At 44.8% G+C, this 71664-nt stretch overlaps 2 protein-coding genes and 1 non-coding gene across 5 annotated transcripts; 2 read left to right on the forward strand and 1 right to left on the reverse strand.

Annotated features, from left to right (window-relative positions):
- Positions 1–32674: 32674 nt before the first annotated feature.
- On the forward strand, positions 32675–51106 carry PHF24 (PHD finger protein 24). 3 transcript variants are annotated; one of them, XM_065908005.1, is made up of 8 exons: positions 32675–32796; positions 44421–44802; positions 45445–45630; positions 48789–48867; positions 49162–49367; positions 49715–49875; positions 50191–50286; positions 50595–51106. In XM_065908005.1, exons 2-8 carry the CDS (start codon positions 44425–44427, stop codon positions 50689–50691), a joined length of 1203 nt encoding a protein of 400 aa, XP_065764077.1. In that variant the 5' UTR covers positions 32675–32796; positions 44421–44424; the 3' UTR covers positions 50692–51106. The 3 variants fall into 3 exon arrangements, with proteins under 3 accessions (XP_065764077.1, XP_065764079.1, XP_065764080.1); XM_065908007.1 differs by having other exon boundaries at positions 32766–32796; positions 44421–44536; XM_065908008.1 differs by lacking the exon at positions 32675–32796 and having other exon boundaries at positions 44547–44802; positions 45510–45630.
- Positions 51107–57159: 6053 nt separating this feature from the next.
- LOC136148841 (U6 spliceosomal RNA) lies at positions 57160–57266 on the reverse strand. Its single transcript, XR_010659604.1, has one exon. It is a non-coding gene; the product is annotated as a U6 spliceosomal RNA (small nuclear RNA).
- Positions 57267–63543: 6277 nt separating this feature from the next.
- Positions 63544–70891, forward strand: DNAJB5 (DnaJ heat shock protein family (Hsp40) member B5). Its single transcript, XM_065908240.1, has 4 exons — positions 63544–63855; positions 66187–66431; positions 69451–70052; positions 70192–70891. The coding sequence occupies exons 1-4, from the start codon at positions 63674–63676 to the stop codon at positions 70423–70425; spliced, it is 1263 nt and encodes a 420-aa protein (XP_065764312.1). The 5' UTR covers positions 63544–63673; the 3' UTR covers positions 70426–70891.
- The last annotated feature ends 773 nt before the right edge of the window (positions 70892–71664 follow it).

The following is a 71664-nucleotide window of genomic DNA, read 5'->3' on the forward strand; positions in this document are numbered from 1 at the left end:
ATCAAAGTCAACTCAGACCATCACCCAAGTAAGCTTCCATGGGTGCCTTTGGGAAAGAACTGGGGGAATCGTCATAGGATGTGCTTGCCATGCTGTGCTGCCTGCTTTTCTCCTAGAAACACCACGCTCTGCTGCTACTGCCACAGCTCCATGCGGCTCCAGTCCCTTGGCTGTCCCCTCAGACCTTGAAGGTCATTACAACTACTGTGGCCTCTATGGCCTTCAACAGGCTTCCCAGGTGGCACTAGTGGTAAAGAACCTTCCTGCCAATGCAGGAGATGCAGGAGACGCTGATTCAATCCCTGGGTCAGGAAGATCCCCTAGAGAAGGGCATGGCAACCCACTCCAGTATTCTTGCCTGGAGAACCCATGGTCAGAGGAGCCTGGTGAACTTCAGTCCCATAGGGCCGCAGAGTTGGACACGATTTAGCACACACATACTATTACCTTAAAGTTCCTCATCCCCATGGATATTTATGAGCTCAGCTCTGTGACCACCTCTCCTACAACTAGCCCTGATCTGTAAGAGAAGAGCAACCACTATGATGCTGGTGTTACTCCCACCGGTGCTTTCCTGATGGCTTTCATGAATGGGTTGTCTCCTGAACTCTCTCATGGAATATAATCAATGGGTATGTTTGGTGGCCTCACATAATACAACCATTACTGCTTGGCCACTTTCCTTAGCCTTCTACTATCTGCCAAGATAGCTCAAGCGTTTCTACTTTACTCAACATCTCTATCACTTTGTTAAAGACTCTAAGAACTACCCCAGGCCCTTAATGTTCTTGCCAGGGTGTTAAATCCTATTATCCCAAAACTGTCCAGAAGTCTATAAATTCTCGCTTACCTAGTCTTATATTCCAGGTCCCCTGACAAAGCACCATCAAAATACAATCCCATGTATATCACCTTGCTTCTGCCAGTACACGCTAGCTAATTCTTGCAGTTCCTCCAGTGTATGACATCTTTTCTCCCTTATCAGCAAGTTGGGCTGATATTTGACTCTTAAGTTACTGGCCTGGCAGCCTAGAGAGAAGGTGGGGATTCATATGGGTGTACTTTCTGCCTTATGGGAGGAGGTATTCTACAACTTATAAGGTCTGTCAATGCAGAAGTGCTAGTGCTAGCTCTGTTACAGAGCAGTTCACTTCTGCAGATTCTTATGGTTGAGAGGGGTCTTCAGGGCCATATCCTTGGAAGCATCCATCCAGATGGCCCTACCTCACAAGTCAGGGTCCCAGGTTTTCTCAGCCAGGACCCTGAACTTAGCATAACAGACCTGCCTTTACTGTTTTTAAATGCCTCTGGAGCTCTGCCATCCTAATCAGATTATCTGTTTCATATTCAGTTACATCGTCTCTTCCACTGCAATAATAAGGGTTCTCATACTTAGACTTTATTTGTTAATAGCCTTCTGATTCTCATTGTCTCTCTGCCAAGTGAGCATCAGTTGAATTTAGCAGTAGCCAGTCAATTCCACTGTCTTCATAGACATTGTCCCCCTCATAACTTCTGCAGTTGGATCATCACATGAGCAAAGTCAATCCCCTCAATAAGGAATATTTCCCAAGCCACCTCCAGTGAACTCTTTAGCTACTGGAAAATCACTGTGTGTTAGGGACTATTTATGCTTCACAAACCACCCAGAAGGGAATAATCTTTGCCCACTGGGAAATGGGTGAACCATGCCCAGAACCCGACCTTACCACCTGTTTTCTTGGACCATGCGTACTGGTTGAATTATCTAAGAAGCAAATATCAAGATGAAAACAAATATACTAGAAATTAATGGTGGGGGCAGGGTGAGCTCCTGAGAAAGAAAATGGGAGAGCTATCAGAACATGATGCAGGTCTGACCCTTGTGTATGAAAGAGGGAAAGAAGGACAGTTAGGCAGGAAGAGTCTTAGACTGTGACGCCATTCAGAGAAGACGTTGGCAAGGCCAGTGGGAAATCCTCAAGCCAATGCAGCCTGTCAAAGGAGCCCTAATCTCCCAGGAATGGTCTGCCTTTGCAGCCCTGCTGTGCTCAGCCATAGGCTGAGAACAGTCCATGGGAAGTGTGACTTTTGTGCAAATACAGTGGTGGGTTCAGAGTGGAGCAGCTAGGGCTGCCAGTTAATTAAAGTCTGCAGTAGGAAATATGAGAGGCACAATCTCATGGCCACCACAACACCTTATAGGATTATTTTGAGAACAAAATAAAATATATAAAGGCCTATTAATATAGCTAGTGTATAACAAATGCTTAACACATGCATTTTGTTAGTTTTTGTTATAATCATTATTAGTGGTAGCTGGTTCTTGGCCTGTCTCATTAAGAGGTTTAAGAAATTGCATTTAGCTACAGAATTAGGGGGACTCTTTTACAGAGAGAGGGCAGGGAAGTCAATTTGGAATTCATTAACACAAGCAGGTGTGAAGTCACAAAAATCTGAGCTAGGGAGATGCCATTTGTAATAGATAGGAAGAGAAACATGAGAAATATTTAGAAGGACAAATCATCAGAAATTAGTAATTAATTTGCTCTAATGAATGAGAGGGAAATTAAACAAAGAGAAATCAACAGCTCCAGGGTCCTAAGGAAAGAGATGGTTCTGTTGACAGGGTGGAGTGGACATTTGTTTTTGTTTTTGATCTGCCTGACGTTCCTTTCCCCCCTTCTTCAGAGAACTTCCCTTCCTCCACTCCATGAGTTCTCAAGGAACTGCCAGTTATAGTATTCTACTTCCTGGCCATAGGGTAGGCATGAGACCCAGACCTAGCCAATTGTAGAGTTTTATACTTCTGGCCACAGTGGTTGTCACAGTACACATACATATGACACAGGTATTTCAATCAGTTAACTCCGAAGCAGGGCAAAGGCTAATAGAATTTTGCCAAGAGAACTCACTAGTCATAACAAACACCCTCTTCCAATAACACAAGAAACAACTCTACACATGGAATCACCAGACGGTCAATACCAAAATCAGATCAATTATATTCATTGTAGCCAAAGATGGAGAAGCTCTATACAGTCAGCAAAAACAAGACTGGGAGCTGACTGTGACTCAGATCATGAACTCCTTATTGCAAAATTCAGACTTAAACTGAAGAAAGTAGGGAAAACCACTAGACATTCAGGTATGACCTATATCAAACCCCTTAAGACAGCAATGGTCTTCAGTCATTCTCCAGGAATGTGATATTGTTTCTAATTTACCATCTTGGCTCAGAGAGGAAGGAAGATGAAACAACAATTTCAAAGGTTTCTACTTGACCATCTTTACTATATCTTTAATATAGTAATATACTTCCACTTTATAAAGTTGAAGTAACAAATAGATTCAAGGGATTAGATCTGATAGATAGAGTTCCTAAAGAACTATGGACAGAGTTCATAACAGTCATAACACTGTACAGGAGGCGATAATCAAAACCATCTCAAAGAAGGAGACATGCAAAAAGGCTAAATGGTCGACTGAGGAGGCCTTACAAATAGCTGAGAAATGGAGAGAAGTGAACGGCAAAGGAGAAAACGAAAGATATATCCATCTGAATGTTGAGTTCCAAAGTATAGCAAGGAGAGATAAGAAAGCCTTCCTAAGTGATCAATGCAAAGAGATAGAGGAAAACAATAGAATGGGAAAGACCAGAGATCTCTTCAAGAAAATCAGAGATACCAAGGGAACATTTCATGCAAAGATAGGCACAATAAAGGACAGAAACGGTATGGACGTAACAGAGGCAGAAGATATTAAGAAGAGGTGGCAAGAATACACAGAAGAACTATACAAAAAAGATCTTCATGACCCAGATAACCATGACAGGGTGATCACTCACCTAGAGCCAGACATCCTGGAGTGCAAGTTAAGTGGGCCTTAGGAAGCATCACTAAGAACAAAGATAGTAGAGGTGATGGAATTCCAGCTAAACTATTACAAATCCTAAAAGATGATGCTGTGAAAGTGCTGCACTCAATATGCCAGCAAATTTGGAAAACTCAACAATGGCCACAGGACCGGAAAAGCTGTTTTATTTAATCCCAAAGAAGGGCAATGCCAAAGAATGCTCAAACTACCATACAATTGCACTCACCTCACACGCTAGCAAAGTAATACTCAAAATTCCCCAAACTAGGCTTCAACAGTACATGAACCAAGAACTTCCAGATGTTCAAGTTGGATTTAGAAAAGCCAGAGGAACCAGAGATCAAATTGCCAACATCCATTGGATCATAGAAAAAGCAAGAGAGTTCCAGAAAAAAATCTACTTCTGCTTCATTGACTATGCTAAAGCCTTTGACTATGTGGATCAAACTGAGGAAAATTCTTCAAGAGATGGGAATACCAGACCACCTGACCTGCCTCCTGAGAAAACTGTATGCAGTTCAAGAAGCAACAGTTAGAATCAGACATGGAACAACGAACTGGTTCCAAATCAGGAAAGAAGTATGTCAAGGCTGTATATTTTCACCTTACTTATTTAACTTATATACAGAGTAAATCATGCAAAATGCCAGGCTGGAATCAAGATTGCTGGGAGAAATATCAATAACCTTAGATATGCAGATGACACCACCCTTATGACAGAAAGCAAAGAGGAACTAAAGAGCCTCTTGATGAAGGTGAAAGAGGACAGTGAAAAAGCTGGCTTGAAACTCAACATTCAAAAAACTAAGATCATGGCATCTGGTCCCATCACTTCATGGCAAATAGATGGGGAAACAATGAAAACAGTGAGAGACTTTATTTTCTTGGGCTCAAAAATCACTGCAGATGGTGACGGCAGCCATGAAATTAAAAGACGCTTGCTTGTTCCTTGGAAGAAAAGCTATAACCAACCTAGACAGCGTATTAAAAAGCAGAGACATTGCTTCGCCGACAAATGTCGATCTAGTCAAAGCCATGGTTTTCCCAGTAGTCATGTATGGATGTGAGAGTTGGACTATAAAGAAAGCTGAGCACCAAATAATTGGTGCTTTTGAACTGTGGTGTTGGAGAAGACTCTTGAGAGTCCCTTGAACTGCAAGGAGATCAAACCTGTCAATCCTAAAGGAAATCAGTCCTGAATATTCACTGGAAGGACTGATGCTGAAGTTGAAGCTCCAATACTTTGACCACCTAATGCAAAGAACTGACTCTTTCTTTAGAAAAAACCCTGATGCTGGGAAAGATTGAAGGCAGGAGGAGAAGGGAGCAACAGAGGATGAGTTGGCTGAATGCCATCACCAACTCGATGGACATGAGTTTGAGCAAGCTCTGGAGTTGGTGATGGACAAGGAAGCCTGGTGTGCTGCAGTCCATAGGGTCAGCAAAGAATTGGACACAACTGAGCAACTGATCTAATCTGAACTTACTCTAAATTTTATATACAGATGCTGGGAAAGAGATGTTTTCTTTCTTCTTTCCTCTCAGGGTGCTAAACTGGGATGACATAATCCCCAAAACATAATCCTGAAACCCTTCCCCAAGTTCCCACCATCTTCTTACTGTATTCAGGAAGCCAAGCTACAGCAGGATTGAAAGTAGGAGTGAAATGGGTCACACAGAGAAAAAAAACAGATCTAAGAGATGACATTTTTACAAACCTATACTCAGCTCCACTTCTGACATCCCAATTACATAAACGTTGTTTTCCTTTGCTCAGATTTGTTAGAATTATATTCCTGTCATTTGTGAGAGTTTAGGTGTATGAGAGAACTCATTTGACAAATTTGAGGTAATGGGAGGAAGATCAAAGGAGTGAGTACAGACTTAGAGATCAAACTTATGTCTGATGGGGGAAAGGATGAGGGGAAGGGATAGTTAGGTAGCTTGGGATGGACATGTACACACTGCTATATTTGAGGTGGATAACCAACAAGGACTTACTGTATTGCACATGGAACTCTGTTCAGTGTTATGTGGCAGCCTGGATAGGAGGGGAGTTTGAGGAAGAATGGATACATGTATATTTATGGCTAAGTCCCTTCACTGTTCACCTATAACTATCACAACACTGTTCATTGGCTAAACCCCAAAACAAAAAAAAAGTATTAAAAAAATACTAAAATAAAAGGAATGAGTCAATGGCAGAACAAAAAAGACTATTTCCAAGGAATTCCCTTCAGGTCTAGTGGTTAGGATTCTGTTTTCATTGCAAGGATCACAAGTTCGATCCCTGATCACAGAACTAAGATCCTGTAAGCTGTGTGATGCAGCAAAAAATAAATAAATAAATAAAGACTATATTCCAAATTAAAGATAACCACATATAGTGCATAAAAGTATATGCCATCTCTACTATGACCATGTGGTTATAGTTTTAAGATAATATTTTATAAAGGGCAAAGCAATATTTGTGAAATTTGAATTACAGAACCAAACAATTATACAATCTTGGGCAATATAATAACTGACATTTATTAAGTCCATACTTTATGCCAAGACCTTTATATGCATTATTTTATTTAACTATCATTTCACATGTGAGAAGAAGACTAAGACTCAGAGACCACCCCAAAGGCATAATCTACCAAATGCAGGTTTGGGATCCAAGTACAGATCTCTCTGACTCCAGAACACATGCTCTTTTCCAACATATGGCCTCTCTAGTGATCAGTGTGTGTCTACTCCATGAGGCTAAACTGCTTTAAAATTCACAAATATCATTTTACTAACATTCATAATTCCTCTACTCACTGGAATTCTTAAAAACTGATGAATAAATATGAATGACTGTTTTTCAGATAATAAAATTTATGACTTTATTTAGTACCTTTGAGGACTAGAATATGGAGTTTAAGTCTAATATTGACTTTACACAGGCAGTGCAAACTGTTTTGATGTAAATGGTAAATCTTACGGAGAGACACCAGGAACACAAAAGTCTGTAGTTATCTTTTGGAGAATTTATCCCCTGTTTTTCACCAGAATTTCCACCCATAAGCCTAGAAAATAGCTAGTCCCTCTTTCTCTGCCCTTTCCAATCATTTTGTCCAAGGTATCTAAAGGAAATTTATGTAAAACAAATGAAGGTACTCAATAGGTAAAGTATGATAAATAAAAGGTTCTTCATTTTCTTCTGTCTTCAAGACACTTAGTATAAATCTTCATTGTCATTTATAGTATCAACAAGACACATTTTCCATATGAGAATTCACTGGGCATATGGAAAACCTTGGCTGAGCATGATATGTTCACCAATTTCCTCTAATGTGGATATTTATCAAGCTTCTAGGTATTGGCAGTAAATAGCTCAGAATTCCCCATTACCTCCTAGAACCAGTCCAGTCTGGTTCCTTCCACCAATGTCTCCACTGAAACCACTCTTGCTAAAACCCCAGCAACTCCCACGTTGCCTAATCCAATGAGTACTTTTTAGTGATTATCATTCTGGAACTCAGTAACAATTCCTGAGTTGGTCACAGCTTGCTCTCTTCTCCTGCCTTCCTCTGTCTTTTTCTGGTTTCATTCTCTGCCAATTCTTTCTTCTGTCTAGTCACTCCTTCAGCTTCTTTCTAAGACTTTCTTCTTTTTCTTAATTTGTCCCTGTTCTCCTTCTGTGTTCTCTCTATTCACTCTCCCTGGATGGTCTCAACTATAGTCATGGCTTCAGCAACTACCCTGATGACTCCCAAATCTACATCTCCAGTCCTTACCTCTCTTGTGAACTCCCAACCCATATATCTTTCACCTCTCTCTGGATGTCCCACAAGTATCTCAAACCTAACAAAGTATAACTGAACTCCTCTTCTCAGTAGAACCTGGATCTTCACCTTTTGTCTCTATCCCCGTCAGTGTCTCCATGGTCCACAGTCAGCTCACCCTGGCCTGAAGAGCCATTCCAGAGTCTTTCCTCTCCTTCTGCCATCTCACCCATATTCCTTCACTTGTCTAGCTTCTACTCATTCTTCTTGTTTCAGCTTAGACATCAATTCTATCAGGAAGCTTTCACCAACCCCACAAGTTTGTGTAAGATATTCCTTCTATGTGCTCCTATAATACCTTAACTTCCTCTCATAACACTTAATACAGGTTTGTAACTGCCAGGTTACTTGTCTGTGTCTTTCAGACTTTAAGCAAGAAACGTATGTAAACAGCTCACTGTTTTTAATATGTCCTCAGTGTCTAACACAATCCCTGGCACATAGTAGGTGTTCATGATATATTTGTCAAACGAGTGAACATATGAATCACTGAATCTTAAGCTGGATCCAAGAGTTCAAGAATGTTCACAGTTCAATATGTACTGTGCTTATCATGTGCCATTTTATTTCCTAAATTATATATCGAATATGTTCCCTTAAATTACTTATAATCCCATTGTCTTGGCTCAGATTCCAATCATTTCTTGGCTGGGCTACTGCAGCAGTTTCCTAACTCAAACCTCAGCCTCCTCTGCTACATTCTCCACACAGCTTCCAGAATGATGTTTCTAAAATCAAATTAGATCATAATACTTTCAAGCTTAAGGACTTCAGTGGGCTCACTATAGCCTGCAGGACAGTCCCAATATTAGGCACAATATAACAGAAGCCTCAAGCTTTGGCTCGTGCCTGCCTCCAGCCACATCACTCACCACTCCCCAACAGGCACCTACACCTCACACACATGATCCCCAACTGTCTACCCCAACTCACTCTTATTCTTTCAACAAAATGTCTACTGACCACTTAATATGTGCCAAGCAATGATCCAGGTAGTAGACATTATGTGACGGATAAAAAGACAAAAATCCCTGTTCTCCTGGCACACAAATTCTCTTTCTACTCAAATGCCACCTTAAGCGAGATGCCTTTCTTTAGTGCTTCCACAGAACTATATCAATATCCTTATGGTGCTGGAAAAGACTCTCGACAGTCCCTTGGACTTCAAGGAGATCAAACCAATCAATCCTAAAGAAAATCAATCCTGAATATTAATTCAGGAAAGACTGTTGCTGAAGCTGAAGCTCCAATACTTTGGCCATCTGATGTGAAGATTTGACTCCTTGGAAAAGATCCTGATGCTGGGTAAGACTGAAGGCAGCAGGAAAAGGGGGCAGCAGAAGATAAGATGGTGAGATAACATCATCAACTCAATGGATGTAAATTTGAGCAAATGCTGAGAGATAGTGGAGGACAGAGGAGCCTGGGGTGCTATAGTCCGTGGGGTCACAAAGAGTCAGACACAACTTAGCAACTGAAAAACAACAACAAATGATACATTAGCACAACATGCTGTAATTATTGATGCACCTGAATGCACCGGTAGATTAAGATTTTATGAGCCCTGAAGCTTATGCAATTTGGTTCTGTGTGTGAGAGCACATCTTTAGGGAAAACAATTACTAATCTAATATTGCTGTATCCTTTCCAGGGCCTTTCATTTGTATACCTCCCACTCTATAGTCACACTCCATGCCAGCTCAGAGAGTCCTTTCTCCCAAGTCTATTATCTTTGTTTACTGCTTGCTCATGAAAGCCAGTACAGAACAAGAATCTTGCCTAGGAGCTCTATCTACCTGTCTTCTCTTAGGAATGACAATGCCCAGGAGCTCGCTCTTGAGCTAGTGGATCACTAATTATAACACTTCATTCCAATTCTTACATGCTTTACGGGAAATAGGAATCATCTCCGAGCACCACTCACTGGCTCTCCAGAGGCTTCCAGACACTTCAATTAGTTTTCAGTCTATTCCCATCAGGCACAGGACCTCTTAAAGCAGATTAAGAACCTGTACAAGAGTGTTCCCAACAATCACCAAAGAACTTCAAAACTGTTTACAACAGGGGCTGTCACATGTACAAGGAGCAGACTCAGAGTCCAGACTTAGAAAAATTCTTTCTGGCTTCCTCACTCAGTTTATGTAAGACTTCAAGTCTACCTAAATCTGCAAGCTTCTTGGTCAAAAATCATTTTGTCTGCTTCCTCTGGAAGTATATATATATTTATATTTGTATTTATTTCCTGAGCTGCCCCAAATCAGAGAATCAAAAACCTTTAGAGTAATAAGGGACTCAGAGTAAAATATATATATATTAATGCTTACTTATTTTTGGTTGTGCTGGGTCTGCCTTGCTCTGCGCAGACTTTCTCCAGTTGGGGTGAACACGGGCTGGTGTCTAGTTGCAGCACAGGGGCGTCTCATTCTGGGGGCATCGCTTGTTGAGGAACATGGGCTCTACAGCACTTGCTCAGTAGTTGTGGCACACAGACTTAGTTACTCCATGGCACGTGGAAACTTTCCGGACCAGGGATCAAATCTGTGTGCCCTGCATTGGCAGGCAGATTCTCAACCACTGCACCACCAGCAAAGCCCTCAAAATATGTATTTATATATATATTATGTGCAAGCTCTTGTAAGGAATACAAAGAATAACATATGATACCAGTTCTCAAAGAACATATAAAAAAGTATTTCCGTGGCCAGATTTTTCTTATGTGTATTGTTATTTTTTTCCCCTCCTTTCTCCAGCTCTGAACTGGATTTTAAACCAGTTCCACTAATAAGTTACATGCTTCTGGCACAAATTAGAAGTAAATGCAGGAGAAAAAAAAAAAAGCATACTTATCAACTAATCTCCTAAATATTCAGACATACTCAAAGAGAAAAAACTGCCTTTTTAATATCTTAGAAACAGGCCACTTATCCTAGAAATTAGCTAAATTTCATTTGCTGGAAACTAAGCAACTGAGCTCTAAGGAATGACCAAGGGTTTCTGTGGGCTTCCATGCCCTTAGCAGATCTGCATAACTGATGAGTCCAACACTGCAAATAATTCAGTTTTGAGGCAAATAAAGAATTTCAGGGCATAAAAAATATCTACCAAATATTTATGTTTGTGCCTTTGAGTACCCAATAATCTCAGACATTGAGAATAAAACATGGTCTGTGTCCTTAAGAAACTCATGGTCTAGTAAGAGAGGCAGAAATCCAGCAAACAGTGAGATTACAAAATAGCAGAAATGATGATAGGAATAAGCACAGGGTATGTACTGATGTGAAGGAAATAATATCTGGCTTAACTTTTAAAAGAAGATTAAGTTTTAGACAGCAAACTGTGAGACAAGACGAGGCAGCATGCATACAGCAGTCAGGCCAACAACCAATCAACAGAAAACAACTTCGGCTGATTTAATTAGAAGAGGAACCTGTTGAAAAAATACTGTGTAGCTCAGTAAATCTCTGGAAAGACTGATGATCCTAGATTTAAAAACAGATAGAGGTGGAGAAGGAAATGGCAGCCAACTCCAGTATTCTTGCTGGGAAATCCCATGGAGAGAGGAGCCTGGCAGGGGGGTACGTAAAAGAGTCAGATATGACTTAGTGACTAAACAACAACAAAAACAATAGTGTTGGAATACATGTAACTCCATGGCTGATTCATGTCAATGTATGACAAAACCCACTGCAATGTTGCGAAGTAATTAGCCTCCAGCTAATAAAAATAATTGGGGAAAAAAAAAACAATAGTGTTTAGCAGAATAAAGCTTTAATAACAACAACAAAAAAAAGAAAAAAACAGAGGGCTTCCCTGGTGAGTCAGTGGTGACGAACCCACCTGCCAAACGCAGGAGACACAGGTTCCCTGCCTGATCCAGGAAGAGCCCACATGCCGTGGAGCAACTAAGCCCGTATGCCACAACGACTGAGCCTGTGCTCTAGAGCCCAGGATCCACAACTACCAAGCCCATGTGCTGCAACCACTGAAACCTGCAAGACCCCGAGTCTGCTCCGCAACAAGAGAAGCCTGTGCACTGCAACTGGAGAGTAGCCCCCGCTCGCCACAACTAGAGAAAAGCCTGAGCAACAAGCAAGACCCAGCACAGCCAAAAATAAATAGACTTCTTTTAATTAAAAAAAATTCCAGCATTAACCCATTAAATAAGAAAACGGATGAAAACAAAGGGATACTTCACAGAGTAGACACAGCCAAAATCACACCATAACCAGTCCAGTGGAGAGGCTGGTGCTGCTGTCATTGAACCCTGGATGCTTCAGCTAAAATTGCCAATGCTGCTGTACTGAACACTGTATCCTGGAAATGGACAGTGGGTGCTAGTACTGGATACCAGATGTCCAGTTAACCATTGGGTGCCCTAGCGACAAAGTTCAAGACTCATAAAACTGCTGATTCCTAAACCATAGGAAGGAGGTTTCAATGCTGATTATTAAAAAAGAGTCAGCTCTCGGCCTTAGCGCCATCTTTTGAGAAACCTCTGCGCCATGAGAGCAAAGTGGAGGAAGAAGCGAATGCGCAGGCTAAAGTGCAAAAGAAGAAAGATGAGGCAGAGGTCCAAGTAAACTTGTACACCCATGAAAGCCACAGAAGCAGAAACAAGGGAAGCCAGAGGCCAGGGACGCTGGTACAAATTGTGGACTGCATGCCTACTATCTAGATCTTCTCAATGGATCTGGAACATCTATGGCCATTCTGATCGCCTTGACCACCTTTGAGAGACCTACCTTGCTCGTATCAAAGCCGTCCCTTTTGGTCCTTTCCCCTGGACCTGTGATAACTATGGACTAGTTCTCTTCTCAGTTGTGGCTGAATGTAACGTGTACAATAAATCATCTCTTTTGCTGTCTTAGCTGAAGAAAAATAAATAAATAAATAAAATAAATAAATAAAAAAGAGTCACTATAGGGCTTCCCTATAGTGGATAAGAATCCTACTGCCAATGAAGGGGACATGGGTTTGATCTCTGGTCCAGGAAGATTCCACAGGCCTTGGAGCAACTAAACCCCCACGCCACAACTACTGATCCCTTGCTCTAGCGCCTGTGCTCCACAACAAGAGAAGCCACCAAAATGAGAAGCCCATTCACTGCAACCGAGAATTGCCCTAGCTCATCACAATTCGAGAAAGCCCATGCAAAGCAACACAGACCCAGTGCAGCCACAAATAAAATAAATAAATAAAAATTTTTAAAAAGAGTCACTACAGCAGCATTCTTGGAGATGAGAAGGCAAGAGAAAATGCACAGGTAAATGCTTGTACTGGAAAAGAATGATCCTAAATCAACACCCTAAGTTTTAAACTCAAGAAAATAGGAAACAATGAGCAAACTGAATCCAAACCTAGCACAAGAAAGGAAATAAGGAACATAAGAGAAATCAATAAAATAGAAAACAATGAAGCAAATCAATAAAATCAAAAGAATAAAACTGACAAACTGTCAACTAGACTCAACAAAAAGAGGTAAGAACAAACTTCTAAAGTAGAAATAAAAGAGACATCACCAGCAACCTTAAAGAAATTAAAAGAATTAAGAAGGAATGTTACAAACAACTTTATGACAATAACTTGGACAATTTATACAAAACAGACAAATTCCTAGTAAGAAACACATTGTAAAAAATAACTCAAGAAGAAATGGAAACTCCAAATAGATCCATAACAAGTAAAGAAATTGAATAAATAATTTAAAATCGCTCAATAAATAAAAACCAAGGCCGAGATGAACTTTCAAATGTGAATTCTATCAAAATTTAAAGAATAAATAATATCAGTCTTTCCCAAACTCTTCAGAAAATAGGGGATCACGTCCCAACTCATTCTGTTAACTCAGCATTACCATGACAGAAATATTGGACAAAGACATCAAAAGAAAAACAAATCATAAACCAACTTTCCTAAAAAAAAATAAATAAATAAACCAACTTTCCTCATGAATATAAATATAAAAATTCTCAACAAAATAACAGGCAACTGAATTCACAAAATATAAAAAGGATTAAAAAATATGATCAAGTGGGACTTATCTCAGCAATAAGAGATTTATTTAATACATAAAGTTAATTAATGTAATACCCATCATTGGGGCTTCCCTGCTGGCTCATATGGTAAAGAATCTGCCTGCAATGCAGGAGACCTGGATTTGATCCCTGAGACTGGAAGAACCCCTGGAGAAGGGAATAACTACACACTCCCATGTTTTTGACTGGAAAATTCCATGGACAGGTAGGCTACAGTCCATGGGATCACAAAGAGTTGAAGAGTTGGACACGGCTGAGTGACTAACACACACACACACACACACACACACACACACACACACACACACACACACCATTAATTGAATAAAGGACAAAAAACTGCATGGTCTCCTTAACAGACACAGAAAGAACATTTAACAAACTTCAACTTTATGAGTTGGGACTCATGAAAAAAAATTTCAACAAACTAGGAAGAAATGAGAATTTCCAGCCATGAAATTAAAAGATGCTCGCTCCTTGGAAGAGAAGGCAATGGCAACCCACTCTAGTACTCGTGCTTGGGAAATCCCATGGACGGAGGAGCCTGGTAGGCTGCAGCCCTTGGGGTTGCTAAGAGTTGGACACGACTGAGCGACTTCACTTTCACCTTTCACTTTCATGCACTGGAGAAGGAAATGGCAACCCACTCCAGTGTTCTTGCCTGGAGAATCCCAAGGATGGGAGCCCGGTGGGCTGCCACTACGGGGTCACACAGAGTCGGACATGACTGACGTGACTTAGCAGCAGCAGCAGCAGCTCCTTGGAAGGAATGCTATGACAAACCTAGACAGTGTATTAAAAAGCAGAGACATCACTTTGCCAACAAAGGTCCATACAGTCAAACTATGGTTTTTTCAGTAGCCATGTACAGATGTGAGAGTTGGACCATAAATAAGGCTGAGCACTGAAGAATTGATGCTTTCGAATTATGGTGTTGGAGAAGACTCTTCAGAGTCCCTTGGACTTCAAGATCAAACCAGTCAATTCTAAAGGAAATCAATCCTGAATATTCATTGGAATGACTGAGGCTGAAGCTGAAGCTGAAGTTCCAATATTTTGGCCACCCGATGCAAAAATCTGACTTACTGGAAATGATCCTGATGCTGGGAAAGATTGAAGGCAGGAGGAGAAGGAGGCAATAGAGGATGAGATGGTTGGACAGCATCATCAACTCAATGGACATGAGTTTGAGCAAAATCAAGGGACAGTGAGGGACAGGGAAGCCTGGCACGCTGCAGCCCATGGGATCACAAAGAGTCGGAACTCTAAACACCAACAATAAATGGCAGTTCTCCCAAGAGGCGAAGTGGTAAAGAATCTGCCTGCCAATGCAGGAGATACAAGAGACACAGATTCAATCCCTGGGTCTGGAAATGGCAACCCACTCTAGTATTCTTGCTGGAAAACTCCATGGACAGAGAACTGACAGAAGAACCTGGAGGGTCTACAGTCCATGGGGTTGCAAAGAGTCAGACACGAATGAGCACACACAGCATACAGGATAAATGGCATCTATGAAAAACCCATGGATAACATTATCTTTATGGAGACTATGAAATACTGAATAATTTTCTCTTAAATCAACAGCAAGGCAAAGTCTGCTCCCACCACTTCTATTCAACATTGCACTGATGATTCTAAAGGAACAAAAAGAAATAAAAAGCATCTATATTAGGAAGGAAGATGTAAAACTGTCTTCATTCCCTAATAACATGATGTTGTATGTTAGAAAACCATGGAATAACACACACACACACACACACAAACTCATAGAACTAATTAGTTCAGAAGGTCACCAGGTTCAAGATTATATAAAAATCAATTGTGTTTTTAAATACCAGCAATGAGTAATCCAAAAATTAAATTAAAAACACAATTCTTAGGATTAAACAAAATAAATACAAGAGCTATACACAGGAAACTACAAAATACTTCTGAGATAAAAATCTAAATAAATGGAGAGACATTTAATATTCACAGATTAGAAGACTAAATATTATTATATATCAATTCTCTCTAAATACATGGATTCAATGCAATTTCTATTAAAATACAAGCTGTCTTGTTTCAGAAACTGACAAGTTGATACTAAATTTTATATGGAACTTCAAAGGACAGAATAAACAAAACATGTTGAAAAAGAACAAACTTACATTTTCTAATTTCAAAACTTAACATAAAGCAACAGTAATTGATACTGGCATGACAGCGACATAGATCAATAAAACAGAACTGAGAGTCTAGAAATATATCCTTACACATATAGCCAACTTATTTTTGACAAAGGTACCAAAGCAATGTAATGAAGAATAAACTGTCTTTTCAACAAATGGTGCTGGGACAATTGGATACCTGGAAAATTAGAAAAGATGAATTAATACCCTTGCCTCACATAATACACAAAAATTCAACATGGACCACAGACCTAAATGCACAAGGTAAAGCTATAAAATTTATAGGAGAAAACCTTCATAACCATGGGTCAGGGTCTCCCTAAAAAGTGCCTGAAACATAAGCATACCATAACAACATCAAAAATATAATTCAGAAGAGAAAATATTGCTAAAGTGGACTTAATTAAAATTTAAAAGTTATACAATAAAAGTTAAGCAATAAAGCAAGGAAGAGACAAGCCACAGTCTGACAGAAAAATCGGTAAATTAGATGCCTGATAAGGACTTGTATCCAGAATACATAAAGAACTCAATAAGAAGACAACACAGTTTTAAAATGGGCAAAAGGTTTTGTTTTACATTTTAGAAGATGTATATATATGGCCAATAACTACATGAAAGAAGTCTCAACATCTTTAGTAATTAGGAAAATTAAAACCACAATGAGACACCACTTACCATCTATTAAAATGTCTATAGTCAAAAAGACAACAAAAAGCGTTGGAGATATGTTCGTGGATTTATCTCTGGGCTTTCTATTCTATTCCATTGATCTATATTTCTGTCTTTGTGCCAGTACCATACTGTCTTGATGACTGTGGCTTTGTAGTAGAGTCTGAAGTCAGGCAGGTTGATTCCTCCAGTTCCATTCTTCTTTCTCAAGATTACTTTGGCTATTCGAGGTTTTTTGTATTTCCATACAAATTGTGAAATTATTTGTTCTAGTTCTGTGAAAAATACCGTTGGTAACTTGATAGGGATTGCATTGAATCTATAGATTGCTTTGGGTAGAATAGCCATTTTGATAATATTGATTCTTCCAATCCATGAGCACGGTATGTTTCTCCATCTGTTTGTGTCCTCTTTGATTTCTTTCATCAGTGTTTTATAGTTTTCTATGTATAGGTCTTTTGTTTCTTTAGGTAGATATACTCCTAAGTATTTTATTCTTTTTGTTGCAATGGTGAATGGTATTGTTTCCTTAATTCCTCTTTCTGTTTTTTCATTGTTAGTGTATAGGAATGCAAGGGATTTCTGTGTGTTAATTTTATATCCTGCAACTTTACTATATTCATTGATTAGCTCTAATAATTTTCTGGAAGAGTCTTTAGGGTTTTCTATGTAGAGGATCATGTCATCTGCAAGCAGCGAGAGTTTCACTTCTTCTTTTCCTATATGGATTCCTTTTATGTCTTTTTCTGCTCTGATTGCTGTGGCCAAAACTTCCAACACTATGTTGAATAGTAGTGGTGAGAGTGGGCATCCTTGTCTTGTTCCTGATTTCAGAGGAAATGCTTTCAATTTTTCACCATTGAGGGTGATGCTTGCTGTGGGTTTGTCATATATAGCTTTTATTATGTTGAGGTATGTTCCTTCTATTCCTGCTTTCTGGAGAGTTTTAATCATAAATGAGTGTTGAATTTTGTCAAAGGCTTTCTCTGCATCTATTGAGATAATCATATGGTTTTTATCTTTCAATTTGTTAATGTGGCTTATTATCTGAAAGAGACACGTGCACCCCAATGTTCATTGCAGCACTGTTTATAATAGCCAGGACATGGAAGCAACCCAGATGCCCATCAGCAGATGAATGGATAAGGAAGCTGTGGTACATATACACCATGGAATATTACTCAGCCGTTAAAAAGAATTCATTTGAATCAGTTCTAATGAGATGGATGAAACTGGAGCCCATTATACAGAGTGAAGTAAGCCAGAAAGATAAAGAACATTACAGTATACTAACACATATATACGGAATTTAGATAGATGGTGGCGATAACCCTATATGCAAAACAGAAAAAGAGACACAGAAGTACAGAACAGACTTTTGAACTCTGGGGGAGAACGTGAGGGTGGGATGTTTTGAAAGAACAGCATGTATATTATCTATGGTGAAACGGACCACCAGCCCAGGTGGGATACATGAGTCAGGTGCTCGGGCCTGGTGCGCTGGGAGGACCCTGAGGAGTCGGGTGGGGAGGGAGGTGGGAGGGGGGATTGGGATGGGGAATACGTGTAACTATATGGCTGATTCATGTCAATGTATGACAAAACCCACTGAAATGTTGTAAAGTGATTGGCCTCCAACTAATAAAATAATATTTAAAAAAAAAAAAAGCGTTGGAGAAAATGCAGAGAAACTGGAATCCTCAAACACTGCTGGGGAGAATGGTATAGCGACCCAAGCAAAGAGTTGGCAGTTTCTTTAAAACTTAAATATAAATGTATCTTATGTCCCAGTAATTCCACTCCTAGGTATCTATCTAGGAGAAATGAAAATATATGTCCACACAAAGACTGTATGTAAATGTTCATACCAGCATTATATTCATAACAGCCAAAAGCCTGAAATAAGCCAACTTCCATTTGCTGTTGAATAGTTAAACAAAAAACAGGGTATATGCAACTGATTACTAGGAAATAAAAAGGAAAGAAGTGATATGTCACAATATGCATGAACCTCAAAAACATGCTAAATTTAAAAAGCCAAGTATAAAGCATCATATATTATATAATTACATTACATCAATTCCATTATATCAAATGTTCAGAAAAGGTAAACAGACAGAAGGCAGATTTGTAGTTGACTGGGGGTAGTAAATCAGATTGACTATATTCTTTGCAGCCAAACATGGAGAAGCTCTACACAGTCAGCAAAAACAAGACTGGGAGCTGACTGTGGCTCAGATCATGAACTCCTTATTGCCAAATTCAGACTTAAATTGAAGAAAGTAGGGAAAACCACTAGACCATTCAGGTATGACCTAAATCAAATCCCTTATGATTATACAGTGGAAGTGAGAAACAGACTTAAGGGACTAGATCTGATAGACAGAGTGTCTGATGAACTATGGACAGAGGTCCGTGACATTGTAGAGGAGAAGGCATCAAGACCATCCCTATGAAAAAGAAAACAAAAAAAAGAAAAATGTCTGTCTGAGGAGGACTTACAAATAGCTGTGAAAAGAAGAGAAGCTAAAAGCAAAGGAGAAAAGGAAAGATATACCCATTTGAATGCAGAGTTCGAAAGAATAGCAAGGAGAGATAAGAAAGCCTACCTTCATGATCAATGCAAACAAATAGAGGAAAACAATAGAATGGGAAAGACTAAGATCTCCTCAAGAAAATTAGAGATAGCAAGGGAACATTTCATACAAAGATAGGCTCAGTAAAAAACAAAAATGGCATGGATCTAACAGAAGCAGGAGATATTAACAAGAGGTGTCAAGAATACACAGAAGAACTATACAAAAAAGATCTCCACAACCCAGATAATCACGAAGGTGTGATCACTCACCAAGAGCCAGACATCCTGGAATGTGAAGTCATAGGTTTTAGGAAGCATCACTATGAACAAAGCTAGTGGAGGTGATGGAATTCCAGTTGAGCTATTTCAAATCCTGAAAGATGATGCTGTGAAAGTGCTGCACTCAATATGTCAGCAAAGTTGGAAAACTCAGCAGTGGCCATAGGACTGGAAAAGGTCGATTTTCATTGCAATCCCAAAGAAAGGCAATGCCAAAGAATGCTCAAACTACCGCACAATTGCACTCATCTCACACACTAGTAAAATAATGCTCAAATTTCTCCAAGCCAAGCTTCAGCAATATGTAAACCGTGAACTTCCAGATGTTCAAGCTGGTTTTAGAAAAGGCAGAGGAACCAGAGATCGAATTGCCAACATCTGCTGGATCATTGAAAGCAAGAGAGTTCCAGAAAAACATCTATTTCTGCTTTATTGACTATGCCAAAGCCTCTGACTGTGTGGACCACAATAAACTGTGGAAAATTCTTCAAGAGATGGGAATACCAGACCACCTGACCTGCCTCTTGAGAAACCTGTATGGAGGTCAAGAAGCAACAGTTAGAACTGGACATGGAACAACAGACTGGTTCCAAATAGGAAAAGGAGTACGTCAAGGCTGTATATTGTCATTATGCTTATTTAACTTATATACAGAGTACAACATGAGAAACACTGGACTGGAAGAAGCACAAGCTGGAATCAAGATTGCTGGGAGAAATATCAATAACCTCAGATATGCAGATGACACCACCCTTATGGCAGAAAGTGAAGAACTAAAGAGCCTCTTGATGAAAGTGAAAGAGGCAAATGAAAAGTTTGCTTAAAGCTCAACATCCAGAAAACTAAGATCATGGCATCTGGTCCCATCACTTCACGGCAAATAGATGAGGAAACAGTGGCTGACTTTATTTTGGGGGGCTCCAAAATCACTGCAGATGGTGACAGAAGTCATGAAATTAAAAGATGCTTACTCCATTGGAAGGAAAGTTACGACCAACCTGGATAGCACATTTAAAAGCAGAGACATTACGTTGTCCACAAAGATCCATCTAGTCAAGGCTATGGTTTTTCCAGTAGTCATGTATGGATGTGAGAGCTGGACTATAAAGAAATCTGAGCACCAAAGAATTGATGCTTTTGAACTGTGGTGTTGGAGAACACTCTTGAGAGTCCCTTGGACTGCAAGGAGATACAACCAGTCCATCCTAAAGGAGGTCAGTCCTGGGTGTTCAACGGAAGGACTGATGTTGAAGCTGAAACTCCAGTACTCTGGCTACCTGATGTGAAGAGCCGACTCATTGGAAAAGACCCTGATGCTGCGAAAGATTGAAGGCAGGAGGAGAAGGGGACAACAGAGGATGAGATGGCTGGATGGCATCACCAACTCAATGGACATGAGTTTGGGTAAACTCTGGGAGTTGGTGTTAGACAGGGAGGCCAGGCATGCCGCAGTTCATGGGGTTGCAAAGAGTCAGACACGACTGAACAACAGAACTGAACTGGGGGTAGTAACTTCAAATTGGTAGGAGGGATCTTTCTGTGGTGGTAAAACTATTCTAAAATTGAACTGTGGTGGTGGTTATACAAAACTACAATGCAAAATCATTGAATCGTACACTTAAGTAAATTCTATGGTATGCAAGTTCTCAATAAAGATTTTAAAAACAATTGCAGAATGATTGAATATGGAACATAAGAAAAGGAAGAGACCTAAATCCACATATCAACAATTATGTTCAATATAAGTAGTATAAACACATCAACTGAACAAAAGACATTGTCAGATTGGATAAAAATAATAACCAACTTCCCTGGTGGCTCAGACAGTAAAGAATCTGCCTGCAATGCGGGAGATCTGGGCTCAATCCCTGGGTTGGGAAGATCCCCTGGAGAAAGAAACAGCAACCCACTCCAGTATTCTTGCTTGGAGAATCCCCACGGACAGAGGAACCTGGCAGGGTTGCAGTACATGGGGTCACAGAGACTCAGACACAGACTGAGCAGCTAAGCTCACACATATGCTATCTATAAGAAATCCACTTTAAATAATAAGATATACATAAATAAAAAGTTAAAAGATGAAAATATAAATACCATGTAAACGCTAATCAAAACAAATCCAAAGGAGTGACTTCCCTGGTGGTCCAGTGGTTCAGTGCCAATGCAGGGAACACAAGTTCTACAGGGTCACTCGTTTGATTCCTGATCCAGGAACCAAGATCCCATATGCCATAGGGCAACTAAGCATGTGCACCACAACTACTTAAGTCCATACAACCCAGAGCCTGTGCTTCACACACAGAAGACCCTGCAGTAAGAAGCCCACACACTGCAACTAGAGAGTAGCCCCCACTTGCCACAGCTAAAGAAAGCCCATGAACAGCAACGAAGACCCAGAGCAACCAAAAATAAATAAGTAAATAAAACTTTTAAATTAAAAAAAAATTTACCTATAAAAAGAAAACTAAAGTGGCTATACTAATGTCACATAAAGTAAACTTCAGAACAAGGACCACTACCAGGAATAAAGAGCTACATTTTGTAATGATAAAAGAGTTAATTCACAAAGGCAGCATCACAATGCTAAATGTATATGCACCTAACAACAGGTACTCAAAATACACAAAGCAAAAACGAGTATTACTGAAAGTCAAATTTGCCAAGTAAACACTGCTCTCTCAGTAATCAATAGAACAAGAAACAGAAAAGCACAGAGCTATAAAAGACCTGAACAACACTGTCAACCAATTTGACCTAACTGACATTCACAGAGTACTTCAGCTAACAAAATTGTTTTAAAGTATGCATGAAAGATTCACCAAGGTAGACCATATTTCTAGGCCATAAAATAAAAGTTAATGAATTTAAGAGCTATGAAGTCATACAGAATATATTCTTGGATCATAAGGAAATAAAATAGAAATCAATGACAGAAAGACACATGGGGAAATCCTAAGATAACTGGAAACTAAAGATACTGCAAATAACCCATATACCAAGTCTAAGTCTTAAGGGAAATGACAAAATTTTTTTTAATTGAATGAAAATGAAAATATGACATATTAAAGTTTGGGGAGATTTATATTAGTAGGAAAGAATTTTCTGAAATTAGATATCAGTAAGCATTGTATGACACTGTGAATATACTGAAAACCACTGAATTATATAAACAGGTTGAATTCTATGGTATGTGAATTATATCTCAAGTTAAAAACATGGAAGAGAGATGAAAGATCTCAGACCAGACTTTTAAGATTCCACTTTAAACTAAAAAAAAGAAAAACAAACCAAATCCAAAGAAAACAAAAGGAAGAAAATAGTAAAAATAAGATCCGAGTTTGATAAAATTACAAATAGAAAAACAACAGAGAAAATCAATGAAAACAAAAGTTGATTTTTTGAAATGATTAATAAAATTGACAAATCTCTAGACAAACTAACCAAAGGGATTTTAAAAAACAACACAACAAACTCCCATTACCTGGAATAAAACAAGGGACAGCACTCCAGGAACTACAGATGTTAAAAGGATAAGGGAATATTACGAACAATCTGCCCACTGTATTAGGTTTCTATGTTCTTTAACAAATTACCACAAGCATAGTGGTTTAAAACAACACATTTATTACCTCACATTTTTAAGAGTTCCCACATGGCTTAGCAACAAGCTACATTTAGGGTCTCAAAAGGCTGCAAACAAGGTGTTGGTTGGGCTGTGTTTTCAGATGGAGGTTTGACTGGTTAACAGACAGAATAATGATCTCTGAAATACGCCAACCTAATTCCAGGATCCTAATCCCTAGAATCTGTAAATATGTTATGTTACATGCAAAGCTTAAGCTTCTTATCCTTATTCATCAGAGGCCCAACAGAATGAAAACCACAATCACAGAAAACTAATCAAATTGATCACATGGACCACAGCCTTGTCTAACTCAATGAAACTATGAGCCATGCCATGTAGGGCCCCCCAAGACAGACAAGTCATGGTGAAGAGTTTTAACAAATGTGGTCCACTGGAGAAGGGAATGGCAAACCACTTCAGTATTCTGGCCTTGAGAACCCGGTGAAGAGTATGAAAAGGCAAAAAGATAGGGCACTGAAAGATGAACTACCCAGGTTGGTAGGTGCCCAATATGTTACTGGAGATCACTGGAAAATAACTCCAGAAAGAATGAAGAGATGGAACCAAAGCAAAAACACCACCCAGTTGTGAATGTGACTGGTGATGGAAGTAAAGTCGAATGCTGTAAAGAGCAATATTGCATAGGAACCTGGAATGTTAGGTCCATGAGTCAAGGTAAATTCGAAGTGGTCAAACAGAAGATGCCAAGAGTGAACATCGACATTTTAGGAATCAGTAAATTAAAATGGACTGGAATGGGCAAATTTAATTCAGATGACCATTATATCTACTACTGTGGGCAAGAATCCCTTAGAAGAAACGAGGTAGCCACCATAGTCAACAAAAGAGTCTGAAATGCACTACTTGGATGCAATTTCAAAAACGACAGAATAATCTCTGGTCATTTTCAAGGCTAACCATTAAATATTGCAGTAATCCAAGTCTCTGCCCTGAACAGTAATGCTGAAGAGCTGAAGTTGAATGGTTCTTTGAAGACCTACGAGACCTTCTAAACCTAACACCCAAAAAAGATATCCTTTTCATTATAGCGGACTGGAATGCAAAAGTAGGAACTCAAGAGATACCTAGAGTAACAGGCAAATTTGGCCTTGGAGTACACAACGAAGCAGGTCAAAGGCTAACAGAGTATTGCCAAGAGAACCGACTGGTCACAGCAAACACCCTCTACCAACAACATGAGAAGACTTTACACATGGACATCACCATATGGTCAATACTGAAATCAGACTGATTACATTCTTTGCAGCCAAAGATGGAGAAGCACTACACAGTCAGCAAAAACAAGACCGGGAGCTGACTGTGGCTCAGATCATGAATTCCTTGTTGCCAAATCCAGTCTTAAATTGAAGAAAGTAGGGAAAACCACTAGACCATTCAGGTATGACCTAAATCAAATCCCTTGCGACTATACAGTAGAAGTGACAAATAGATTCAAGATATTAGATCTGATAGAGTTCCTGAAGAACTATGGATGGAGGTTCGTGGCATTGTACAGGAGGCAGTGATCAAGACCATAACCAAGAAAAATAAATGCAAAAAAGCAAAATGGTTGTCTGAGGAGGCCTTACAAATAGCTGAGAAAAGAAGAGAAGCTAAAGGCAAAGGAGAAAAGGAAAGAAATACCCATTTGAATGCAGAGTTCCAGAGACTAGCAAGGAGACATAAGAAAGCCTCCCTCAGTGATCAATGCAAAGAAATAGAGGAAAACAATAGAATGGGAAAGACTAGAGATCTCTTCAAGAATATTAGAGACACCAAGGAACATTTCATGCAAGTTCAGTTCAGTTGCTCAGTCGTGTCTGACTCTTTGCAACCCCATGAACCACAGGATGCCAGGCCTCCCTGTCCATCACCAACTCCCGCAGTTTACCCAAACTCATGTCCACTGAGTCAGTGATGCCATCCAACCATCTCATCCTCTGTCGTCCCCTTCTCCTCCCGCCCTCAATGTCTCCCAGCATCAGGGTCTTTTCCAATGAGTCAGCTCTTCACATCAGGTGGCCAAAGTATTGAAGTTTCAGCTTCAACATCAGTCCTTTCAATGAACACCCAGGACTGACCTCCTTTAGGATGGACTGGTTGGATCTCCTTGCAGCCCAAGGGACTCTCAAGAGTCTTCTCCAACACCACAGTTGAAAAGCATCAATTCTTCTGTGCTCAGCTTTCTATACAGTCCAACTCTCACATTCATACATGACTACTGGAAAAATCATAGCCTCGACTAGACAGACCTTTGTTGACAAAGTAAGGTCTCTGCTTTTTAATATGCTGTCTGCTGCTGCTGCTGCTGCTAAATCACTTCAGTCGTGTCTGACTCTGTGTGACCCCATAGACAGCAGCCCACCAGGCTCCCCTGCCCCTGGGATTCTGCAGGTAAGAACACTGGAGTGGGTTGCCATTTCCTTCTCCAAAGCATGAAAGTGAAAAGTGAAAGTGAAGTCACTCAGTCGTGTCTGACTCTTAGGGACCCCTTGGACTGCAGCCTACCAGGCTCCTCCATCCATGGGATTTTCCAGGCAAGAGTACTAGAGTGGGGTGCCATTTCCTTCTCTGAATATGCTGTCTAGGTTGGTCATAACTTCCCTTCCAAGGAGCAAGCATCTTTTAATTTCATGGCTGCAATCACCATCTGCAGTGATTTTGGAGCCCCCCAAAATAAAGTCAGCCACTGTTTCCACTGTTTCCCCATCTATTTGCCATGAAGTGATGGAACCGGATGCCATGATCTTAGTTTTCTGAATATTGAGCTTTAAGCCAACTTTTTCACTCTCCTCCTTCACTTTCATCAAGAGGCTCTTTAGTTCTTCTTCACTTTCTGCCATAAGGGTGGTGTCACCTGCATATCTGAGGTTATTGATATTTCTCCCAGCAATCTTGATTCCAGCTTGTGCTTCTTCCAGTCCAGCGTTTCTCATGATGTACTCTGCATATAAGTTAAATAAGCAGGGTGACAATATACAGCCTTGACATACTCCTTTTCCTATTTGGAACCAGTCTGTTGTTCCATGTCCAGGTCTAACTGTTGCTTCCTGACCTGCATAGTTAAGAACAGATATGGTATGGCCCTAACAGAAGCAGAAGATATTAAGAAGAGGTGGTAAGAATATACACAAGAACTATACAAAAAGATCTTCATGACCCAGATAACCATGATGGTGTGATCACTCACCTAGAGCCAGACATCCTGGATTGCGAAGTCAAGTGGGCCTTAGAAATCATCACTACAAACAAAGCTAGTTGAAGTGATGGAATTCCAGTTGAGCAATTACAAATCCTAAAAGATGATGCTGTGAAAGTGCTGTACTCAATATGCCAGCAAATTTGGAAAACTCAGCAGTGGCCACAGGACTGGAAAAGGTCAGTTTTCATTTCAATCCCAAAGAAAGGCAATGCCAAAGAATGTTCAAACTACCACATAATTGTACTCATCTCATACACTAGCAAAGTAATGCTCAAAATTCTCCAAGCCAGGCTTCAACAGTACATAAACCGAGAATTTCCAGATGTTCAAACTGGATTTAAAAAAGGCAGAGGAACCAGAGATCAAATTCCCAACATTCATTGAATCACTGAAAAAGCATGAGAGTTACAGAAAAATATCTACTTCTGTTTTATTGATCACGCCAAAGCCTTTGACTGTGTGGATCACAACAGCTATGGAAAATTCTTAAAGAGATGGGAATACCAGACCACCTGACCTGCCTCCTGAGAAATCTGTATGCAGGTCAAGAAGCAACAGTTAGAACTGGACATGGAACAACAGACTGGTTCCAAATCAGAAAAGGAGTATGTCAAGGCTGTATATTGTCACGTTACTTATTTAACTTATATGCAAAGGACATCATGAGAAATGCTGGGCTGGATGAAGCAAAAGCTGGAATCAAGATTGCTGGGAGAAATATCAATAACCTCAGATATGTAGATGATACCACCCTTATGGCAGAAAGTGAAGAACTACAGAGCCCCTTGATGACAGTGAAAGAGAAGAGTGAAAAAGTTGGTTTAAAATTCAACATTTAGAAAACTAAGATCATGGCATCTGGTCCTACCACTTCACGGCAAGTAATGGAAACAGTGAGAGACTTTATTTTCTTGGGCTCAAAAATCACTGCAGATGGTGACTGCAGCCATGAATTAAAAGACACTTGCTCCTTGGAAGAAAAGCTATGACCAACCTAGACAGCATATTAAAAAGCAGAGACATTACTTTGCCAACAAACATCTATCTAGTCAAACATATGGTTTTTCCAGTAGTCATGTATGAATGTGAGGGTTGGACTATAAAGAAAGCTGAGCGCCGAAGAATTAATGCTTTTGAACTGTGGTGTTGGAGAAGACTCTTGAGAATCCCTTGGACTGCAAGGAGATCCAACCAGTCCATCCTAAAGGAGGTCAGTCCTGGGTGTTCATTGGAAGGACTGATGTTGAAGCTGACACTCCAATACTTTGGCCACCTGACGTGAAGAACTGACTCATTGGAAAAGACCCTGATGCTGGGAAAGATTGAAGGTGGGAGGAGAAGGGGATGACAAAGGATGAGATGGTTGGATGGCATCACTCACTCGATGGACATGAGTTTGAGTAAGCTCCAGGAGTTGGTGATGGACAGGGAAGCCTGGCGTGCTGCAGTCCTCAGGGTCGCAAAGAGTTGGACATGACTGAGTGACTGAACTGAACTGAACGTGCAAAGCAGCTTTGCAGGTGTGATTAAATTAAGGGTCTTACACTGGAGATTATATTGGATTATCTGGGTTGGCCCAATGTAATCACAAAGGTCTATATAAGAGAAACAGGGATGCAGGTTACATGCCTGTCACCTGTGAAGGAGCTGTGACAATGAAATAAGAAGTCAGAATAATGCAGTATGAGAGAGAATTGTCTATCCATTGCTGGTTTTGAAGACAAAGGAAGAAGCCAAAAGCCAAAGGATATACACAGCCTCCAGAAGCTGGAAAAGACAAGGAATGGATTCTTCCCCATATCCTTCAGAAGGAATATAGCCCTGCTGACCTCGATGTTTAGCCCCATAAGATTCATTTTGGATTCATCCTCAGAATTATGAGATAATAAATTTGTATTGTTTCAAGCCACTAAGTTTGTAAAAATCTGATACAGCCATAGACTACTAATAGCATTGAGGAAAAGCATACTTCCTAAGTCAGACAAAGACAGATATCATATGATATCGCTTATATGTAGAATCTGAAAAAAAAAAATGGCATAAATTTACAAAACAGAAATATAGTCACAGATGTATAAAACAAACTTATGGTTACCGAGAGGGAAATGAGGGGAGGATAAAATGAGAGATTGGGATTGATACATACATACTACTATACATAAAACAGATAACTAATAAGAACCAACCTTAGAGCACAGGGAACTCTACTCAGTACTCTGTAGTGACCTATATGGGAGCAGAATCTAAACAAGAGTGGATATATGTATACCTGTAACTGATTCACTCCACTGTACAGCAGAAACTAACACGACATTGTAAATCAACTATATTCCAATAAAAATTAGTTAAAAAAAAAAAAATACACTTCCAAGCTCACTCAGACTATTGGCAAAATTTATTTCCTGTGGGTATAAGGCTGAAGGCCCTGAATTCTTGCTGGCTATTGGCTGGAGGCTATCCTCAGCTCCTTGCAGGCTTCCTTAAAATGATAAAGAACTTCTACACAATACCTACAATTAACATACTTAATGTTGAATGACAAATCACTGCAGATGGTGACTGCAGCCATGAATTAAAAGACGCTTGCTCCTTGGAAGAAAAGCTATGACCAACCTAGACAGCATTATAAAAAGCAGAGACATTACTTTGCCAACAAAGGTCCATCTAGTCAAGGCTATGGTTTTTCCAGTGGTCATGTATGGAGGTGAGAGTTGGACCATAAAGAAGGCTGAGTGCTGAAGAATTGATGTTTTTGAACTGTGGTGTTGGAGGAGATTCTTGAAGAGATCTTGGAGGGGATTCTTGCAGTCCCCTTGGACTGCAAGGAGATCAAACCAATCAATCCTAAAGGAAATCAACCTTGAATATTCACTGGAAGGACCGATGCTGATACTGAAGCTCCAAGACTTTGGCCCTCTGATGCAAAGAGCCGACTCACTGGAAAAGACCCTGATGCCAAGAGAGACAGAAGGCAGGAGGAAAAGGGGGCGACAGAGGATGAGATGGTTGGATGGCATCACCAAGTCGATAATATGAGTTTGAGCAAGCTCCAGGAGATGGTGAAGGACCAGGAAACCTGGTGTGCTGCAGTCCGTGGGCTGCAAAGAGTCAGACACTACTAGCAACTGAACAACAACCCTTTTCCACCGGAAGTCACCAACAGGATATAGAAAGGACAAAAATTGTTCAGTGGCATTCTCATCACTTCCTCCTCCCCCACCAGTCTCTTTAATATTCCAACAGGTTTTTAACTACAGCTAAGGAGAAATTACCCTTATTCTCATGTTTATGTTTCAAAATTTCATTTAAACTAGTGACAAAGATCATATGCACTCTCACTCATTCCTTTATCTAAAAGACAATACCTCTAAATGCTTGGTGTGGTCTTTAACATGCTACTTCCTGCTCAAAAACTTGTAGGCGTTTCCTATTACCTAACACATTAAAGCATCTGAGTATTTTGAGTTCCTCCCTTATCAAACAGCCCCTTTCTGACTTTTGCAACTCCTTATTTATTAAACATCTGCTGAACATACAATGATCTCTACTTTCTAGATAATAACGTGAATATGATGACCGTATTTGTCAAGTTCATTGACAAGAACTTGTGGCCATAATGAAATCAAATATTTGAACACATATCATCCCAGAATACTTGTGGCATATGTTTGCCATAATTAAAGGATATCTCAAATATACACACACAAAGTTAAAACACCATCTCTATCTTGCAAGGGTAGGTCTGTGTGGTACAGGCTACTCCACAGCAACCTCTGACCCTGTTCAGAGTCCTGGCTGCCTCTAGACCTACCTTGTTCAATCCCACCTTGCTTTCCTTTCTCTATTCCTTTGACCTTGAAAATCTTGCCTTGTGCATCATCATTCTATTCAGTGCCCCACACTTCGGAGATAAGGTAAACATCTTCAAAATGTTTGTGGTCACCAATGTACTCTCCACTTTCTAAACAACTCTTGCAACATAACAAAAATTTGTCTCTTCAGTGTATGAGAACTTTGCATGTAATTGTTCTCCTTTTTTTTTCTTTCTACATGTAATTTTCATTTAAAAATAAAGGAATTCTATAAATTTTTATACTGTCTGTAATACTTTAATATCAACAGTAAGTTAAATGAAAATTATGAGTTTTCCAGGGTGCACTAGTGGTAAAGACCCCACCTACCAATGCAGGAGACATAAGAAATGCGGGCTCCATCCCAGGGTTGGGAAGATCCCCCTGGAGAAGGAAATGGCAACCCACTTCAGTATTCTTGCCTAGAGAATCCCATGGACAGAAGAGCCTGGCAGGCTACAATCCATAAAATCACAAAGAGTCGGACAGAACTGAAGCAACTAAAGGAAATACTCATGTGTTTTCCTTAACCCAAGCACCTCCATTCACAAGGTAATCTGTCCCTCTAATCCTTGGAACTTTCACTGCATTTCATTCCTCTATGGAGCACATTTCATTTTTTGCTTTGCATTATGGTTCTCTGTCAGTTATCTCTTTCCTCTCTTTGATCACGTCTCCTTGAAAGAAAGAACTGAGTCTTACTCTAATTTGCACCCCTTCTAGTTCTCAGCAAGAGACACTTTTTTCCTTAAATAAAGGAAGGAATTAACCAACAAAGATTTATATAGTGATACTAGTACAGCCTCATCTTCCATTTAAGCCTGTCGAACTGCCTAGAAATAAAACTTACTGAAAACTGTTCAGAGAACCCTATCTGTGAAATCACTATTACAATGTAATTATAAAGAAGGTTTGGGACCCCCAGACTATATGTAAAGCTCTCTTCTCTTTCACGTTATCAAGCAAAAAAAACAGTGGCTCTTGAGAAACAAGTAGTAATTTTAGAATTCTGTACGTTAATGATTAGCAGCCAGTTCTTAGTGGCAGTACAGGTAAATGGTTAGGAATTTGGGGTCTGATGTCAGAAAACCTGTATTTCAATCTCTCCTCTACCACATATTAGCTACAGGACCTTAAGAAAGTTGTTTAACATCTTTGTGCCTCATTTTCTTCACCAGCAAAAGGTAGAAACAAACAATACAGAATCTCAAAAGGATAGTGTGAAAATTAATGATTTAATATATTTAAAGAGTTTAGAATAGTATCTGGCACTTTGCTGAAAAGTCATAGCAATATGTAGTACTTTTTTCTTTTTTTAACTTTTTGTTTTATACTGGAGTGTGGTTGATTAACAATGTGTTAGTTTCAGGTACTGCGAATTGATCCATTTATACGTATACATGTATCCTTTTTCAAGTTCTTTTCCCATTTAGGTTGTTACATAATATTGAGCAGAGTTGCCTGTGCTCACGGTCCTTGTTGGTTACCCACTTTAAATATTTATCTTATATTCCCTATTGGTAAGTTTCACGACATTAAGAACAAACTGAATTCTTTTTTGGAGGGTCTCCTACAGTACATAACAGAACGAAACAAACACTAGATGTTCAAAAAATGTGAATTGAATTTGAGATGTAGGGAGTGAATGCACAAGAAAATGAACGCAGGTAAAAATGTAAACACAATTTAAATAAAAGGTTTTGGCGTTTCATTTGCATATTTTCGGTTATTTCTTCACAATGAGTGCTGGGGGCTTTATGACTCGGTCTCTGCCTTGCTCTCTTCAGAGCGTGGTGTTCGGCGAAGTACATGTCAGAACTGCTGGCCTCCTGACAAGCTGGCTATTCAAACAGTCTGAGGTATGAGGCTGCTGCAGCAAAAACTGGGTTACATTAAACTACATTACTTTGCTGCTGGAGATGAAAGGCCAATAATCTCAGGAAAGAGCTCACAGACAGTTGGGCCAGTCGAGCACTTCGTGAAGGCTCATCCGGACCCTTCGCCGTAGGGTACTGCGACGGCGAGTGCGCTGATGCCAGGGGTCGTGGGCTCGGAGCCCTGAATGGGCAGCTGGCCTCGGCAGGAAGGACTGCCCGGCCAGGCCGCTGTTTGAGTCATCCTCACCTCCCCAGGCAGGTGAGGCGGCAGGACGCTTGGCTTAGCCACTGCGCGGGCCGGACTGGGAGCGGCCGCATTCCCCGCGGAGCCCAGCCCCGGGCCGCCTTCTCCCACGGGCACTGACCTTGCCGCGGGCGTCCGGGCTGCCGCAGTCCGGGCGCCGCAGAGCCTGGCGCTGGTGGAGGGCGACCACCGGCACCCGGACCCACGGCTCGTCGGGTCGGGCTGCGGAGCCCAGGGGGAGCCGCGGCCCTCGCGCCATCCCTCGGCGCCTCATTCCCGCGCGCGGCCGCCGGCTGAGGCGCGAGGGCCGCGCGTCCCAGCGCCGGAGGGCGGGGCGGGGCGCGCGCCCCTCAGCCCGCGGAGGTCGTCTCGCGCGGGCGCACGCGCCGCAGCCGCGCGAGGAGGGGAGGGTGGGTGCGCTCGGGGCGCGCGCGCCGCCGCCGCCTCAGCCTGCTGCTCCGCCCGCGCCGCCTGCTCCCGGCGCTCGGTCCCGGCACGCCGGCTTCCGAGCGGCCATGGGCGACGCGGGGCCCGCGGTGTAGAGTCCGCCAGCCCCGGACCCGTGTCCCGCACCCGGAAGGTCTCGGTAAGCGGGGGCGGGGGCGGCGGGGACCCGGCAGGCACCGTGAGGGGCGGGTCTGCGGGCAGCGAGCAACCCTCCGCGGACCCAGAGGTGTCGTGTGGGAGCCGTCCCCGAGGGGTCCCTGTGTAAGTGGATGAACCCGAGCGTTCCTGCCTCTGCCCTTTGGGCGAGCCCCGGGGGCGGTGTGCGGAACCGCCCCCATGGAAGACCCCTGCGCTGGTGGAGGCTCCCAGGGCTCTCTCTGCGGTCTGCTACACCGGGAGGCCCAATGTGGAGGACACCATCCCCAGAGAGACCGTGCTCTGAGTACCTACGGGAGGGCGAAGGTGGTCTCTAGTATTGTCTCGGTGGAAGACCGTTTGGGAACGTAGGGGAGCCCTAGGAGCCTGCACCTGGCACGGACCCCACACAGGAGCCCAGTATACAAGAGGAGCGGAGACGGTGCCCCAGAACTGCCTGGAAGGAGCCTCTGACTGGGAGGAGAGGATCCTGCCGTGGAATCCAGGCCAGGAGTAACTTCCCTTATGCTCAGAGGTCTTTGGCCTTGACCTCCATCAGGGCTCAAAGTGCCCTGACTTGTGTCTCTCCCTCACGGTCGAGAGTCAGGGGTCCTGTAGGGCTGCGTCCCCCACCCCATTAGAATTCGTGTTCTCTGTGGTAGTCCAGTTGGCTCCAAGTTGGAGGCAAGAACTTCTATAAAAGCACAGGATGAAAGAGAGGGGAGAGGACCAATGATGCCTCCGAAGCAGAGAAAGGAGATTTGAGGCCCTGGGCTTGACCCTCAAGATTAAAAAGCAGTAAACTCAGGTAGAACAACTGACTCAGCCAGGTCCTGTAAAGAAGATCCTTTGACAGAAGGAAAAAAGGATATGTAAGATTATTGAGCACCCATGTGCCAAGTACTATACCAGGGAAGTTTAACATCTCATATAATTCTTACAACAGCATTATGAAATTATCCCCTATTAAACATTTGGCACTTTAGACTCAAAAGAGGTTTTAGCAGTTTGCCCAAGGTCACAAAGCATGGGATCTTGAAATCTGTTTTTTCTAAGTTTATTTGGGGAAAAGTATCAAGGAGAGGCAAAAGCAAGAATATTTATTTGTTAATAAGTTGCATGAAGATACCAAGCATAGGGCTTTGCAGTGGTATACACACTCAGTAAATGTGATGATTAAGTGCGTGAAGACAGTTTAATTGGGGATGAGCCTACTGCAGGAATTGATTTCCACTGAATCCCCAGATTTCAGGGTGTGGCTCCTTCACTGGCAGCCCCACTATAATGATGCCTCTGAGTGGCTCTGTACTTAATTGGGTCTGGGAGAAGCCTCTGGGTGTGGTCTTTGATGGGATTTGCTCAGGGGGACTAGAGGAACCTTTCAGAGGATGGAGTATTCTGAGACTACCCTCACAGCTTGCAAAATCCTTGAGGGAGAGGACCGAGAGAGTGATCACTGTTAGGAAGCATGACCCACAGTGTCTCTGTGGTCATCTGACTACATGCACTAGCAGACATTGGTCCACAAATACCACTCGGGACACCTGACCAACAGTGCCTCTGTGTGATGAGGGAGAGGCAGGAAAGGCTCAAAGCCAAGGAAGGCATACTGGGAGTCCATCGTCTGAGGAATGCAAAGGGTCTGTGCCAGACATAGTGATGCACCCTCATCTCACCACCTGGGCTGTGGTAGCTTTCATGCCACCTGAATCCCAAGGGTGTGAATTTGAGACCAAGGATAGACTCTGGTTTCTTGTCCAAAAATGGAGTGGTGAGGGCGCTAAGCAATAGAATTCACCACAGACCCATTCTGGAAGACTTTTCCTATCCCCCTCCTTTCTACTTCCACATAGTCAAACCTAGTGACATTCTCCTTTAATAGAAGAGAGTTCCTGGGCTCCTGGGGTTACATAGTGAGAAGAGAGATCAGGCTTGTGAGAAAACAGAACAACCTGGGTGTGGCATTTCATACACTGCTCAGTGAAGTAAACTGACAAAGGCTGATATTGGTTAAGCACCTCCCCATAAGAGAGTTGTTTATAATCCCCTTTCAGTTCAAACCCCTCTCATCAGTTTAACACACCAAAATAAACAGTGATATATTTTTTTAAAGAAAATCAGAACAAGCCTGCAAATATGATCTTTGCTCTGATTCAGAGTTTTATTCCTAAACCCACTCATGACCCTGGAAAAATTGTTAGATGGCTCCAGGTGCTAGATATCACTTTTTTAATGTCCAGCAATGGGTAAACATTAAGATTATAAAATTCTAAGAATATCTCTTCTGTAATTGCGTGTGAGTCTGCAAATCAAATCATTCCACAATGGGGATGAAGGATGTCACCAGGTGGCCTTAATCTTCTTTATTTAAGAAAAAAAAAAAGCTCTCTAAAGAGAAATAAAAGGGGAGAGCATGGCTCACACAATTTCACTTAAGTGCACACAAATGAGTCTGGATTTTTCAATCTTTAATCTTCCTCATCTTCTCTGACCACATTCCTATGGTTTTCTTCCTCTCCATTTGCCATCTCAAGACAATGCTTCATTTTTCTCAAACATCTGAATAGTAGGGCCTTCCCCAGCCCATTTCTCATACTCCTTGTATTTTTTCCAGTACACCTGTTCTGAAGTGGATCATATTTATGCAAGTATTTCTTTTTAACTACAGAATCTATTATCTTCTAGTCCTACATGCTTTTTTCCAGCAGTGCTCTTGGTTTCTGCTGTCTTCATTTCCCAAATTGCTTTATTCATTTCTAATGGGAATATCATTATCCACTCCAGCCCCTCAATCTTAATGACCACATTCTGACAGAAATGCTTACCAGCTTTGGGCCAAGAAACCAAGACCATCAGTGTCCAGCTGGAGACATGATTATTTTTTCCATTATAACATCTCCTTTCATTCTTCCTCCCCTTCCAGCAATCCACTCAGAGACCCATATACATTTACTAAGTGCTACCAACTGCCAGGCACTATGCTAGATAAATATGAGAGTTTCTAGCCCTTGAGGAGTTCAAATAGGATCAGTCTGCATTTCTCTAATCATTTAATATAACAAGAAAAAAGAGAGAGAAGTACAGCTTTGCAGAGTAGCTATAGGAATCATCATACAGTATGTCTTTTCCCAGGCATCACTGAAATGCAACTGCTGTTCTGTGGCTCCTCTGGCAACCACATTCTCAGCCCCCAAGGCATTGCCCTGCCAGAATGTTTTTTTGCCCATATTCTTTGAGTGAACTGGCCACGCTCTTGGCTTTCTCTGTGATAATGACGACAGTACCTTAGAGTTGGATAACTTATAAAGCCCTGTTATATACATGATCTCTATTCGGTTTTGAGAAATATTTCGTCTTACTGGGGTCTTCTTACTAAAACAACAGTGTGGTGGCTAGCTGGCTGGCTTTCTCTCCATTTTTTTTTGTTTTGTTTCATTTCATTTTGTTTTTTGAGCCTCCTAGTCAGACTTACAGGCCTCCCAGAGGAAAAGCCCCAAAGATTCACTACAGTCACTACGTATCAGCTCTTAGGCCATGAAGAGGAGTTTCCTGTTGGGCCAAAGGCCAAGCAGTGTACTTACTGGTCAACCCTGGGACTTACCAGGGCTGTCCTACTACCTGGCCTCAGAAGACCCAATTCTCTGATTTGAGTTTCCCTGAAATCCAAACACATATTCCCTTCAAACAGTTTCAGCATACTACCTCAAACCAGTTCTTTGGGCTAATTCTTATGTGAAGGCAGGTTTCTTTGTCTATTTCCCTCCAGTACCTGGCTGGCTTCATACCATCTATCCCATGATGGAGTCCCCACATAGCTCCATGCCTTGGCATGTGCTTTTTTTTTGTTTTGTTTTGTTTTTTGATTTGTCTTTTTGGCATGTGCTTTTATCTCTTCCTGGAATGCTGGTTTTTTTTTTTTTTTTTTTTCTTTTCCACTGGGGTAACTCCCACTCATATTTCAAAATTTAGCTCAAGCAACACTTTTTTTTTTTTTAAATCCTAAACTTATGCCCCCTACACGCACACATACTCACACTGCTTTCTCACAGCCTGAGTAAGGTTCCATTTATTCATTTTTACCAACAGTTACTAAGTGCCTAATTTCTTCCTGACACATAGTAGGCTGCACTCAGCAAATATATGTAGAATCAACCAATAAGTAAGTCGTGATAATTAAGGTGTAATGAGTGCTTTAAATGGGGCTGAATCTGTGCTTCAGGGCTCTAGAGCAGAGAACAGGGAATGTCTCCATCTTGCTGAAAAGTTCTGCTTGCTAAATGCAATCACACCAGCTAATCACTGATGGTGTGCTATTCCTTAACTGTAGCTCTGCTTCTGTGGGAAGCCAGCACTGTAGTTTTTCATGAAGACTCATCCCAGGCTCCCAGAGGCAAGAGAGCCTGCCATAATTTTGTCCTCATGTGTATTAAAGCTTTTGGACCTTCAGAAAATGTTAAACAACAGCACCTCCCTCATGTCTCATTCTCTTGAGCTGAAGCCTAGAAGACATTTTTACTCGGTCTTCAGCCCTTCTGCTCCTTGGAAACCCCAGAAGAGCCCTGTGCAGTTGCGGGTGACTGTATCTTCCTGGGCTGACAGAAGCCAGCTGCTGCACTGGATGAACATTTAGAAAAAGAGAAGGGAAAAAGGGAGATACCAGTTAGACCTCTTCAGGATCTGTAGACATGAAAACTAAAAGTAGTCTGTAGACTGCTACTGCCCCGCAACAGAATGGCCGACTAGAAATAGACTCCATGAGCACTGTGGTGAGGTGCTGGATTCCTAAAGCAGCACCCAGCCACTGGAGATCATCCAGGCTCTTTCAGGCTTGAATTTCCTCAAAGACCTGCAGAGGGTAAGGGGACTCTTTGATTGCTTGTGTTTAAAGTCTCAGGGTTGATGATGTGCACAGTGAACTTAAAGAGTCTATGCTGTGCATCTGCATCTTGGAGACCCTGGTTCTACTGGTTTTCCGTATCCTTATGGCTGGTCACCTTCTATATTAGGTATGTGGCTTTCCCTGAGCTCTCAGACAACTTTTTAGGCACACGCTACCTGGAGCCAATTGTCAACAACCTTGAAATTTTTCACCCTTATGTGCAGATGTTATTCATGCTAAATTTCTCCATCCCAAACCGAGGAGGGAGGAGATATGTTATTAAGTTTCCTGAACGTGCTCTCGGAGCAACTGCCATCCTCTGGGCCGGTCACAGTGCCCGGGGATATAGCATAATCGCAGGGGACTGTTGACTTTGGTAATCTTAGTCTCTCTCTCTCTCTTTTTTTTAAATCACTGTGGTTATGGAAACTGGCCAAATTCTGAAATTCTGTAGCTCTCTCCTGTGGTCAGAGAAATCACCCACAACTACTGTATGATCACCTGTTCTCACCCTGGCTAGCCCTGAGTCAGCAGTCAAGGTCCCCTCTGGGAGAGAAGAGTAGATGTGATGAGATGAGCAAGTGATCATATAGCTTCTGGAACCGAACTTTGAAGATTTGGCCTGATCAGTCTCTGTGGCCAACATTGAGGATGTGAAAAGGTAGTGACACCATGATCTCAAATAAACTTTTTCTGTTGCCTAGTTAACATGCTCTGTGGAAGGCAGTGAGAACCACTTAGATTTTTCTCCCTCTCAATCTCAGTGAAAAACTGGGATTCCTTTTAATATCTGCTAAAGCCACTCTGGTTGTTTTCCCTTGTCCTCTGACTTAGAGGGGAATTTACCTTGTTCCTGCCTAGGGAAGTCCTCATAACCTCCAAACAATCACTTTTAGTTACTTTCGAGCCTTTTTCAAATAGCTGCCATTCCCATACAAGGACCATATGAAGTCAAGTAAATGTACTTGACATTTAGCATGCCTAGCGAAGAGACTCCTACCTATGGAGAGGGCTGCTTCCCAGGCTCCTCAGAGCTACAAATCTTTATAGAGAACTTTGGAAGAGTTTCACTCACTGTCTTCCCTTTTCTTATTTCTCCACCAGCTCCTGCTATGGAGCAACCCCTCCTCCTCTTACTCCCACCACTTTGCCCTTATAAATAATCCCACTGTGTTGTAAGCATGTGCTCTGCAGAGAATGGGTGTGCCTTGCACGCACACATTTAAGGCTGCCCACGTATGTATTACTGCCTGACAAATGCATCTAAAGACTTTTCTTCCCTGAAGAAAGGTTCTGGTTGTCATCTGTTCTGGTCTTCTCCAGATCATAGACTCAGACAGCCCTGTTCTACCTTCTTGTCCCTCTTACTCAGCACCACCTGCTCCTGCATCCATGAGGTTTTTTCCCAAGCCTTCTCTAAGTGCACATCGTCTGACAGTCACATCATTCTTGGGACAATGTCTTTTTATCCCTCCTTCATCGTTGTTAAGAGGCAGAAAACCCCAGTTCCATCCATCAGCAAAAGGAGTAATCATTAGATATAATTTATGGCATCTTTGCAACTTGATTTCCTTTTAACTCTTCTTCCTAGGACTCCTTCCAGCACAGGAGAGGCCAGGTTTTTCTCACCAGGCATTTGTTTTTACCCATCACTAATCACTGCCACTTGTTTCTCTAGAAATTAGGACTGATTTTGTTAATTTCTCAAACACCCCAGGTGCACATCATGGGTATTTCAGAATACTTGCTTTTAATCAAGGTGTCTTTTGTATATAGTTTCAGTCCTTCTCCATTAAGCATTAAGGGTTTCAGCCTCACTCTTGAAGTCTAATTCTGTTGCATCCTCACAACTGACTCTCAAAATTAAAGCCTTATCAAGGCAAAATGACTTGGGCTTTTGTTTGGATTTTTGATGCTTCTTTTTAATGCCTCTGCTATACATTTTCTGCCCTTGTGGGCATAAGGTGACCTAGAAAACTGAAAGGAATAGCAGTCCTTGAAGATCCTATGGTCAGGACTAGAAAGTGTTTTTTTATTTTTATGTCTGTCTGTCTGTTTTGATGGTGGATCTTCAGTTTCCATTGAAATTCCTTTAAGGACAGGCTTAAAAATCCACTGCAGTGACATCACTAACAGTTGAATAGCTTAATAGTGATTCTTAGCATCCTTACAGAGAATAAGGGTTCTGCAGGACTGACATGTGTTGGGATATGCTTATGATTAGTTTGCCAATACACTATTAATGAGTTGGGTCACTTACAGACTATAACCCTCCTAATTGACTGGACTTTGTTCAGAGTTCTTATTATCTAAAAAAGACACTAAGAATCAAATGCACACCATTGATTTTTCCTCCAATGAATCATTCTTGAAAAAAATGAATTTGGTATGGCTATTCCAGGTCTCCAAATAGGTTTTTATCAACCTTTTTTTTAACTTGTGCCTTCTTGCTGATAAGCACTAATGTCTTATGACTGCTTACTGAATCTTCCACTACAACTTCTGGGAGGGGTTTGCCCCCAACTGTTTAGAGAGATAGCACTTTCTATATCTCCCCAGGAACCAGGAGAATACTGTCAAGCTCTGCTGTTTTGTAGTCTGTGTTACATACCCCCCCAAAAAGGTGATGGCTTTTAATATTTGTTTTCTAAATATAAATATATTACAATTGATATGCTTTTTCAATCCACTATTTCTTCCCTTTTCCTAGAGTTCTGATATATATACCTCTATATGCCCAGCCAGTGAGAGTCATTGCGCTGAAACTAGTGTTTATATTGAATTAAACCAGTTTTTTTCCCCTTTATTTCTATAGCATGAATATATCACAGGTTCTCTAATAATTCTCCCACTAAGGTAATTTTCACCTTTTTATAGCTGTAAAAATAAACGCTCTGATAAATATTCTTTTACATATGCCAGGTCAGAGGATCAAACTCTTGTTATACAGTATGGTTTTCTTCAGTCAAAAGTATATTAGTATCCGGAGAAGGGAATGGCAACCCACTCCAGTATTCTTGCCTGAAAAGTCCCATGAACAGAGGAGCCTGGCAGGCTCCATGGGATGGCAAAGAGACACAACAGCACGCATGCAGGAATCTAGAATTATTTCAAATTAAAGTTTTTTTTTTAAAAAAAGTATGATAGTACCGTCCAGATTTTCTAGACCTTCCAACCACACAGACTCTTAAGACAAGCTTGAGAATTCAATTCTTACATCATTCCAGTCAAGGGAAAAGCATACCTTATACCCCACAATGTTGTCCCTGTCTTTCAGAGGTGAAAAGTGAAAGTCGCTCAGTCATGTCAGACCCTTTGCAACTCCATGGACTATACAGTCCATGGAATTCTCCAGGCCAGAATACTGGAGTGGAACCTTTCCTTTCTCCAGGTGATCTTCCCAACCCAAGTAACCATCTTTAAATCAAAAAACAAAAGCATAGTTCTCTAATTAAAAATGTATAATTATTCTATGGCTGTTTTTCAAATTGCAGGTCCAGACCCATTATGAAATTATCAAATCATTTTAAAGAGTCACTATTAAGATTGCCCTTTGAACTAGAATAGAGAGGACAGAAAATACCTGGGAGCTTGACATGTAGTAAAATTAGGGTTCTTTCACAAAACCTAGGGTTCAGTTATAGGTCTATGAACATGTGTTTATAACTTTGTGTGTACCAGGGTTACATCATAAACTATACATCTTACTGAGGGAAAAAATGAGTTTTTAATCACCTTAAACAGTTTCCTGAATTTGATCAATAAATCTTGCCTCTATAAATCTCTGTTGCTACTATCCTATAAATGACACTTATTCACAGCAAATATTCTTTAATCATATTTTAATTTTAAAAACAAATTTTACAAAAGGGGAATGGAATCTTTCTTATCAGTAAACTTATAAGTTTTAAAAAATGAGCTGGGTTCCTTTAATAACAAGTGATAGCAGGGCAAGCAGCTAGGCAGAGTAGGAATTTGCACCATTGTGGCACATAAAATAGTTGTTTCTAGAAAGAAGACATTGCTGTCATCAGATTTTATGTGTATTAAGACGTCTCTGAAAAATTAAAAAAGCCTTATCCACAATTAATTAACTGGGAAATGTTATTAAATGCCTTTTCTCTTTCAGACACTTTGCTAGTCAGTAGAGGTAGACACTACACAGGGTAAAAACAATCTAATAGAGGAAACTGACATTGATTAAATAATCATCCTATTGAATATGTAATGACAAAGATAAGTGTTCTCAAGCAGAAGAGCACAGTGCTGTCAGCACTTCTATGTGGATTGGGGAGTCGACAATGACTTCCATGAGGAAACAATAGTTGAACTGAACTCTAATAGATGAAGATGCACTAGCCAGGAGGAAGGAATCTTCAAAGGTCCAAAATGGAGAGAGCATGGCAAAAAAAGACTAAAAGAAGACCAGTGTGGTTAGAACAGAATAAAAAAGGAAAACCAGACCGAGGAGGGCCTTACAGGCCATGGTAAAGAAACTGATTTGGGGGTCTTTCGTGATGGTCCAGTGGCTAAGACTCCAGTTCAGTCCCCGGTCAAGGAACTAGATCTCACATGCCACAACTAAGAGTTCGCATGCCGCAACTAAAGATCCCATGTGCTGCAACTAAAGATAGAAGATCCTGAGGGCTATAACTAAGACCTGGTGCCGCCAAATAAATATTTTGGAAAAGAAAGAAACCGATTTGGGGCACTTTATCCTGAAAGCTTTGGAAGGCCATTGAAGTTTTAAACTGCGGATAGCGTAACACCTGAATATCCCAGAGATATTTTTCATTCCACATGTATAAAATCCATCTTCATCATCCCTCTTTCTTATTTCCCAATTTCCATAAATGGCACTACCCTTCTTCTTAGTTTTAAACTTAAATTTAAAACTCCCATCAGAATAAGTCAGGTGGGAAAATCCTGAATAAAATACTGTATGACTTCACTTGTGTGTGGAATTTTAAAACACTGAACTCGTAGAAACAGAGAGAAGAATGATGGTTTCCAGAGGCTGAGGGGTGAGGGAAATGGGGGGATATTGGTCAAAGGGTACAACATTCACTTATAAGAGGAAAAGATCTGGGAATCTAAGGTACAGTGTGTGACCATAGTTAACAGTTCTATATTGTGTACTTGAAAGATGCTGAGTATAGAATTTAACAATCTCATCATAAGAACAACAGAATGGTAATTGTGTGAGATAAAGAATGTGCTATAACCTTATTGTGGTACACACTTCACAATATGATTATCAAGCCATCACAGTGTACAGTTTAAACTTAAGCAGCGTTGTATGTCAATAGCATCTCAATAAAGCTGGGAAATAAATATAACTTGCCCTCTCACCCTTTCCCTTGATCCAATGAAGTTATCAATTATTCCTAAATTTCTCTGTTTCCATAGTATCAAATCAACTCAGTGTCATTCCTGCTGCTACCATTTCAGTTTAAATTCTCTGCCTCTTGCCTAGACTATTATTGTAGCCTTCTAATCGGCCTGAATCTCTCCTTCTTCCCTCTGTCACCTTTTTCCCCAAACTGAGGATAACTTCCTACCCATCTTTCAAGGTCCACTCTGACTCCCAGTTGTATGGTCTCGCCTTCCTTTAGGCATTTCCAGCACACTCTTGTTTTTCTTTGAGTTCTGGTGTTAAGTAGCATGAGTGGTAAGACTCTGTTCTCCCGCCTTCTATTTCCAATGATAAGCTGTCAGTGTCTTGCACAAATTACTGTTCAATAGGCCTTGATTATGATGAATTGAGAGCAAGTGGACTCTCTGTTCCACTTAGAACAGACGTTCCCCAACTGCACTCCGCTAAGACCCTTCAGGCTAGGAAATAGCAGACCAGCTCTGCTGTGTGCCACGTTGTGTCTTCACTTTCCAATGCCCGGTACTACAGAGGAAGAGCAAGAATAATGTACCTTTTTAACCTTTAGAGAATATAGACCTTTGTTCAGCAGTTCAGAGAATCAAAGCAGAAAAGGTGGCCATGACATTAGTGAAGGCCTACAAGTGTGAGAAGCACTGTAAAGCTTGTAATGGGCAGGTTGTCTGTGATCGACAGACAGACTCATAAACAGGCATAGCTACTAATTAGAGAGGGCAAAGGAAGTGTTTGAGACCTTGACCACATGTATGAGGTGGGAGAGTTTCCTGAATGAGGCATTCAGCCCTCCAAAAATAGGAGTTCATGTATTCTGACTCAAAAAGTAGGCATTTCATATGGACTCTTGTGTATAGCACTTGTCAGAGGAGCATTCCTTCAGTCCCAAGTCTGAAAGCCATAGCTGCAGTCTTGCTTTCAGCCTTAGATCATCTCTGGCAGACTTGGGTTCTTTGGTCTCCCAACTATCTCAAAGTAGCAGAGGCCTGGGGCCCCTAGACCTAATTGGCTTCGGGACAGGAAGGGAGACAGAGATACCATCTCACATTTGTAGAGTGCTTTCGAGTCTTCACAAGCCCCTTTTCTAGTGTTAATTCTCATAATATCTCTGTGACGTGTGCTGAGAAGATCACCCTCATTTTACCAACAGGAAAACCAAAGTCACAGGGCCAGTCAGAAATAGAACCAAGGTCTTCTGACTCCTTAACAAGTGCTCATGTCCACCCCACTTTTCTGGAACTCTCCAGAAAAGGGAGAAGCTGTTTAATAGCATTTGCCACTTAGATGAATGGTTGAAACGCATTGGCTTAACATGACAAGCCGTCAGCTGAGTCTGGGCCCCTCTGCTTTCTGTCCACAGAGCCATGGGGGTGTTGATGTCTAAGCGGCAGACAGTGGAACAGGTGCAGAAGGTGAGCCTGGCTGTGTCTGCCTTCAAGGATGGGCTGCGGGACAGGCCTTCCATCCGACGCACAGGTGAGCTTCCAGGGTCTCGCCGTGGCACAGTAGAGGGCTCTGTCCAGGAGGTGCAGGAAGAGAAAGAAGCAGAGGCAAGTGCCCCAGCGCTCCAAGAAGAGAGCAGTGTCAGCCGTGCCTCCTGGGAGAGGCTCCGGGATGGGCGCGGAGTGGAGCCTGAGGAGTTTGACAGGACCAGTCGTTTTACACCCCCTGCCTTCATCCGCCCCACCCGGAAGCTGGATGACGACAAGCCTCCAGATATCCGCTTGGAGCCCAGAGAGCCTGTGAGTGTCCACAAAGGGCAGAATCCTCCAGTTTTAGACCTTCTGAGGATCAGGGAGCAGGACAGGGAGGCCTGGGTATGGTTAAAGTAAGACCCAAAACCAGAAAGATGGAGCTGAGTCAGAGTAATCTTTGAATTTCTTCCCCAAGAATAAAAATATTATATTCTGGATAGACTTAGTGATAAAACTTGAGGAAATAGGTGATAAGGAATGATACCATGGGGGGAGGTGGTCTTTGCCAGCCCTCGCACCTAAGAGATAATATTGCTTTCTGTAGGAGACATTTGGAAATTTGGGTGAGGTAGGGAGAGGGTCACAAAACTAGAAATTGCTCTTGTATTTGGTGCCAAGAAACACAGGGATGCTGAGGGTCCTGCAATGCCTGGGACAGTCTTTCACAAGAGATTATGCTTTCCAAAAATGCTGATCGCATCCCTGCTCAGAAACATGGTCACAGAGGCCTGAGCAGCTGGAAAACCCTGCTGGCTCTTACCTTCCAGGGAGAGCGCTCTATTGCCTTAACCGCGGCTTCAGTTGGAGTTGCTCCTCTAGGCTACTCCAGGGACATCAGCCCTGTTCAGGTAGCGCTGTGCTTGGTGGCCTGGGATCCTGCTGCTGTTCACCGCTGCCATCTTTCCCCAGGTTGTTAACGATGAGATGTGTGACGTCTGTGAAGTCTGGACGGCCGAGAGTCTCCTCCCGTGCAGGGTCTGCACCAGGGTTTTCCATGACGGCTGCCTACGCCGCATGGGCTACATCCAGGGAGACAGTGCCGCAGAGGCGATGGAGACGGCCCACACGGAGACAGGCTGGAGCTGCCACTACTGTGTGAGCCTGGGCTGCGGGGGCGCCGGGCTCCCGCGCCGCTGCGGGCTGGGCACCGTCCCTGGGGGAGAGCGTTCCAGCAGTGCATACGAGGGCCGGGACGGGCTTGCTTTCCCCAGCTCAGTACTGCTGACACTTGAGGCACAATACTTCTTTGTTGTGGGGGCTGTGTGCATTGCAGGATGTTTAGCAGCATCCCTAGCCACTACCCACTAGATTCCCGTAACACCCACCCACAGTGGCAACAACCAAAAATGTCTCCAGATATTACCAAATGTGTCCTGGGGGAACACGACAGTTGAGAACCCCTGAGCTGGAGGACAGAATGGATAGGATGAGACCCAGTTATTCAAAACTGATTCTGCTTGAAGCAGTGGTGGTTTAGTCGCTAAGTCGTGTCCAACTTTTCCGGACACATAGACTGTAGCCTGCTAGGCTCCTTTGTCCATGGGATTCTCCAGACAAGCATACTGGAGTGGATTGCCATTTCCTTCTCCAGGAGATCTTCCCGACCCAGGAATCAAACCCCCAGGTCTCCTGCATTGCAGGCAGATTCTTTACTGACCAAGCTATGAGGGGAGTCTTGCTTGGAACAGTACTTAATCTAATAGTTGATAGTTGTCATTCATTGTATTCATCTGGAAAACCAACCTGAAATCCTAACTGGCTTGCTTCCCGTAAGGATAGATTCTATCTCAGGAAAAGTTCTTAGTCCTGAGATTCCCATTTGGCTTTCTACATAACTCTTTGGAGCCTTTTTCTTCATCTCTGAAGTAATCATTTTGTGAATTAAGTGACAAAGACCTGTTGATTCAGAACTTTGCAAATCATACATAAATGTCTGCTAACTTTTGAGAAGATAAAAAGACAGATTCATGTCTGTTTCTCAGTAAACCTGAGTAGAGTTCAAGTCTTGCTTTATTGATCTGTTGCCCTGCAGATCTTCATTATTCACTGATTTCAGAGTAACGATTATAAGCTGATCCCCTCTTCTTCCTACCACCAAGGATAAAGTAAAGATGTTCTGCTTCCCAACAAATAATACATTCTGCATGGCTTGTCCATAAAGTGAAGTATAGAACAGTTACTTCTAGTCATGTAAATAGCTTCTCCCCAGCTGGAATATGACACAGCAGAGCCTCCTCTACAGGCAATCTCTTCTAGTCACCACTCCTGCAAATGTTAACTTGTTCACTCACAGCAACTCTTTGGCAGTGTATCTCCTGTGATTCCCCAGCCACCTGTAATTTGGCTTGTGTGTTCATCATTCTGCTGAACTGGCTCTTCTAAGGTCACCAGTGACCTAACTGTCAAGTTCAGTGACCTTTTCTCAGGAATCTTTTACTTGACCTCTCTGATGTATTTAGCACTTCTTATCGCTCCATCTTTTTTTAGGGTATGAATATTTTTGTGAGAGTCTTTACACAAAATGTGGAAATCAGAGAAAATAGAAAATCAGTAAAATGCCATCTGACTTGTATAACCACTGTTAACATTACCTCTACATTGTACAACTCTCTTTTCTTGGCTTCCAGTACCCTCTACTGATTCTCTTCCCAACTTCCTTCTCTGACCATTCTTCCTAAGTGCCCTTAGTTTCTTGTCCCAGACCTAAATGCTGGTGTCTCTCAGGGTTCTTTTCCCACTATATTCTCTCTCTCTGGATCTTCATTTACTTCAGTGGCTACTCCACCACCTAAATACTAATAATTCCCAAATCTGTGGGTCCAGACCTAAATTTCCTGTCTCTTAGACTTACATCCATCTTAATGTCTCACAAGTACTTCACACTCAACATGCCCCAAAATGAATTCATCTTTTCCCCCACACCCATTATTCCTTCCATTCCTTGCCTCTGTAAATGGTAACACCACCACCACCCCCTAATTACCAGCCCCTACTCATTTCTCTCCCTCACCCCTCACATCCAGGGAGTCAGCAAGTCCTATGAACTCTACCTCCCAATCTCTCTCAGAGCTTTCCCCTTCTCTTCATTCTCAGGTCTTAGTTTAGCCACTCATCTTTTCTTTATTGCATCAACCACCTAACTGCCCTCCATGCTACCAGCCTTTGCCCATGTAACCCATTCTCTACACAGCAGACAAAGAACTGACCATAGCACTCCACACTTAAAAACCTTTCTGTGACTCCCCTTTGCTCTCAGGAAAAAAAGGCCCAGTTTGAAGGACTCAATAAAGGGTATTTGAGGCACGTCACAATCAGGCTTCTGCTGACCTCACCTCCCTTATCATTTATCACTCCTCCCTACCCTCTCCCAAGACACACACACACAGTCACACTCACTACACTCTGGCTGTACTGAACATCTCACAATGTTATACACCATTGTGCCAAGTATATACTAGGTGCTCAAAAAGTATTTACTGAAAGAATGGTTTGGGTTTTTCATGAAATCCACAAACGAATAGTCATGAAATGTCTGCTCCTATTCTTTACTGGTATTTTAGAGAGGAAATGATCTACTGTAAAGAATCTTTGGTAAAGACTGTAAGACTATAAATCAATGCTAACAAAATAACATATCAGTGCTCTTTTGAAATTAAAACTTCCACGGCACCACTAAAAAGAAAAAATCATTTGTTTTTAGGAAATTTTTAATGATGGCATCTCTTTCAAAACCATTCTGGAGTGAAAGTGATACAACTTTAGGATTAAACAGTTTTACCAAATATGGAAACTGGAGTTAGAATTAAACTTTTTAAACTAAAATACTCTTTGAACACAGTCTAACACAGAGGCCAGATACATAAAATAAAGATGGAGCTACTCTGGTAGATGGAGCTGAGGATTCACAGCTCTACCCACTTTCCCCCTTTTCATTTGCAGCAGCTTCCTAAGGCACCACCAAGGAGCCCCTAAACTATCTCAGAGAATAATCCAAAAGCCACTACTTTAGTAAAAGGGACTTCAGGGTGGAGCCAGGATAACTGGATTCTGGGGATGATCCCGGCCAGAGCTGGACAGCTCTGAGCAAGTGCTTTCCCCTTTCTGGGGCCTCAGTCTCCTTGACTGTGAATGAGATGCTGGGATCAGATGATCCCATAATTGCCGTCCATCTGAAATACTGTTTCACCCTTCTTGATCCTTGGCCTTTCTTTCTGGCCTATATGGCCATTGATTTAGCTCTTCTTCCTTTTCAGGACAATCTCAACTTGCTGCTAACTGAGGAGGAAATGTACAGCCTCACAGAGACCTTTCAGCAGTGTAAAGTTATCCCTGGTAAGGCTGGGTGGTACTGCCAATGGAGAGGGCCAGGCAGGCTTCTCCTTCATACTTGCTAGGATGAACCGTGAGAGGAGTAATCTGGAATTTGGAGGGCAAGGGTGTAAATGGAACCCTGTTTGCAAGCTGTGGGCCTGCCCCTGGTCACAGCCTGTGTTATTCTGGCTATGGAGACAGACTGGACAAAAGCTGTGGGTGTCGGGGCTCTGGAGGGCACACTCGAGGTGAGTGGAGGTACTCCGGATGCTGAGAGAAGGGTGGGCATGCCTAGCACGTGGTGCCTCCCCACAGACTGCTCCCTGACGCTGGAGGACTTCCTACGCTACCGCCACCAGACAGCAAAGAGAGGGAACAGTGGCAGGGCTCTAAGTGAGGAGCAAGAGGAGCAGGCAGCCCGCCAGTTTGCAGCCCTGGACCCTGAACGCCGAGGACACGTTGAGTGGCCTGATTTTTTGTCCCACGAGTCCCTCCTGCTTCTACAGCAGTTGCGTCCCCAGGTAAGGGCCAGCTGGGGTGAATGTCTGTGGGATATTGGGTGACAGAGCCCTGGGAAGCATGCCAGGCAGGTTGGGGGAACACTGGGTACTCTCTGAGCAGGAACCAGTACCAGGAAAGGGCTCAGGTTCCAGCCAGTGACAGGTGATCCAGTGCCTGGGCTGGGGAAACTGCCCAAGGAAGACTGATTTGCGCTGGACCTCACTGCAAATGTTGGTGCTACCAGAAAGGCTCCAGGCAGCTTCAAAGGGAGGTTGCAGAGATAATAATGGAGGTAGGATTCTCTATGGCTTGACAGTTTACAAAATATTTTCATCTCCAAGGTCTTAATTTCTCTCTTCTTTCACAGAACTCTCTGTTAAGGCTTCTAACGGTCAAGGAGCGGGAGCGAGCCCGAGCCACCTTCCTGGCCCGGGGCAGCGGGAGCACTATCAGCGAGGCTGAGTGCCGCCGTGCCCAGCACTCTTGGTTCTGCAAACGCCCCACCGAGGCTCCTTCCTGCAGTGTCAGGTCCACTCCCTACCAGTCCCTGCCCCCACTCACCTACCCTCCTCCTTTGTCCTTTGGTATGAAAGGTACCTGCCTCCCTGTTTCTTCAGCCCTTTCGTCCAATAGCCAGGAGAAGATCCTTCTGTGAATTAGATAGTGGCCAGTGACTCCTACTGGTCAAGGCACAGATCAGCCTTGACTCCAAACTCTCACCCATGTCAGAAAAGTCTGGACGTGCATATCCAGGGGTTCACCAGAGCTTTGGATTCACCAGAATATGGGAGGGGCAGACCTTTCACGGTCCCGCTTCTAACCACATGTCTTTGTACCCAACAGTGTCAGCCACGTGGGTCCCATAGCAGACAGCAGCCCAGCCAGCAGCAGCAGCAAGAGTCAGGACAAGGCCCCACTGCCCACAGAGCCTGAGTCCAGGTGAGTGACACCTCCTTACCTGGCTGTCTACACCCTGATCCCCCCACACACAAATAAGATTGGGCATTACCCACCATCACCCCAAAACAGCAAATGCCCACCCCAGAAACCAGATTTGACCCCAGATCCATAGGGCTGGATCAAATCTAGCTGTCAGCCTGGAGCCACAGTCTGCCAGCGCCACTTCAGGCACAAGCCAGGACTTCCCTGATTTTTGCCTGGCTCAAGCCATGCTGCTGGGACCAGGTCTTCTGAGCCTCCAGACTCAGCAACCAGCCTCACAAATCTGTTCTTTGCTTCCACTCCAGATTTGTGGATTGGCCTACCTTCCTGCAGGAGAGTGTCATCTACATCTTGGCTGCTCGCCCCAACAGTTCGGCCATTCACCTGAAACCCCCAGGATAGCATGGAGCAGAAAAGCTCAGTTTGGGGACAGTGGCATTCTCTCCCTCCTTTCATTTCTTCCTTTCCCACTAACCTCTGGTCCTGAGACTTCTGGGGATGGAGCACTGTCCACATCTCAGTTTATCACTAAGCTTGGCGGCACTGCAGTCGCCATTCCCCTCCCAACAGAGGTGGAAAATGCATTGCCACATGGAGCAGCCCTGGGAGCTGTGGCAGCATCTGCTCCAGGACCACCCCCTGCCCTCACACTGCAGACTGGACCTGCCACTGCACACGGATATGTGTGCACACACACACACACGCACACGCCTAGCTGTCCATGCCGTCAGAGACCTGATACTTCCTTTTTGTTGAAGAAAGACCAAAGTTCTTTTGTGAAGCCCCTGGTATAGATGGGGGGGGGGGGGGGTCTCTACTGGCCAGTTTTCATTTACAGTAGGTCAGTCTCTGGCCAAGTGAGTCTTAACAAGGGGGCACATCAGACTCTCATACTCTGCTAGAGATGCTGCCAGACACCCTCTTCCCACACTGAAAACCCCTTCTGTGCTGAACCTCTGTTCTACTAGGTGTGTGCTGTGTCCCTCAGGTGTGTTGGGGTGGGGGAAATGGTCGAAGACCACCACTGCACTTATTATTTATTTATTGTTTATTTAAACCCAAATTCCTGGTGACAGAGAAGGAGCTAGTCTGTGGAGTGCCAATTAGAAAAGGGGGAGGCAGCCCCTCCCAGGGACCCAGAAATCTAGGAACCTCTCATCCAGGTCATTTAAGTCCAAAAGTCTTTATTTAGCAGACCAGTCCAAACCCAAGGTGAGCCATCCTGACCCCTGTTTTTTAGGTGGGTGCTCATGGCCCAGAGCCCAAGGGCCAAATGGAGCAGGTATGATGGCAGTAGGCACAGCCTTCTGGGTTAGGTGCTTCACCCAGTCAGCTACCACAGAGACCCGAGGCCTGAGCTCCAGGGAGGGCAGGCCTGAATGAAAGAGGAGAGGAGGCTCATTTATTCCCATTCTTTAGCTTAACTGCAGACATAGAAAAGTATGCCATGGTATGGCGTACAGAGCCCTAAACAGGGACTCCTTTCAAACCACATGACAATGAGGATAAGAGGCTGGAGCTAAGAAGACGATTTGCATCTCAGCTGTCTTGAACAGAGAAAGTCTCAGCAAAGCCTCACAGAAGGAGGCGGTGTTCCCTTCTCCCTGTTACTAAGATATGGCCTGAGTTGCTGTTTTTCCCTGTTGCCCACCACATGTTCTTCCCCACAAGCTTAGGGCCTGGACCTGGCAAGGGAGGACTTTGGGGGCAAAAAGATGCTGCCACAAGGCCACCAGCCTGGCCTCTCAGCCCCGGCTGTTCTTCCTAAGTTCTCAACAAGTTCTCCAGTCAGCGTATGCTATGGGTGAGCACAGGCCCTAAAGTTCAAGCTTCTGTTTCCAACCTCATGACTTAGGTTTAGCAAGGTCTGACTTGGTACCAGAGTTATTTGAGAGGGGCTGGGCTCAGTCACAAAGAAACTAACACATCCACATTCCTTTAGGCACTTCTACAGAAGACAGCATACAGCTCAGGATTGCTCAGAGGATGGGGGGAGCTGTAACTCGGGGCATGGCAAGAGCAATGTATGGTCTCCTCCTGCAGAGACAGCGTGACCTGAGAGTCAAGTAAGAAGCTTCTGGGGTTGGGTTATTTAGGACTGAAAAGAAGCAGACAGAAGATGAACTGGGTTCATGTGTATGGCTCCGAACATTTCAAAACCCTCAGTTCTTTGTAAATACTCCATAGACACACTCCCAAGACTAATCAGTAGGAGGGGCCATTATTCAGTCCAGCCAAAAAAAGAGAAAGCACATGACTCTTGGGCCCAATGACTGTATCTGAAGCAGCCCAGCCTGGGGTTCTGCACTGAGAAGATTAAACCACATTAAGCACAAGGGCTCTTGCTTACTCTCCTAGCAAATCACCTTTTATGTCAATGGCCTTGGGCTGCTTGATCTCAGGACAAAGCATTTTGAGTAAAAACAAGCTCTAGGCTTTGAGAGCTGAACAGCTTTTTTCTCCTGCCTCATCATCAGTCACAAGGATTGGAAGTCCATCTTCTTGTTCCCTGATCCTTCACAGACCAAGGTGATGCCTACCTTTCTGGAGCAGCAGCTTCTAGCTTTCTGTGGGTGAGTGGTAACGACTGGAGGCCACTAGAGCAGCCCAACTGTCTCTCAGGGCCTGGCAAAACAGGCCCCAGGGTTCTTCCACAGTAGGATCTGACCCATTTGAGACCACCCCTCCCTATTTTGGGACAGCAAGCTTCCTTGGTGGGGACATGCTGCACAGGGCCCAGAGGAGACAATGCCCTCATCAAAAGATGGGGTGCCAAGTCACGGGAGTCCTAGGAAGCAGAAAAGGACAGAAAAGCAAGCAGTCTCTTCTCCATAGGCATCTAACTTCTTACCAAAGGGGAGAGGAGAGATTCCATTGCTCCCTCAGTTAAGAGTTGTAGAAGCTCTGTCCCAACCCGCCTTTCTGAGGTCTCCCCTTGCAGTGTCCTAATCCACAGGGCCTCTCTCCAGCATGTATGGAGACATTCAAACTTTTATAAACTTCAGTTCAGTTCAGTTCAGTTGCTCATTCGTGTCTGACTCTTTGCAACCCCATGAACCACAGCACGCCAGGCCGCCCTGTCCATCACCGACTCCCGGAGTTCCACCCAAACCCAAACCTAGTGAAGCTCATTTCCTTTCCTTTTCAAGCCCTTTCATCATTGTGACTGTCTGAAATTCTGCCAAGTACAGAAATTAGTGTGTGACTGTAATAGGAGTACAAGAAAATGTTTCAATCTTAGCTACCCAAAATTGCAGAGATCAGTTCTTTTCCCAGTCACCCCCAACTGCACCACCACCCCCAAGTCAAGGGAGGCTGAGGTTACACAGATGCTCCTCTGGAGACTACTTGCCCTCAGTCTGTTTTTAACCCACAGTCCTCTTCTCCATGCTCAGGTATAAAGGCACGGACGTCTGGATGATACAGTGGAGCTTTGGGGACTGAGAGTCAGCTGAGGCAATAGCTGTGGCCACATAGCCTCCTCAGATTTGTTCCATGGCTTCCTCTCATGATATCAGCCTTTCCTAGCAGATGGAGGCTCTATGCTTTTGAGCAACAGGCCCCTTTGATCCTAGGGATGGAGCAGTTTCCTCACTCATAGATACTGATCCATTTCAAGAGCTCTTCCTTAGAGGATAGCCACGGCTGAAGCCATGAGCACGTTGCCTCTTTTTGTCCTCAGCCTAAGTAACTGTGACTGCAGGCCAGACACTGGCCTTTCTGGCCCTGGTGCTCCCTATGGAATGTCGCCCTGGCCTTGTTAGAGTGACTAAATATGGGGGTCCCCCACTCCTACCAACAATATGGGAAGCACAGAATCAAACCGCCTGGGAAGAGAGCACCTCCCTGGATGCTGGGTTCAGGATGGTGCCTAGGCTGCTGAGCCTCAAACCTCAACCATTGCAGGTCTCATGGCTTCAGTAGAAGTCATGCCAAGAAGCCTAAAGGCAAGAGAGAAGCTCAAAAGAAGCTGGCAGGGCCCCAGGCCAGCCGTGAATACCACAAAGCCAAGAGGAACCCCAGGGCAGGACTGGTAGCAGCTCTGGTGATCCTGCAGGTCCCATCAAACCAACAGAGTAAAGACAGACACAGACTTGGCATTTAAAAGGCGAAGCACCACTGATGCCAGGATTTTAGGGCATCCTGGCAGCGCCTGTGACCACACCCCTTTTTACCCCTCTGTTCACAGTGAAATGAAATAGTTGCTTTCTCCACACCACCGGGTTCCAACTTTCCCAGAATCTTTCTCTGGGCCCTTAGCTTACAGCCCAGACAACAGAGGCCTCCCTGAGTGGGGAGTATTAATGCATCACGCCCATTCTCGATGGTTCACCCTGGAGTGGGGTAGGACTAGGCATTTTCCCTGCTGCTGCTTTCTTGCTGCCACTGCTTTAGGCAACCTTGAAAGGAAAGAAAATGAACAGATTACAGAATCTCCAATAGACCCCGCTAGCACTAAGGAAAAACTTTCTTCCCTCTGGGCCACACGCCCCAGTGACTCAGATCAGAGAGGATGTCAGATCTGCTCAGGCCAGTGACTAAGAAGCCCAGTAACATCCTAGTTTGTGTAGCATGGGTTGGGACGACCACGGATAAGAACATCAAGGTATAAGTAGCAAGGCCTTTCCATATCCATGGTGAAACAAAGGCCATCAAGCCTAGCCTCCTGTGAGAGATGGTCTCTGATTTGTCTTCTGGCCGAACACAAACTTGTGAGAGTGGCTCTGAGAGCACTCAAGTAATAATGGAGGATCCAATGCTGTTCTCCAGAAGGTAACTTGACAGTAAGCTGAGGGGAACATCCCCAAGCCCTGTCTTCCCATCACTATAGCTGCATGCTCCTCCGCATGGCTCAGCCTTCACTCCAGAAGGAGCTAATGTTCCCAGAAGCTGGGCACAATGGAAATCCTAATAAAAAGATTGTGATGTTATTTTGGCTTCTGTTTCCTGTTGTTCAGGGCACCTGCCGAGTTTTGGTTTGGTTTCCTATGATTGGCCAATTCCTGAATCTAAAACAGGAGCAGCTGTAGCCTCCAGGAAGCCCACAGCTAGGTTGCCAGATGCAGGGGCGCGTGGGGAGGAGACAAGGGCTCCACCATGGACACAGAGGAGATGGGGGAACAGAAGAGAAAAGCCAAAGTTTTTGAAGAAATTGAGGAAGAGGTAAGCCCTCTGAGCCTCCCCGCTGTGTGTTACCCCAAACACACACCCCTGGCCAGTATTAGACATTCCCGTCCCAGTTTCTGCTGAACTACAAAGTGGGGACTACTAGTTGGCTGTTTTCTCCTGGTCTGGGCTCTCCTTGGTCTGGAGTTTCCTCACCATCTCTGCTAATTGTGTTAATGTGATATGATAGGTTGGATAAACTAAGATCTGGAAAAGCTTTCAAAAGACTATGAAATCTTCAATTCATCCCTTTTGCCTGGTAAGAACAGAGTCAGTACCTGTAGATGTGAAAGCATCTCTAGACTTTGGATCAGAGGCAGATATTCTACTCTGAAACCATAGGAGCCCCAAACACAAATACAGCTAACCCTCAAGGGACCAGAGGCCATTAAGTTGCATGATCCAACTATATGCAAATTTTTTTTTCAGTAAATAGGTACAACAGTACCCCACAGCCCTTAGTTGAATCTGCAGATGTGGAACCAGGGATATGGAGGCCCAATTATAAAGTTACAAGAGGATTTTTGTGGCAGGGGCATCAGCTCCCCTAATTCCCACATTGTTCAAGAATCAACTGTAAATGCTAACATTTTAGCACTTCCTATGCACTGGGCAGTTCTAAGTGCTTTGCATAAAGCTAATCTTCAAAACAACCCTATGTGATTTGTATTACAGATGAGAAAGTGAAAGTGAGGTTCCACAGTCACAAACTTAGGAAGTAGGGGAGTCAGGCAGTCTGATTTCAGTGCCCATGCTCTTAATTTATTGTGCTGCCTGTCAAAGTACACCTCAAAGAAAGTTGCTGTATGGTCCGGCACCTCCTGTTTCCATCCCCAGGGAACAGGCATACACAGGTACAGGCATGTAGCCCACATCAGAGGATTTCTTACCACCTGCACAACTCACCCCCTTCACTCACAGACTCCCACACCACTCCATCCTGGAATTTTCCCACAGAAGTCCATCAGGTTCAGACACAATAACTACCTACACACCCTTTCTCGTTTCTAGGCTCAGTGAAGCCAAGCATTGGGACAGAGAAATAGGCATGAAAGCTGGACCTCTATGAGCCCTCATGACAAGAAAGGTTTCCCCACTCTCATTCAGACAGTCTTGACTGGAACTTCGGACCCTCCCAGCTCTGTTCCTCATACCAACCGGCACTTGTTCCCAGGGTTGGATGGAGCTTCAGTTCCACAAAAACTTCCACACACTCTGACTTTCCCTAGAGATAAAGAGGAGTGCACTTGAGCCAGAGTAGAGCAGTGATCACTAAATTTGCTAAATATGGAGTAATTAGTGTTCTCTCTCCCACCCCACTCATAGGGTTGTTTAGAGTTTGGCCTTTCTAAACTTCAATTTCCTCATCTGTAAAAACCTGGAAAACAGTTCATTTTGTCTGCCTCCTAGGCTGATAGTTGAGTGAAGACAGGATAAAATTGGTAATTGAACAGAGCTTGGTACACTGTAAGGCACTGAGTGAACAGAAAGAATTTCTGGCCCCTGAAGGCTGTGTGTGTATCAGTCCATACACCACCCCCCTCGCCCGCATAGCTGGGGATACTTCCATTGGCCTCTGTCCACAGTGCTGAAGTCACAGCCAAGCCCGTTAGGAATTTTCAGTCCGTCTTTTCTTTTTTTTAATATACTCATTTATTCATATACACACTCACTTTACATTATTACATTTTAATACTCTTAGAAAACAATATAGAATGCTCCATGAATTTGCATGTCATCCTTGTGCAGAAGCCATGCTAATCACCTCTGTAATGTTCCAATTTTAGCATATGTGCTGCTAAAGTGAGCACTTAAGTCCCTCCTTGTCCCATCTAAGGAAGCATCAAAGACAGAGAATACCAAGCCCAAGGACTGCCCTAAAACTCAGAAGGTATTGCCAAAATGTTTTTTTATTTCATTAGTTTCAAGTATCCTTTCTTTTTTAATAAACAATAACATTCCTTTAAAATTATAATAGGTACAAAACAGGCAGGATGTGATTTAGCAGGTAAGGGAGAGCAAAGGATGCAGTCTTCACTTGGTGAAGATGTAACCTGAGGCTACATGGAAAGAAAGGGTCAGAGGAGGGATGTGGGCTGGCTAGTATGCTGACTGGCACCCCTGGAAAAAGCTAATCAGAGCCAGGCATCATGAACTGAACCACAGCCAGGGGAACATAGTCTTAGTAGCTGGAACTGAACAAGGCAGAGGAGGAACCCATGAAGGCCTGAGAGGTGTTCACCCTATCAAGGAGCAGATTTGAGGGATGCAGATGGCTGATGTCTGGTAGATAGGACCAATGAGGTTGATGTGACCTCAAGAACAGAGCTAAGATCAAAGGTGGAGAAGGGGCAGATTTCTGCTCAATAGGACCAAAAGACAACTGAATACCTGGGAAGGTAGTGAAGCTATACATGCATATGACAGAAATATGATGTTGAGGGTGAAATGCCTTCCCAGGTCTCCAGTTATCTTGAGGCCTGCGATGCCAGTAAGTGGTTAGGCACCTTCTACTGTAACCCCAGCCCTGAGGCCTGCTGAACGGGAGATCCATGCTTGTACAGACCCATACAAACCCAAAGCATCAGCACTGCTGAGCCGAAAGCCTTAATTTCTTTAGTTCAACCTCTTAGACCAACTGCTGTGCCTCCAGCTCTGAGCCCTGACCTGAGAGAAGAGATCCAATATCACAATTCGCCTATTATCCCCTTTCCAGGTGGGCTCTGAGAAGCATGCCTTCAGAAGCTGATGTTGCATGCCCTCTGATGGTCATTCCCAGTACTGTTCTCTCACCCCAAAGCAAAAAATAAAAAACTCTTTGAACTTTTATGGTACTAGTCATTGCAGGGCTTCCCAGGTGGCTCAGTGGTAAAGAATTCACCTGCTAAGCAGGAAATGTGGGTTTAATCCTGGGTCGGGAAGATACCCTTAAGAAGGAAATAGCAACCCAGTCCCATATTCTTGCTGGAGAATCCCAGGGACAGCAGAGCCCGGCAGGCTACACTCCATGGGGTCAGAAAGAGCCGGACACAACTTAGTGACTAAGAAAAGATAACAACAACTAGTCAGTGTAGGTTCGGAACAGGCAGGGAGACACTAGACAGGTATCTGGGAGTCAGATGACCGGTCAGTGTGCAAGTATCAGTGTCAAGATTAGGGCTCATCTGAAAAGATCTAGGAGGAGGCTTAGACTCAGGCTGGATGGGAGAGCTACCTGACCCAAGACTAAGACCAACATCAGTGTCTCAGGCTGAGGCCAAAGTTGGGGCTCATTGTGGGACTGAATTCTGGGCTAATGTGTCAGCATGAAGTGTGTATCCAGGTGATATGCAAAGTGTCTGACTACAGGAAGGAGTCAGTGGATAATGGGCTCAACATGGTATTCCTATACAAGGTGAAACATCAGATAAGTACCAGCCATTGGAGAACTTAAAAAGAGATATTGCCAGGGGAGAAGTACAAGCAATGGTAGACAGAATAAGGAAGTCACTAATTTCTAAGAGCCTCCCAACCTTAAAGATGGGAAGAGCCAGGCTAGAAGAGCCCCTTTTCTCCTCAGAATGTGAATTTCAGTATTCTAGTTCCAACTTCCTGTTGAAGCCCCCCACCAACCCTAGTACTGCCACATACAAATGATAGGAACAATTTTGGGACACAGGAGAGGTCCAAGAAACAGTCCTGTCACTGCATAAAGCCGGCAGCGTGGGGGTAGTCTTCCTTTCCCCCAGGATTCTCTGTTTCTACTGGCAACAGTGCTGGCAGCCTCCCACACCCAGATCTTAGCAACCCTGGGAGCCCCTGGCAACCGCTGCCATGGTGACGAGACAGGGAACTGAGAAGAGGCTGGGGAGCACTTCCCCTGGAGCCCCCAGGACTTACGTGAGAGAGGCCTCCCGCTCCCACACACAGCCTGGGCAGGGACACGCACTCCTGTCTAAACACCTCCTCACTGGCACCCACCCCCGCCCCTGCCCCAGGTTCCGGTTCCCTCAGGGTGAGGAAATGAGGGACATCTACGGTTGTGACGTCTCCAGAGGGAGAGAGGGCGAGAGGGGGTGTTTGGAACTGACGAGATCACAGATGCATGCATACAAAGGCAGACAGTGCCAGCATATCAATAGCCATGAAGCCTTACTTCATCCACTTTTTGTCATGTAGACAAAGACACAGGCCTACACTTAATCACATATGTACAGTAACATGAAATCACATACCTACAATAAATAACACAGAATCAAGCACACGCAAAAATAATTAAACAGATACACTTTCACTCATAAATTGCATGATAAACACAACACTACAAATAATTTCCAGACTCCAGCGTTTATAGATGCACTCACATATCCAGATATCTGTGAACATATAGCATAAGTTACCTTTCTTGACCATTAGCTGCAGGCCAAGCTGTCAGCACTACATGTGTCACCTTAATTAACCCTCACGACAATCCGATGCGGTACGGCTGTTTTCTATCTCCATTTTACATAAGAGGAAATTAGGCACTGATACGGTAAGCAACCTCGCAAGGTCAACAGTCTGCCTTCAGAGCCTACTTCCTCACACCCTTTGCCACACCCTGAGGCACCCCCGGTTCCTCTCACACACACCTGATACCCAGGACAATGGGACACAGGACAGCAACTGCAAACTCGGCCAACAACAGAATCTGTGCCACCGACACCTGAAGGCACAGCTCTGCCCCCCGAAGGTCTAAGCCTACACTTCAGCATTAGCTGGGACCAGGTAAAGGCCGGTGACTAAACTCTGCCTCCGTGTTGGCACAGGCAAGGCTGGGGGAGGCAAAATAGACAGAACTGGAATAGGAAGAATCAGAGCCTCCCACAGTCCAGGCCCCCATGAATCTGGAGGTAGAAGATTGAGAGCCCTTGGATACAAGGAGCCAGTACCAGTCCTGAGCCCCCTCACCCTCCCTTTCCCACCTCCATGTCACACCATTTCATTCCCTCACCACCCAACCTCCCCTCCCTTTCTCATGCCTTCTCACCTCATCTCTCTATCCCATACCTTTGCTACTCAACTCATCTCCCCTCCCTCCTATCCCCTCCCTCACCCATCTCCCCTCCCTCCCCTCCCTCCCCCATCTCCCCTCCCTCCTATCCTCTCCCTCACCCATCTCCCCTCTCTCCCCTCCCTCCCCCATCTCCCCTCCCTCCTATCCCCTCCCTCACCCATCTCCCCTCCCTCCCCTCCCTCCCCCATCTCCCCTCCCTCCTATCCTCTCCCTCACCCATCTCCCCTCTCTCCCCTCCCTCACCCATCTCCCCTCTCTCCTATCCCCTCCCTCACCCATCTCCCCTCTCTCCCCTCCCTCACCCATCTCCCCTCCCTCCCCTCCCTCACCCATCTCCCCTCTCTCCTATCCCCTCCCTCACCCATCTCCCCTCTCTCCCCTCCCTCACCCATCTCCCCTCCCTCCCCTCCCTCACCCACCTCCCCTCCCTCCTATCCCCTCCCTCACCCATCTCCCCTCTCTCCCCTCCCTCACCCATCTCCCCTCCCTCCTATCCCCTCCCTCACCCACCTCCCCTCCCTCCTATCCCCTCCCTCACCCATCTCCCCTCCCTCCTATCCCCTCCCTCACCCATCTCCCCATCTTCCCCCTCCCCCACCCCTGCTCTCTCCTGCCTCTACTCTACTCCGTCACCCATCCTCCCTCCCTCCTCTCCTTATCCTCCCTCACCCTGCCTCCTCTTACCACACTTCCTTTCCTTCCTTCACACCCCTTTATTCCCGGAATCCCCATCATGATAACCAGAAAGCCAGATAGTAGAAAATAGGCAGACCTGACCCTAGGACCCCTAGACTGCCCTCCTGTTCTATTCTGTGTCCTAGATATTGATGCTCTCCAAGCTTCAGTTTCAAGCTCCATCTAGTTTGCATGACTTCATGGGTGTCCATACTCTGCCTCTGGGAAACCACAAGGAAAGAGGTGACAGCTTCTGCTTTGGTCCTTCCTTTGTCCTCAAAGCCCCCAAGAACTCCTTCCCCCTCTTCACCCCTGGATTACCCCCTCTCCACCCCCGCTCCCTCTAGCACAGATGGGCCTGGGAGACAGTGACGTGGGCGCCAGGCACCGTGTCTGCTCAAGCGTCGGCTTCCGCTGGCAACCGCCTCCGCAGCCCTGCCTGCTCTGAACATCGGGGACACTGGGGCTGAGAATTAATGGGGGTGGGGGTACTGAAATGGGAGATTATGAGGGTGTTAAGAAAGATCATGTGGAGCTGAGATGAAGGATTAAAAGGGGGACCAGGATAGGGGAGCTCGTGGGAATAAGGATTAAGAATAGAGTAAGGCAAAAGATCATGGGCGAAAGACAGGAGATCCTATGGGGTCAAGAAGGGGGGAAAGTAAAACGGGTCTAAAACTTGTGTTACCTTAATGGGAACTCAAAGGGGAAGTAAGATGAAAGATTATAGGAAGAACTTTAATGGGTATCATGGGGGTTGCTGAGAAGGGGCTGCTCATGAGGGAACGCGAATGAGGGAAACATACAAAGGATAAAAAGGGACTCAGAAACGGAATTATGGAGGTGCTAAAATTGTGGAGAACTACCAGGTTACAAAGGAAAGAGCAGAAGAGTACTATGCACATCTACCGGGGCCTATTTTGAGATTCAGTTAGGTCACCTCAGGTCAACTCCGGGTCACGGTAAGGTAAAGCTAAATCAGGTCAGGGCTATGTAAGTTCACGGTTCAATGGAAGACAGGTAAGAAGGAATGACCTTTTGACCCTGGTCCAAGGACTACACCTCCTAGGGTGCACTATTCTCTCCCCTACTCTCCTAAATGAAGAAAGGAAAGAATGCCCAGAGTCACCGCCAACTGGTGGGCGCAGTTTTCCTTTAAGGCTGCCTTTGACGTTGCAGGGGTTCCAGAAGGTTCTCCCGAGATTCGAGCAGCGACCAGTACGTCCCACCTTCTCAAACCGGAGATTGGACTAAAATAGTTGTCCCCCGACTCGGGTCTAAGCCCCACAGACCAACCAATGAAATCAAAGGGCGCGAAGAGTTACCGCCCTCTGTTCGTTTCACCAATGACATGACCAGATAGCGAAGAGGTGTGGTTGATTGATTTCAGAGTGCACCAATCAGACTCATACCAATCACTGCCCGGAATGTGTGCGCGTGTGGCCGGGTGACAGGGGCGGAGGAAGGGACGGCTACCACAGAGCCACTCGTTGAAATCTGTCCAATTACAACAGAGGCTGAGCTGAGTGACGGGCAGACGGCGCAATGGGCAGTACGGAGGCGGAGTTGTGGGGGCGGGTTCCCGGGCCGGCTGTCTGCCGCCGGCGGGCGGGCGACTCCTGTCCCTAGTGGAGGCGGCGGAGCCAGAGCCGGGGGAGGGGGCAGCGGCTGTCTGACGGACCGCGGCGGCGCCCGCAGCTCCTCACCGGTGAGGGCGCCGAGCCAGGACTCGAGGGTCCCGGGGGTGGGGATGGGGGCGTCGCGAAGCCAGGGGTCCTAATGGTGGGAGCGGGGATCGGGACACTGAGGGCCCATCGACTCTTCCGCCGCGGGGGTGTGGGGACTCGGAGTCTACAAGGTGCTCGATGTCCGCGACCCTCTTAGAGGGGGCAGCCAGCTTCTGAGCCGGGGGAGGGTCGGGCCGGGTCGCATTGGGTTCTGCGGAGGCGTTTCTGAGCCAGCCCAGTCCGCCAGCGCCGGTGACATCACCGACCACCCTCCTCCGCCGGAGCCCCCTCCCCTCTCCTCCCCTCCTCTCCTCGCCGCGCCTTTTGTCCCAGCAGAGCTCTGTCCCGCCCCACCCCGCCCATCTGCGAGGGAGGAGACTCCCCGTCAGTGACTTCATTGAGTAGATTCTTGGGGATCGGGGTCTGCTCCTCCCCAGGAGAGACGAGAAGAATACACTGCCTCTAAGGCCCTCACAGACAATCACACCTGTCACAGGTACACACGCTGCCACTCACAAGCACACGCTCTTCGCACTGCCAGCCTTACTGTCACACTGCCATACAGCCATTCCCAATCAGCCAGACCTCGCTGCACCTGAGAGCAGGTGATCGCTGGACCCTACCCCTTCACTCTCCACACCTGGGGATCAGGTCCAGCTCCTGCTGCACCGGACAAGGCTTGCTGGGCAAGTGCCCGAGACCCTGAGGAGGTGGCTTCCAGAGCTTCAGCTTTCCAAGTGGGCTCCGGTGGAGCGATCTGAGGTGAGGGGCTGGGCTGGGCATGTTTAAGCGCACAGTGCTCTCCTGCCCATCCCCAGCAGCACCCCCACTACAGGCCCGAGGAGCTTTCCGGAGCTTCCCACACTTCTGGGGAGAAGACTTCTTAGCCAGCTTGATGTTTAAAATTCAGCTGGAGCCCTTAAAACTTCGAGCGTGGACGCTGAATGGGTTTGTAAAGTTTCGGTAAGTCCCTCTGGAGAAGGGCACTCATACCCATACCAAGTCAAATTCTTCATGTCATATCCCCCCTCCATTGCCTATCTGCTTCCTCCATCTCATCTCATCCCCAATTACATATAAGAATCCCCCTCTGTCCCACCCTTACACTTGAATGAACTGCACCCCTTGTCATTCATCTCCTATACCAAACCATTCAGGCATCCATCTTCCACAAATACCTCCTCTAGTATTTCAACCCTTTACATCCCACTGGCAACACATTTGCCACCTCAGACATTTCCACTTGTCATCCTTCGTCGCCCTCCCTCAGTACTTCATTTCTGTATCAACCATTCCCCTTTCCTGGACCAGTCCCCCTTGCTAGTTCTCATTTTTCACTCCTGCCTCTACAGTAACATCCTCCTCATTCTCTCCATCCAAGGCAGTGCCACGCCATGGGGTTCCTTTGTCATTCCAACATGTGGCTCATGGGTATGGAAGGGAGGGGAGGAGGGAGGAAAGAAAAAAGGCAATTCCTGAAAGAGCTTGCCCTATGTCTGTGGAGGCAAGAGAATTATAGGTCTAGAACAGCAAGCAGGTGGTTGCCAGGGAGGAAACTGGCCGTATGCAGAGGTAATGCAGGGACAGCGAGGGGAGGCTGAGAGCAGCGCCAAGCCGTTCCACTCACCCTCAGCCTCAAACCTGCTATAGTTCTCTGGGGGCTCGCTCTTGGTGTGATAGGGTTCCTTCCCAGTTTCAGGGGAAAGAAAGTGTGGGCCGAGGCAGAGATGGTGGCAGACCACCCCCAGCTCCCTCTCAGACGGCTTTTACTGCTGCTTCCGAAAATGGCTGCCCTCCCCCAGATGCTCTTTCTTCTCTGCCTCCCCCAGCTGCAGCCTCCCCCCACCAGGCATGACATGCTCACAGGGAGAAGGGGGAGTACCCGCCTTAATGGAGCCTTCTCTTCATCGAGAGAGATGACTCCCAGAACCATGAGTCAACCCAGCCACCTGTAACAGGCCCTGTGGGGGCAGGAGTTAGGGCTGTTGTCCTTAGTCTACCTGAAGCCTCGAGGCCTCCCCTTACCCATTATAACCCTTACTCCTGCCAGGAAACTCTGTATACCTCTCTGGAGCAGTCAGAGACAGAAAAGCAGGCCTCAGCTGTGGCTGCCAGCCCAGGACATTGCTAGAAAGACTCTGGGCTTTGGCAGGGGTTGGCCAAGACTTGGGCTGGAGAATGGCTTCTGGCCATTCCCCCAAATAGCTCTAGCTACAGGAAAATGCCCTTCCTTCATATCCACCACAGAGACATTGATAGAGGGAGATTAGAGTGAAAGAATTAGAGTCCTGTGTTTCTCCCTCATATAAATAACAAATGCCCTTGCACTCAGCCTGCAAGGGACTATCAAAGGAGTGTGGACCTGACACTGGGCCAGATCCTAAACCATGGGGCAGGTGAGAGAGAAGAACTGGTAGAAAAGGTATTGAGGAAATGTTGGTTAGTGCCTAATTGTCTCCTAAAAACTAAGGTTAAAAAGACCCTACCCTAGGATGCTTTTGTTCACTAACACTGACGCTTAGGCGGCACAGACATGTCTTCAAACAGTTTTGTGTGTAGACACTGGGAAATGAGTAAAGCAAACTGTTGCCCTGGTTAGGAGAAGGGCAGTGTCACCCCCCTGCTAATGAGGGAGTTAGAAACAGCAGTTTCCAAGGCTGTTAGTCATCCTCTGATCTGAATCACACGTGAGGCTTAGCATAGTTTGGGGAATGGGTGTAGGAAGACCTGGGGTCTCCAATGGCAGAGAGGAATTCAGACACCCACACTTGACTCAGCCTGGCTGGCCAAGGCATCTGGCTGAAGACCCAGGCCCGTCCCCAGTCCTGGGCCACTGCCCCAGCTGCCCTTAGTCTGGGCACCATGCCTGAGGCATGGCGTAGGAGACCATGATGCTCAGGTGACCTCACCCAGTACGCTGATCTTGGCCAGCTCCTGCGCGTGGGTCTGTCAGTCCATGGTACCGCCTCACTCAGCTGCGCTCGTGGGGGTCCTCAGTCTGTTCCAAGGACCTAGGCCTTAGAATAGCCCCAAGACTTGGGCCATAGCCCCCAGCTTCCTGTTGGGAAAACCCCGGAGCTAAGGAAAGAATCACAGAATCCTAGAATGTCAGATCTGGAAGAGATCTTCTAGTCCAAACCTTTCATCGTACTGATGGAGAGACAGAGGCCCACAGAACAGGCATGACCTGCTGAAAGTTACACAGTGAGTCATTTAGGAACTTCAGGATCATCAGGAATAGGACCGGGGTAGAAGGAAACAGTGGCATCAAGGATCAGCCCTGGTTTCTTTCAGAAACAAGGAGACCAGTGCTGGTCCAGTGGCTGTGATGGGAAAGGATTACTACAAGATTCTTGGGATCCCATCTGGAGCCAACGAGGATGAGATCAAGAAAGCCTATCGGAAGATGGCCTTGAAGTACCATCCAGATAAGAACAAGGAACCCAATGCTGAGGAGAAGTTTAAGGAGATTGCAGAGGCCTATGATGTGCTGAGCGACCCTAAGAAGCGGGGCCTGTATGACCAGTATGGGGAGGAAGGTAAGAGGGCAGTGCCCCAGCCGGTACTGGGTGTCTGTCCTTGTTGGGGGTCCTGGGTGACCCAGTTCTCAAAGCAGGGAACTGGAGCCTGAGAAGAGGGTGAGAGGCACAAGTGTTCCAGCACTGACATCCAGAGGGAAGAGGAGACCACCCACTCCCCAGTCCCAGCTCCCCATCCGTCTCCCTGCCTTTCTCTGCCCCTCTCCCTCCTTAAGTTCAGGCCTTAGAGAAGCTAGAGCCAGAGCCCTTCCCCGCCCTTCTTTCCCTCCCAGCCTTATTAGTCCTGCCTGAAGTCCCTGCTGCTTCATTGGCTGATGGGGAAGGTTAGGAAAGGGAGTGTGTGGCTCTCTGAGGACAGAGCATTTACAATCATCAGCATAAAAGTTTGGCCCTTAAGCAGCCGGGAACTTAACCACTGGAGCTCTGAGCTAGAGATGGTTGTCCCCTGCCCTGCCCCATTGCGGCCCACCTCAGGCCAGCAGAACAGAGTTAGAGTTTCGGCTCCCCGAGGAAGTGGCAGGGATCCAAGAGTGGAACGGGAACTGCTGCTGGCAACTTGCCCCCTCCCTGGGGTAGCTGGTGGCCACGCACAGGGTGGCAGGAAAGGTCCAAATAAAGCCTCTGAGAGGGCGGCTCCTCCCAGCACATCCCACGGGCATGATGTAGCTGCTAATTCTGGGCCTGCCCCTCAGGGCCGCCTGCCACCCGCCAGCCACAAGCACCTGTCAGGCTATATTAAGAGACATTGTCACAGCTGAGGCCTCTCCTTTCCGGGAGGAACTGCCCTTCCTCCCCAGCGGGATCCACCTTTCTTCCACTTTCTCCTCCTCAGTCTCCCCGTTCTAGTCTCCAAATGGGCTAATGATATGCACTGTACCTGACACAGAGTAGGTATTCAAAAGAATGTTCTTTCCCTCTCCCCAGCCCTTGCTTTGTGTTGCATGACCCAAGCCTCTGTACACCCTAGTCCTCCCAACCCTCTCTTCTTATTCTCCATGCCAAAGTTCCTTCCATTATTCCCTCCTCACCTATTAGACTTGCCAATTCCCAGGTTCACCAGGCAGTTGCTGGAATCCTCAGTATTCTTTCAGCTGAGAAATGTTTCTCTCTGGGATAGGGAGATGGGAGGGGTAGTGGTGTGGAAGAAGAAAGCAGTACAGACACCATGCCACCCTGTGACCTGTCTAGGAACTGCATTCATTCCTCTGCTTGGCCTTATGATTAGGAAGAAGGTAGGAGCTGGGTTATTTAGTCGCCAAATCGTGTCCAAGTTTTTTGTGACCCCATGGATTATAGCCAGCCAGGCTCCTCTCTCCACTGGACTCGGCAGGCCAAGAATACTGGAGTGGGTTGCCATTTCCTTCTCCGCGGCATCTTCCCAACCCAGGGATTGAACTTCTGCATTGGAGGCAGATTCTTTACCATTGAATCACCAGAGAAGCTAATAGACTTCTTTCTGCAAGACCAAACCTAATGAAGGGCAAAGCTTGGGCCCTAGGTCCAGACACTGGTTCTAACACAAATCTACACCCCAGGAGGGTTCCTGGGAATACAGAACAGCCTTAAGGAGACATCCAGGGCCTGGGAAGAGAGAAGCAGCCTTGGAAATGCGGATTATATTTCTGTCTGCCCTGCCCCCTCCCCGGTAGCCAGCCAGAACAGTTGTGAATATAGACTCTGTGTGCACCCTGGCTGGGGACAAGTTGTTCTCAGCTTGAAAGGGGGGTAGTAGTGGTACAGCAGGAATCCTTGCAGAGAAATTACCCCCTCCTGTCATCATCAGACCAATTTCTCTCACTGAGCTCTGCCAAGCTTCTTGAGTTCACCTGACAATCAGACCCCCAGTAGAAGGAAAGAACAGACTTTGAGTCTTAGGAAGGATGAAGAGGCACCTGTTACAAGTCACTGAATTGCTTGCCTCTTGGCCTCTTCAATGAAACCCAAATCTCTTGTGGCCGCAGGAAATAAGAGGCTAATTCAGGCTCAGGCTTCCACAGCCAATAAATATCAAGATAAAGGCCCCCAAAGAGAAGAGTCCCTTCTAGCCTGGGCCCCAGCCCCGAGTCTATCTATATACCCTAGATCATTTCTCAGTGTTAACCTCCTTCTTCACTCCTCCCCACACATGCCCCTCCCCCCACTACTCCCATCACCATCACTACCATGCCCCATGAAGACTGCCTCCAGGAATCTGAGCCCCTGAGATAGAACCTGCCTCCAGAGAGAGTCACTGGGGTCGCCACTGCAATGTTCCAGTTCATTCATGCATTTTGGTTGCTCTGACATAAGGTGTGGGGAGGAAGCTTGGTGTTGTGCACTCCAGGGTGTTGCACAGTCTACACTTGTCCCTTGTGTGAATGGTACCCCTTGGAGCTGTACAACACTATGAGCCCTGAGTGTGGGAACGAAGCATTTTAAAACTTTCTGTAGAGAAATAAGTCTTCTCCAGGCTAATGATCTTTCCTACTTTTGAGGGCCCTCCTGATTTCCCATTTGGGTGGAAGTCAGAGAAAGAGGAAACTGCTTGAAGTAGGTTGAGAGGGGACTTCCTCCTTGATGATACCCCTACCTTATTTGGGACAAGTCACTTACTAGCCCCCTGGATGGTCAAATTCTTTGTGACTGCCTCTTGCCCTGTCTTTGGAGATAAGTAAATCTGGGAGCCAGGTATGACTTGTAATATGACCTCAGGCCAGCCATTCAAGGCTTAGTGAGACATCTTTGGGTCACAGGTAGATGGAAGAGATTACAGCGCTGGAGGCTGCATCCTACAAGTCTTCTAGTCTTAGCTTTTCAGGCTCTTTGATCTTCAAGATGTGCCTTATTATTATTAAGCATATAAAAAAGTAGAAATTAATCTTGCCAGAGATTTTTCTTACTCTATTAGGCCAGCCCTCTCTGTGGGAGTTAAAGGTTACTTCTTTCTCTAGGCTGATGAACTGGGAGCTAGAGAGCAAGGGGAGGAGACTGGGGTGGGGCGGAGACCAGCCGCACTGCCCTTAACTTCTTCTCCCTCTAGGCCTGAAGACTGGCGGCGGTTCCTCAGGTGGCTCCAGCGGCTCCTTTCACTACACCTTCCATGGAGACCCCCATGCCACCTTTGCCTCCTTCTTTGGAGGCTCCAACCCCTTCGATATCTTCTTTGCCAGCAGTCGCTCAGCTCGCCCCTTCAGTGGCTTTGACCCAGATGACATGGATGTGGATGAAGATGATGACCCATTTGGCGCCTTTGGTCGCTTTGGCTTCAATGGGCTGAGTAGGGGTCCAAGGCGAGCCCCAGAACCACTATACCCTCGGCGCAAGGTTCAGGACCCACCTGTGGTGCATGAGTTGAGGGTGTCCCTGGAGGAAATCTACCATGGCTCCACCAAACGCATGAAGATCACAAGGCGGCGCCTTAACCCTGATGGGCGAACTGTGCGCACCGAGGACAAGATCCTGCATATTGTCATCAAACGTGGTTGGAAGGAAGGCACCAAGATCACCTTCCCCAAAGAGGGCGATGCCACACCTGACAACATCCCTGCCGACATCGTCTTTGTGCTCAAAGACAAGCCCCATGCACACTTCCGCCGAGACGGTACCAACGTGCTCTACAGTGCCCTGATCAGCCTCAAGGAGGTGAGGCCTGGATCAGATCATGTTTTTACTGGGCAGGGGGTGGGAGTGATGGAGCTTTTTTTCTTCCCCACTTTTACTTTTCTTCCCTTCCAATCACTCTACCCTACATTTCCCTCATTCTCTGTCTAATTTTCCCTAGGCGCTGTGCGGCTGCACCGTGAACATTCCCACCATTGATGGCCGAGTGATCCCTTTGCCCTGCAATGATGTCATCAAGCCAGGCACCGTGAAGAGACTCCGTGGGGAGGGCCTTCCCTTCCCCAAGGTGCCCACCCAGCGGGGAGATCTCATTGTCGAGTTCAAAGTTCGGTTCCCAGATAGATTAACACCACAGACACGGCAGATCCTTAAGCAACACCTACCTTGTTCCTAGGCTCTGCCCTAGTCAACCCAGAGTCTACCACAGCAATACCCCCCACACTCACCCCATCCATTGTGCACCCAGCTTGATGTCCACTGGACACTGGCAACATTTTCTAAAGTGCAAAAAAAGAAAAAAAAAAAAAAAGCCACTGGTTTTCAGGGGAAATGTTCCTATCCCTGACCCCTTTCAAAGCTGGGCTGCCCTGGGGGAGTGGGAGGGAGGTGGGGAGAGCTAGCCCAGGCCAGGGGTCAATTTTCATGTCACAACCTTTGAATCCAGTTCCCACTCCAGTGGCTGGAGAATGACCTGAGTGCTACTTGAAGATATAGAGATTCCTTGTCCACGCCTGTAAATAGCATGTCCTCCTTCCCCTCTCAGCTTTGCTAATACCTCTCCTTTCCCTTCCCTTCAGCTTCCTCCTATTGAGGGAGGAAGAGGATAAAATGGACACTGCTTTCCCACCCCAGTCCCACCCTCAAGTCCACAGTGTCCAAGGTTACCACACACATATTCTTGCACACAAAACACATACCTAGAGCTGTGTGTGCCTCTCCAGGGTTGAGATAGGAAGGGAAGGTCCGTAACCCATGAACCGGGCCATTGAGCACGAGACACTTTTCATTTGGGGCAGGGAAGTGAATGGGACCCTCAGCAGCCTTCTTGACAGCTACCCTGCCCAGACCCTGCAGAGCTGGAAGTTCTGTCCTCCCTGCTGCTCCCAGGAATGTGCAAGGTAGAGGAAGGGGAGGGGGCCTGCTGTATTAAGGCTAAGAGGTGGAGGGCACAGTCTGTCTTCCAACCTTCATCAGGAAGCAAAAGGGCTTTGGGGTCAGGTGGCAGCTATTCCCCACCAAGAGATTCAGGGTCACAGGTTTCTCCCCACACCTCTGAACTCAGGGCCTAGCCACCCCTAAACTTCCAAATCCCATTTTTGTGATATATGAAGCTACTTATTTCTTACCCTTCATGGAGGCTGTGTGGGGAATTTCTAGCCCTTTGATGCCTGTGTGACCCCACCCCACTCCCACAATTGTATAAAGGTCAAATAGTGAAGGAGCTAGGGTAAGACTGCTTCAGACAGGTTCTGGGATGGGGTTTTTAGGTTTTCTCACTTTGACAAGCCCTTGAATGTTTTTATAGTAGTTTTTTTGTATTTTTTTGTAATGACAGTATTATGAAAAAAATAAAGTATTTTAAAAATATGGCATCTGAGCAAGAACAATGAAGCTGTGATGGGGGTGGATGTTC

This window comes from Muntiacus reevesi, chromosome 17 (assembly GCF_963930625.1).
Source record: "Muntiacus reevesi chromosome 17, mMunRee1.1, whole genome shotgun sequence".
Classification (NCBI taxonomy): domain Eukaryota; kingdom Metazoa; phylum Chordata; class Mammalia; order Artiodactyla; family Cervidae; genus Muntiacus; species Muntiacus reevesi.

Bases quoted from the DNA above. Each gene is read 5' to 3' on its own strand.
- PHF24 (XM_065908005.1), top strand. From the start codon at position 44,425: ATGGGGGTGTTGATGTCTAAGCGGCAGACAGTGGAACAGGTGCAGAAG. The intron at 49,368-49,714 runs GTAAGGGCCAGC...CTTCTTTCACAG, and splicing joins TACAGCAGTTGCGTCCCCAG to AACTCTCTGTTAAGGCTTCT. The intron at 50,287-50,594 runs GTGAGTGACACC...CTTCCACTCCAG, and splicing joins CCCACAGAGCCTGAGTCCAG to ATTTGTGGATTGGCCTACCT.
- DNAJB5 (XM_065908240.1), top strand. From the start codon at position 63,674: ATGTTTAAGCGCACAGTGCTCTCCTGCCCATCCCCAGCAGCACCCCCA. The intron at 66,432-69,450 runs GTAAGAGGGCAG...TTCTCCCTCTAG, and splicing joins TGACCAGTATGGGGAGGAAG to GCCTGAAGACTGGCGGCGGT. The intron at 70,053-70,191 runs GTGAGGCCTGGA...AATTTTCCCTAG, and splicing joins CCCTGATCAGCCTCAAGGAG to GCGCTGTGCGGCTGCACCGT.